We start from the raw sequence: 72,089 nt of genomic DNA on the forward strand, positions 1-72,089 counted from the left end.
AATTCCTATATGGAAAATTCCTATGTGAACAGTTCACCTCTGGATATCATTTGACGACCCTAGAGGGTATATTACCTTTCTACCCCTATGTGACATCAGTTAACATCAGTTAAATAGCACTGTTTACTTATCTCCTAAACCTGTCCCCTTCCCCTCCATAAAATCCCCCTCTCTATTTGTCACTGACTAAGTATAGCATATCATAAGCTACCTACCCTCTCCTTCTCTACACCTTCTCGCGAGTGGGGATATGGTGTTTCCTGACTCTGACCTATACCGCTCATGTTTCTATCTCTGTGTATACATGGGAACTTAATCGCTTAAACTACCTCAATGGGCGCAGTGTGTGGTGCCATGTTTTAAACTATATGTTATTTGCTAGGTCGTTTTATTTGTATATACTAATGTTGTTTTAACTTTGAGTACTATAGTACTTTCTGTCAATTTATATATGTGTGTCTTTGATATGTGTTTAACCTCTCAATTTTTGGTAAATTTGGGTTTGTGTTTAAGTCTTGTGCCTCTGTTTTTTTGTACAGGGTTCCTTTGTTTCCTAACACAGTTTTGGTTGCTTTTTGGTCAATGACCATGTTTTGATTTGTGTCCTTTCACATGTCATTCACAGCCCTGATGAAGTTCCCCTTGAGGGAATGAAACGCTTTGGCTGAGTGTTGCGTACTCATATGAAAATACATCATATGCAAATCAGTGTTGACCCTGTTCCCTTTGGGAACAGTCAAGACCAAACTGCCAAGCAAGGTCTTCCCCGGACCGTAAACAAGCATCCAGGGACCCGTTTGGCCTGTTGGTGGCGGTCCGCCTGACATACTAATAAGGCCCTGAGTTACAAATTGTTGTAATATCCATCCTCTAGAACATGTGTTTATATTAATGGCATTTTGTCCCCCCATTTTCCTCTGTATAGTGCTTTTTCTCCTTTGTAATTCATAATTTATTTGGAATCTTGCTGTGAATATATTAGACAAAATAAGTCCACTTCTGGTTTACCATACAAATCTAATCCGATTAATATTTCAGCCTATGCTGATGATGCTTTTTTATATTTCCAAACCAGAAACCTCCATTCAAGCCTTCTTTCTGGAATTCTATAAATTCTCCTCTGTTTCAAGTAACAAACTTAGAATAGCTAAATCTCAGGTTTTACCTCTTAATACATATTGTTTCAGCGTAAAAGAGCTTTAAAAGCCATATAGAACATATATCCAAGTCAATTAGCTTGACTCGTAAAGGGAGGTTCTTTCACAAACGAGGTCCTAAGTCGGATAGAGCTCTGGCCCCAGCCTCGGTTTGTGGACTCAAGGGAGGACACATGCATGATCTGTAGTAGAGCCCAAGTCTATCCTCGGCCCATGAAGTGCTCCACCAGTTTGTCCCAATCCTGATGCACAAAACACGTTGCTTCATTGCTTTATTGAAGGATGTTTAGGGTTTAGGCACACTCGAAATTGGTGATGCTTAATAATGTAGTGTGATGCACAGCCGAGCAACACCAAAACGCCAGCACGGAAGGTTTTTTTAGTAGAGGGGTGCATTACAAGGGGGGGGGGGGGGGAGGGTGGTGTTCTTACTAATGAATGTGGCTTGTAAAGGGTGCACAGCAGTTGTGTGTTTCTGTGACACTCCCTGGACTCCCTTTAGTGCCCTAATGTCTCCACAGGGTGCCACATTAGTGTTGTAGGGAGTTTGGTGCTACCATGCAGGCCTCAACTTTGCAGGAGTGCACACACACACTCCGCAGTACTGTGGGTATTGCCGCATGCCCTGGGATCCCCTCCTCTTTCCCGCACTTTACTGCTTACATATGTCATATTTCTGCAGCTTTTTTGATAGATGTATTTCCTCAGTCATAAGCTATAGGCAGTAAATCACGGCGAGATACATGCATTAATCAAAAGGAGAACGTGCGCAAGTGGTCCCGTAGCATGTGTTTCTGGTCTCTTCTTGACTCTTTTGACAGCCCTATGTTAAATATTGTACATTAAGTGACTATCGCCAGCGCTAATGTGACATGCTTCACAAAATGATACTTTGATGCTTTGTAGAAAGAAGAAAGCAGTCTGTCTGAAATGCTTTCAAAAATAGCGGCGTCGGTTAATGCCATGAATTATCAACAAATGTACTTTCGAGTGATATTAGGTGACTAACCGAGCCACTTATGGGTGCCATTTATTATTTCGCTGCCGATATGGCTAATTGCCACTTATGTTCTGATCGCCACAAGAGACCTGACCATTACTCTTCATTGTCTTGAAAAGAAAATAAGGTGCTTTCGATGGAGGCGTTTGAAAATCAGATGCTCAGAATATTAAAGTTCACGCATACCTGATTATCCGTTGAGTGCAGAGCATTTTCTAAAGCAATGGTGGTCCACACACATTACACTAATAACATAATTGAACTGGCCCTGCATTTGTGCCTTATCGACCTTACAACATTTTATTTTCAACCGGTGCAATGCCAGACAGTGGAGAAAAATTGGGAAGTGACCAGCGCAAAACAATTCTATGATTGGTGTTATGCATGTAATTTAGGTCACAGTTGGTTGTCCAGTTCCAGTACTGCAATAACTTTGGAAAGGAGCAACATGGCTCGTTTTAAGGAGCCAATCAACATTCAGAGATCAGGGACCCATTACACTCCGCCCCAACGCTAAAACTGAATTGATTATACCATCACTTCTCTTCTTTGTACACAGATAAAAGAGTAAGATAAAAAAGAAGAGTTGAATACAAACTATAGCAGATAGTGCAGCGTCGATCATTATATTTCCACGATGAAACAAAGAACATGTTTCAAAGTGCAATAGGCGGTGACGTGACGACAAAGACAAGGAAAGTCATGCATGGAAAACCATGCTCTGTAGCGCCTCCCTTTCCTCCGCACGCAAGCCCTGTCAGCATCTAAGCTATCAGTACTAGAGTTCTGTCTGCGTGGACCGGCGGCCAGTGTTGCATTTGACAGCAAAGCAAAGGTTGAGTATGACACTGTGGTAGAATTAATGCCAAGGTTGGGGTCGATAAATACAGATGGCCAGACATACTACGATAACAAGAGGCTATGGATTCCTCAAGACCCCTGCATAAACACTCTATAAAAGACAATGAGTCATCAGCAAGTGATCTTTAAGAGCCATGTCTGCAGTGATGCCATGGTAATATTGAGAAATAGGTCACCTAACACCTCCCATTCATCTAACAAGCAAACAACCCAACAAAGGTTCGGCCAGGAACGAGGTGGAAATCTGAGCACTTCTAGGCCTCACTAAGAGTAGGAAGAATTATATGGCACAATAGTCTGACTGGACCTTTCGTCGCTTGCCCTTGGGCATTGAGAATAACAAAAAAGTAATACTAGAATACAAAACATAATATCTAAAAATGTATAAGCATGATTCACAAACTGGATTTTGTAGTAGGCAAAGTAATACTTACTACATAAGTACTACTTAATCACTATAAAGTGCAACTGACAAACCTAGGAGTATAACAACCCAATTCAAAAACTACAGCAGCAGTACTTACTACAAAAAGCACTTTGCAGACCTACGATTTCCATCTCTACTTCTCCTATTTATTTTAAGGGCGGATCCTCACAAATGTAAGTTTAGTACTTAGGGCCTGATTACGATGCCGTAGGAAACGGCTGAGACCCTCGGTCAGAGCCGTTCCTGAGGCATCGTAATTGGCTGTTCGTATTCCTTTCCAACTGACCCATTTTGATGGGGTCAATCAGAAAGGAATTCGAACCGGATTTCCGAATGGCTTACGATGGGCTTAGAGAGCCTAACTGTCGTTCAGAAAGCCTCCAGTAATCCCTAGGGCAGCTCTTTCCGGTCCTGGGAGGAACTGGCTTGGCAGTTCGGTTTGGACTGTTCCCATGAGGCATAGGGTCAAGACTGATTTTCATATGGCTGGGTCCAAACTGGGGTGGCATAGTGCGCAAAAGAACAATGGATTTAACCCAGATCTCTTGACTAGGGGAGAATGTTTGAATCATTCAGCATTCCGTCCATCACTTGTTGCAGTTACACCTTTAGCCCTAAGTGGAACAGGTATGCCCAGACGTGGGATCCTTGTTCACTGTGCTACTGGATTCAAGCTACCCGGGCTGATGAAGGTTGACATACCCCGAAACCGGTCCCAGGATGCTTGTTTCCAGTCCAGGGAGGTCCTGGCTTGGCAGCTTAGTCTGGACTGTACCTATGAGGCACAGGGTCAAGAATGATTTGCATATGGCTGGATCCAAACCGGGGTGGTGTAGTGGGCAAAAGAACAATGGATTTAACCCTGATCTCTTGACTGGGGAAGAATGTTTGATTCATTCAGCATTCCGTCCAGCATTTGTTGCAGTTACACATTTTGCCCTAAGTGGGATGGGTATGCCGAGACGTGGGTCCCTTGCTCACTGTGCCACTGGATTCAAGCTAGCCTGGCTGATGAAGGATGACATACCCCAAAACCTGTCCCAGGATGCCTGTTTCTGGTCCAGGGAGGACCTGGCTTGGCAGTACAGTCTGGACTGTTCCCAAGAGGCACAGAGCCAAGACTGATTTGCATATGGCGGATCCAAACTGGGGTGGCGTAGTGGACAAAAGAACAATAGATTTAATCCAGATCTCTTGAATGGGGGAGAATGTTTGAATCATTTAGCATTCTGTCCATCATTTGTTGCAGTTACACATTTTGCCCTAAGAGGGACGGTATGCCCAGATGTAGGTCCCTTGATCACTGTGCCACTGGATTCGCGCTAGCCTGCCTGATGAAGAGTGACATACTGCGTAACCGGTCCCAGGATGCTTGTTTCCGGTCCAGGGAGGACCTTGCTTGGCATTTCGGTCTGGACTGTTCCCATGAGGTACAGGGTCAAGACTGATTTGCATATGGCTGGGTCCAAACTGGGGTGGCATAGTGGGCAAAAGAACAATGGATTTAATCCAGATCTCTTGACTGGGGAGAATGTTTGAATCATTCAGCATTCTGTCCATCATTTGTTGCAGTTACTCTTTATGCCCTAAGTGGAACGGGTATGCCCAGATGTGGGTCCCTTGCTCACTGTGCCACTGGATTCAAGCTAGCCTGGCTGAATAAAGGTGACATACCCTGAAATCGGTCCCAGGATGCTTGTTTCCAGTCCAGGGAAGACCAGGCTTGTCAGTTCGATCTGGACTGTTCCCATGAGGCACATGGTCAAGACTGATTTGCATATGGCTGGGTCCAAACTGGGGTGGCGTAGTGGTCAAAAGAACAATGGATTTACCCCAGATCTCTTGCAGTACAGGACTTACGCAGGAGCGACGATACTCCTCCAACCCCGTATTGGACAACCATCAATGAGGCTTTGCAACTCAGGGAGGCAGTTGTCCCAAAAGGGGGAGGGGATTGGAAAAGAGAAAGAAAGAGCCTCTTGGTGTCTTTCTTACAGCAGGACAGGAGCAAGATGGGATGTGGCTCTGGATGGAGGGCATGGTCTCTCTTGTGTTGGGCACATCAGCAATCTAAAAAGTTGCTAAATATCACAAATCAGTCATAGTATAACTGCCATGTCCTCCTGTTCAGTGTCCCCACTGACCAGGCCTAACCCTTCCCTTTTCATGCACATTAGTCACCCCTATGGAAGGCCCAAGGTACCCCCCTGGGCAGGGTGCAGGGTATGTGAAAGGTAGAGCATGTACTGGTGCAGGTAACATGCTCTGGTAGTGATTGTGATAGTGATTGGCAGCCATTTTCGTTTTTCACTACTGTAAGGCTATCTTGCTCTATAGATTAACATGGGGGATGCTGGCTACAGTGGTTAACGGCATTTCTTCCCATAGGAACAAGATAGGACATAAGTATCTAGTATCCCTGAACTCAGAATTTAATAACACATCTTTTAGGAAAGGTTGTTTTTAAATCCTGTGTTTGAGAACAGCACTTTTAGAAAGTTGTTGTTCTCTTGTCTGACCCTTCTGTGTGTCTTGGCCTGCTTGTGTATTGACTGTGTGGTTTGAGAGTGATAGGGGCTGGGGATCCCCATGGAGGCTGGCTGAGTCAGCCCTAGGTTGAATGACTGCATTTGCAACTGGAGTGGTGGGAGGAGTTAGCACCTGGGCCTGAATAGGGCTGTGCCTGCCTTCCACAATGCTGGCTCCACCTCCTGCTGGGCGGCTGATGACCCTGCCCCTCACTCTGAAAGGAAAGAAGAAGCCAGCAAAACAAAGTACTCAGGAAACACCCAGAACTGGTTCAGACCGGGCTCAGGGCCCACATGCACGGAGAGAACAAAGACTTTAGGGGTATAAGTACAGGACCCCAGACAACAGAAAATTAGATCATCCTGGAACCAAGAAGGAACCTCTGCCAAGGAGAAAGCTGAAACTAAAGAAGGAAGACTGTACTGCTGTTGCTCTGCTGGACTGACCTGCTGTTGCTTTGCTGCCAAGGAGAGGGGAAGGACTTTGCTAGTGTGCTGTGTCCCCTGTCTTGAAGGAATCTCCAAGGGCCTGAGAAGAGCTGGCTCCCTGTTCTGAAGTCCCAGGAACAAATGGACTTCACCCCCAGCTTCCCTGAACTCTGCTGAGAGAGTTCTGTCCTTCCTAGAGTGCTTGATCCAGTTGTGGGGCCTCTGGAAGTTGTACCTGTGCTGAGAAGCTTGAAACTAAGCTTGAGAGACTTTTGAAATTGAAAAGTGTCGCATCGCTCGCTTGCGGAGCGCATCCCCGACAGTGCGAGAAGTTTCCCGCCGCTACGAAGGCCGAGATCGTCGCAGCGCCTGATGCCGCTGCCAGAGCCGTCGCATCCTTCGTTTGGGGGACGCACCAGACCGGTGCGGGAAAGTCGAACATCGCTGCGAGTGCCGTCGCAGAGCCTGTCGTCGCTGGGTGAGATCGCCGCACCGCTTGCTTGCGGACCGCATCACGTCGCTGCGAGCATCGTCGCAGAAACATCGCATCGAGGAGCTGCGAGAGAGAGGATCACCGCTGGACTGCGCATCGTCGCCCCGGAGATCGTCGCAGCCCCTACGAGATCGTCGCATCGTGCCTTTGCGAGAACAAACTTCCTACGGAACCTACGCACCGGAATCCATACAAGTGGCCTTCGTCCCCATACAGACCGGATTCGTCGCAACACGCCCGCTGCTGCAGCGGGGCTGTCGCAAACGCCTCCCCAGGGTCTCAGGAGCAACTCATGGCTTGTTTTCCATCGCACCAGCTTCAGCTTTTGGAACTTTGTTGCAACTAAAAGGTACTGTGAGTAAACGTGACGCAACTGTGAACTTTTCACGCACCTGTAGAGAATTCTATCGCAACGTAGAGAATTCTATCGCAACGTAAAGAATTTTAACGCAACCTTAAGAACTCTTTTTGAAACCATATTCTTGAACTGTGTATGTTGGATTTTTGTCGTTTTGGTCTTGTGTAGTTTAGATTAAATACCTTTATTTTTCTAAACGGTTGTGGAGTCAGTTTGTGGTGTTTTCACTGTGTTACTGTGAGTGTTGGTACAAATACTTTACACATTGCCTCTGGTTAGCCTAGACTGCTTGTGCCAAGCTACCTAGAGGGTGAGCAGGGGTTATCTCAGAGGGGTTCCCCCTTGCCCTGACTAGAAGCAAGGGTCCCTATTTGGACAGTGGTACCTACCACTGCCAACTAGAGACCCCCAGTTCTAACACAGAGTCTCTTACTACAATGTCTCATTGTCCCAAAATACATGTAGCTCATAGCTTTTATCAAGGGTTATAACAATGTTATCTGTACTATGGGGTTATCACCAGTAATAACAATGTCTTGAATGTGTTAACATAGTCATCACAAGTAGCATCAGTGTCATGATGTGCCAGTGTAAAAATGTCTTGAATGTATTGGTGCCTGCCAATCCTCTGCAGTCACAACAATATTTCATTTGCCAAGGTCTAGCAGGTCAAGACAAGTGCCAGCAATATTGTTTCTTCACCATTGTGCCCTGGACTAGCAAACAATGGTTCTCCTCATTTGTTTACACTCTCCAGTAAAGTCCTCATTGTTCCGTCACAACTGGGACTGTGTTTACCATTTTTAGCCCTCGTATTTGAGTAATGCACACTTGTGGAGACGTGCTCCACTCTCAAAGAGAATGAGAAATAGTCTTTATGTCATTCAAATATTAATCAAATTTAATTTACTGACATTAAAGATGTTATTGCTACTTTACCAATGGTTGTTTTTTCTGTTATGCAGGCATCGTGCCGCACTGGATAAGGCTGAAGAGGTCTAACAGATTCGAGGGTGCCTGTCCAGAGGAGCAAGAACTGGAGCGCAGGATCCGGATGCAAAGCAGAAGTGCTGACTTCAGGTAAGGCACGACTTCTCGAAAGCAGAAAACGAATCCAAGCACATGTGTGCGGGCAGGGAGCGGGATTCATACTTGCCTTGCAACAACATGGTCACCGGTCCTGTGACGTGGCCACAATCTTGTGATATCGCGTGGGATTCACAAAGTGGAAGGCTATAGTCCAGCACTCAGGGTTCCTGGGCCTATTAATGGGGTGATGGAGACTGTGATGCTTGCGAGGGAAAAGGGTCACCCAGGGTCCTGGGGTCTTTTCATGGAGGCACAAAGAATGGAGCCATGAAGTCTTGACCACCATAGGGGATGCGCACATGGGGCATGGTAAAAGGGCCCAGAGGTAAGTGGCGGCCGAGGGCGCAACATTGTGAGTCAAAGTTAGTTTCATGTGATCAGGTGTCAATGACTTGTTTTGAAAGAAAATGTATTAATAATTGGTCGATTTGATAGAAATTAGTTCCAACTGTTCATTTCTTAGCGAGAGCCATGGTCAATTGAAATAAGATCTCTGGTCAGTTGAAATGATAATTGTGTTTGATCTATTGCTTAGTTGATTGCTATTTTACATTCAATGCAAGTTGGACCGTCCGTGGCCTTGTTGACAAGTTGTTTATTATTTTTAACAAGTAGCAGATTTTTTAATTCAACAAAATTATCTTCCTGAATTAAAAAAAAAGCATGCACTTTCTACCTAGTAGTATTTATTGTGTCACTGCTTCGGACTCCTCCCTTTGTGCCTCCAACACCAAACGTGACAGCAGAAACAGGGACAATCTTGGTCACTTTCTGGAACAGAGGGTAGGTGGGGTACAATCCTTTACATTCAGAGAGTTTACAAGAAAATCATGGAAGTAAGCTTGAGAAGTTCAGCAGTAGAACTCACTGATGGCCTTGATTAACAATATTAATAACGATAATAACAGCATATTATTATTAGTTATACCTCTTCATAGGAACGTTTTTTTTAGTAGAACACTTTGCACTAGCATCAGCATACATATTACATAAATGTGTATAAAATAGTCTACAATCATGACAGAATTAGAACTCATTTATCAACCTAAGTATGATGGAAACCTGACTCAGCCATGGCAGGTTGATGAGTTGTCACCTAAAAGTGTGAAAGTGATGAAAACCACTGAGATCGTTATCCACATGGAATGTGTTTCAGTGACTTGACATCGACAGAGGCAATATATTGCATGATTTTTTAATATAGAGTTTTATATAGCACAAACTAGACCCGAGACTTCGGGTATCAGAGCCCTTTACATGGGCACCAGTTTCGTTACAAATGGACACATTCGTTTTTGCTAGAGTAAGTGATTTGCTCAGAATCAGAAACAAGATGTTGAGCTTGTTCGCGAGACTCGAAACCAGGTCCCCGGCTTCAGGTTCGACTGCTCTCGCCTTAAGGCTACATCCTCATGTACCTACAAAAATACTTATGACACAAGGAGAGATTGAGGGACAGTGGATCTGATTTAGAGGGTGAAAACCAAGGTTCTCCGGGCATAGATTAGTCATCTGCCGCCAGGGCATTGTGAAAATAGGCAGTGCCATGTTGTCTTTATTATTTATTATGGTATTTTATTGTGTGGTGAATATATTTTTAACGGGCTGTTAATTGATACAGGAACAAGCATGATAGTTATGTCCTGGACCATTATTAAAAGTTGACTTTACTCTCGGCATCACATTTCCAGTAGGCCCGCGTGTATCAGAGAGACAGTGCTTCTCCTGTATCACAAATATTGCCTGCTGTTTATCCACTACTTCTATTAGGCATACTGTTCTTATACAGCCACATACAGAATTTTCTGGATTTGCTTCAAACGTTTATGCCAATTTTGGCTTACTTTGAGAGAAGTACACCTCAAATTCACTGTAGAGAGTTTGTCAGTGCGCTTGGTTGGTGCGATTTGGGCCTGACATATTGTTTCCAGAGCTGCTTTAGGTTCCCAGTCCACGCCTGACAGCAAGAATTCATCAGCACATGGGAGACTCATTTGTCGTGTGCCCACCGCTTCAGTGATATGTGTGCTTCATGCATATGTGCTTGTGTGCACAGCCTAGTTTATACGGGCCTTCATATTTCAGAATGTGAGACACAGCGTCGCCGTCAACCTTACTGGCAGAATAGATTTGTCTTCCATATTTGGCAACCAACAGGTTTTATATACTGGTAAATAAAAAAAAACGTAAAAATAGGAATGTGGTTCTCTTTAATGCCTTTTCCTTATAGTTAACAATTTTGGTAATTTACTTTTTTTAATTCCGACATGATATCTAGCTTCTACCTTTTGGCTGAACACTAGTTTAAAGGTATTTCTATAAATGTATAAGAAGATATACATTTTGTTGCGAAAACAGCAAAATGAGATGAGTTATTCCTTTTTTGTCCCTCACAATGTATCGTAGTGTCTCCAGTGATTTATGTATTTGTGCTAGTGTGTGTTTAAAGGTACCATTGCTTTTAACAGGGACCGTTCAGGTACATCATGCTAGAATAAAAAGCCCCTTCCTATTTCAGGGAATATTGCTCAGTTTTTACGCACACAGGAATCAACCATGTCTTCTTGAACATTTACTGGACCATGTAATGGAAACATATGCCTAAAGGCTCTGCGCTTATGAGTTGCGCTGGCAGCAACGTTTAAGTAACCAAAAAAGAACAGATATATAACTGCCAGTAAAATAAGGATCTTGAGGACAAAGTGATGTTTAATGCACGATTGCCCAGAAAGTAGAAGTTAAATAGCTCCTGAGTGATATTCTTAAAATGTAACTTAAAGGAAGAGAAAAAAAAAAGTAAAACAAGAAAAAGTGAGACAGTAAACAAAAAGTTTTTCGACGTCCACGGTCTATCACTAAAGGCGCCATTTAGGTTACTCTTAAGGGATTGCAGCATTTCATGTTCCCTGCTGTGGATGTCATTTCAGCAGCCAGACATCGCAAGTCTGCCATTAACTGAAGATGTCAAGGGTAAAATATGTTCAATCGCAGCTCGCTTTTTATACTTGTCAAAAACACAAACAAGAAACCATTACCAAATTTTCTCAAGCTTTATAAACTGCTCAGGGCAAATGCGCTTGTTGTGCACTCCTGAGCATTACGGTTTACAGATTGGATGTGCACTTTTCTGAACCTCAGCATTGCCACCATTACTTGTTTTTTCTTGCAAGGTGGCGTATTTGCACTCTGCTGGAGCGTAGGAGGTGCTAGACAGCGGAAGCAGTAAGATTCAAACAGCTATTTCACACTGTGAAGGCGGCATATAACCACAAGTCCAGCTGTCATGTTGATCTTGTTTGTAATGATATAATACAAAATGTGAAAACAACACGTTAAATTTTTGAATAGACTGTGGCATCATTGAATTAGGAGACGCAACATTTTTGCCTTGTTTGCATGCAGAAAAGTGCCTTAGTGCCTCGTCTAATTTAGGGCTTGGATTTGAATATCAATTGTCACAATGCATGCTTTTATAATTCTTACAACCCATTCCTTTGTCAGTCATTCATGTAACACAACGCTTTGCCTTTTGCAACATGCTGTTTTATATCGCCGTGTTATTTTACAATGCATCTGACATTTTAACAACTGAATATAAATGTGTGTCGGTATATATATGTATTCACTGAAAAAAACATAGGTTTCAGCCACATTATAGTTAGAAATTAGCATTTAAAAAAACTTAGAAATTCACTGAAAAAACCATAGGTTTCACACAAGTTATAGTTAGCTGGACATTTCACTCATACAAAACCATTGAAATTCCCCCGTTGTAGATAGTTCAGCTAACTATAAACCGCCCGCCCGCGATCCACTGCTGATGACATCACATATTACATCACTCATGACATGGTGAGTGACATCATTCATGACATCACTGATGACATCGCAAATGACATCACTGATGACATCATCCAGTGAATGTGTCTCTTTCTGAAAAATACTTATTTTTTATATATGTATATCTAAAGGTCGATGGAAGAATAAATGGGAAAATAGGTGCCTAAAAGGATATTTTTTTTGTAAAATTGATTGTATAACTTACTTATTAAGTGTATCTTAGTGAATACATGTATTAGCGAGCAATTTTTAAATATTTAAATATCTGTATCAGTGTCTCACTTTGTGCATAAGTGGCTGCATGGTTTGTTGAGTAGCTACATGAGTGTCTATAGTTGGTCTATATGAGTGACTATAGTTGGTTTTTTGAGTATCAGTATGGTTCAGTGGGGGATATTACTTAACGCATAGATGCATGAATGAGTGACTCACTGTTTGTATGTGTTTTGAAGAGAACATGTGTGCAGGACTATGGGTAGATGAGTGTGTGTATGGGTGTGTTAGTGAGTGAATGACTGTCTCAATAGTGTCTTTATGAGTAAGTACTTATGTTTTAAACTAGTATATGTGAGTATTGATGTATATGTGAGAGTGAGAGATTGGAAGAGTTCCTGTATAAATAAGTATGCGCTTTATAAGTCATTGTTTAAGAGAGTAAGCATGTGTACATTTCTGTAGAAGTAAGTGTAGTGGTGTGTGTATAGCTGTATATACAAGTAAATGGATGTTTGATAGTTTATTTACATGTGTGAGTATGTGTGTGAGTAACTCTATGGATGAGTGCTGGTGTGTAACAGGATGTATAGGTGTATGAGTACATATGATGAGTGAGTACATGTATAATGACTATATAGAACTGTTGGTGAATGAGTGGATGTTTATGTAGATGTTGGAATTACTGAATAGGTTGTTGTAACTGGTATTGGTATCTCCTTTTTCATGAAAATTTTAGTTTCTATTTTTGAATGTGTGTATCAAAGGTTATATTACGGTGAGAGCAGGTCTGACACGCTTTCACAGGGATGATGTCATCAGTGATGTCATCAGTGATGTCATTAGTGATGTCACTGACCATGTCAAGAGTGATGTAATATGTGACGTCATCAGCAGTGCATTGCGGGCGCGCAAGTTATAGTTAGCTGAACTAACTATAACGGGGGGATTTCAATGGTTTTGTATGAGTGAAATGTCCAGCTAACTATAACATGTGTGAAACCTATGTTTTTTTCAGTGAATTTCTAAGGTTTTTTAAATGCTAATTCCTAACTATAACGTGGCTGAAACCTATGGTTTTTTCAGTGAATTTCAGAGGTTTTGTAAATGATAATTTTTAAATGTATTAATTATTATATTTTTTTATACTGAGTTACTACATTGTTTTAAACTATTTATTTTTTGATATTTTAATTTTTAAATGACATTACATATTTTTAATATAAATTGAAAAAAAATGTGTTTCAAAATATTGAAATTGTAATATTTGTTATTTTTATTTTATATTTTTTCAATTTATATATATTTTATATAGCAGGCAATGAAATCCTATGGAAGGAAATTCAAGTCAGTGGTAAGTACGGTTAAAATTACTTTTCAGGATCAGTACTGGGCTGAAAGATGCAGCACTGAGGTCTCTCCTGATAACAGGTGAGTAAATCGCAATTCGTAGTTCGGATAATTTTAGAGGAATTTTTTTAAAGTTCCAAAACTCCACACTTGGAAGAATTTCCAAGTGAAACTAGTCAATGTTAGCCTATGGTAGGAAATTCAAGTTACTGTAAGCACGGTTAGAATTACTTTTCAGGATCAGTAGTGGGCTGAAAGATGCAGCACTGAGGTATCTCCTGATAACAGGTGAGTAAATTGGAATTCGTAGTTCGGCTGATTTTACAGGATTTTTTTTAAGTTCCAAAACTCCACACTTAGAAGAATTTCCAAGTAAAACCACTCAATGTTACCGTATAAAAGCAAATAAGTTCCCTCTCTGCAGACGTGCCAGGGGACGCGTTTGCAGAGTGGTGCAATCCATCACCTCAAGCCCCACCCCCTCCCTGCACCACTCTGCAAACGCGGCTCCTGGCACGTTTGCAGAGGGGGAAGTGATTCCCTTTGAATACTGGGGGTTCCTGGGGGCCAACTAGCCCACCAAGAACCTCCACTATGCGCCAGGGGGCTGCGTTGCAGAGAGGTGTAAAAAGGGCCATGGCCTCATTACACCTCTCTGCAACGCAGCCCCCTGGCGCATACTGGAGGTTCTTGGTGGGCTAGTTGTCCCTCAGGGACCCCCAGTATTCAAGGGGAATTAGTTCCCCCTCTGCAAACGCGCCATTTAGCGCATTTGCAGAGTGGTGCAATCCGTCACCTCAAGACCCGCCCCTCCCTGCACCACTCTGCAAACGCACCCCTTGGTGCTTTTGCAGTAGGGGAAGCAATTCCCCTTGAATACTGGGTGTCCCTGGGGCCAACCAGCCCACCAGGAACCTCCACTATGCGCCAGGAGGCTACGTTGCAGAGAGGTGTAAAAAGGGGCGTGGCCTCATTACACCTTTCTGCAATGCAGCCCCCTGGCGCATTCTGGAGGTTTCTGGTGGGCTACTTGGCCCCCACGGACCCCCAGTATTCAAGGGAACTTAGTTTCCCTTCTGCAAACGCGCCAGGGGGTGCATTTGCAGAGTGGTGCAATGAGGGGTCGTGGCCTCCTCCCGATCCTTTTTTTAATTTTATTTATTTTTTAAGAAGGGGGGCTGTGTAGCCCCCCTTCTTTTTCTTTTTTTTGGCCCAGGGACCCCATCCCCTGGGGCATGGCCAAATTTTGTATTAATTTTCTGGAGAGGGGCTGCCCACTTAAGGCCCCGGGGAACCCATCCCCTGGGGCCTGCCAATCTTTTTTTTTTCTTTTCTTTAATGGTGGAGGGAGGCTACATGGGCCCCCTCCAGGGCAACTTATGGCTCCGCGGACCCCATTCCTTGGGGTCTGCCCTCTAGTTGGGGACCTTGAGGGCGTCCACAATCCCCCATGGTCCCTGCCGGCTCCCCGCATCCTGCGGTGCCGGCATTGCTTTTCTGCATGGGGAGCAGCTAACATGCTGCTCCCCATGCAGAAAAGCATTCGGCTTTGGTTTTTGAAAGAGAGAGCAGGTTTCCTGCTCTCTCTTTCAAAAACCATAACAAACAGCAGTGTCCCGAGGTGGGCACTCCGGGACACTGCAGGAGCTGGCCCTGGGGGGTGGCTATCGCCAGGGCCACCACAAGGCTTCAGGAGGGGGGGCGCGTGGCCCCCCTCCTAACAGTTAAAAGCCCGGGGGGTGGTGGTCCCCTGGGCTGGGGGGTCCATCACAGACCCTCCTATTTTGAATATTAGAGCCCCGGGGAGGTGGCGGTACCCAGGTCATGTGGAGGGGCTTGAGCCCCCCCACACAGGTTTTGTTTTTTTATAATAAAAAAAGAAGCCCCGGGGTGGCCGTCCCCAGGGCTGTGGGGGGCCGTGACCCCCCGTATCCATAATGTGAAAGCCCCGGGGGGTGGAGGTCTCCGGGCCTGGGGGGCCCCTCTGGGCCCCCATTAGTATAACTAAAACAAGTCCCTCGGGGTGGCAGTCCCCGGGGATGCATGGGGACCGTGAGCCCCCCGCATATATAAAGTGAAAACCCCGGGAGTGGAGGTCCCCGGGGCTGGGGGCCCCTCTGGGACCCCCATTATAATGAACTATATTGTCCCTGGGATTTGTCCCCCCCCGGGGGCTATTTAAAAAAAAGTAGACTTTGTTTTTTTTTTTTTTCGTGGGATACGCGTACGGTATGCGTATCCAGCGATTCTTAAAAAACAAAATCTTTTGGGGGGCCTTTGGGGTCCTTGTGGGACCGCCTAAGCAGACCTAGGGGTCAGGGTGTTTCTACCCTGCCCCCTTTGCGTGTTTTGTGTGGTTTCTTTCACTGTCTTCTTGTGCCTCGGTTCTACCGAGGCACAAGATGGTTGCCAACACTTCCTGTTTTGGAGTGTTGACAGCTAATTAGCATAAAGCTCGTGCTCGGGAGGGTACACGTACGGTACTTCGTCTATAGATATATCTATGATTTTACTTTTGATTTTCTCAGGAACTACTGAACGGATTTCCGTTCAGCAGTTCGGGCTGTAGCCGTGTCTGAAGGTCCCTATGGAAAATTGCATGGGGAAAACATGTTTTAGGACCCCCTTTTTTCTTGTCCCCCGATACACAAATCGGGGGACCCAGAGCGCCCCATCTTCTTTGAGAATTGCGCAAAGATTTGTCAACCGGCGCCAAAGTTATTCCAAATAGAATGTTGCGGATAGAAGATTGTGGTTATTTGCCCACTGGGGCGGAACTGTTGTATATATTTGTATAAAGTTCCCCATGAGCTTATATTATAAATTGACAATCGCGAGTCACGCCTATTTCAGAATTTCTTTTCTGAAATTGTATATAGCCAATAAGCTTTACAGTGTTTATTCCGTAGTACATCTTGGAATTTCATTGAACTTTTCATTTAAATGTTTATCAATTTCTTTTAAATGTAACTGCTTTGATTTGCATTATAGCTGTGACTCGTTGCATTTGTGTTAAAAAATACGCTCAATAGATGGACTTAACAGGCATTGTTTGAGGTGAAAAAACCATTACAAAATGGTGGCTATGCTAGTCACACTAACCATGCAGCTATATAGTCCTTTTTTGAATGTGTTAATTTTCTGCACACTATATCATGTGACTTATGTCAAACGTCCTTTGACCCGGGACCAAGGAACCCAGGTTCCGAAACGCGTCAGGGCAATGTTTGCCACAGCTTTTGAATGAAATAAACCTCACTAAGAAAGAAATTGGGGCTCGGCGCAATCTTTTTGCTGAGAGATTGTTTTGTTTGGAGTAATAAGGGTCACGACCTTGCCGGCAGCCCACCACCACTACGAGGCAGAGAACCAACGTGAAGGATGGTGTGAACGTTTTAAAAGTATTCTCTGCCCGTTTCGCATAGCACCGCATTCCTTGAGAAGTGGGAGATTTTCCAGCAAGGTACGAGAACTGTGGAGTTCTCACGTGTGGTCGGCTGACTTCACTGGGACCGCCGCGGTTCGGTAACCGAAGTGTTGGAGGAGGGATCTGTTTGCTTCGTAAAGGTAAATGCGGCGAGCATTGGAAGAGTGTGGAAGCAGTGTGACGGGCTCGTCACCATCTACATGTGTGCAACGTGAAATATCATCACAGGAGGCGAGAATTCGGTTCCCTGTAACATAAGCTAAAATGCTGGCAATCCGGGAGGCAACACGACGAAAGCTGCTTTTTATACCAATTTCGGAGGGTCAAGCAAGTGGAAACAGCTCTATCAGTGTAAACACTGAAGAATCCCAAAGCAAACGGCAGCTATGGGACAAATTAGGGAAAGCTGCCAAAATGGAGCAATCAAAGTGGTGGGAAGCCACAGCCTTGCAGAAATACATTGACTGTAAAAAAGAGTCCTGAGGGGGCTGCGTATCTTCACCACCCCCACTTTTCAAGACCCCGATCCAGATCTAATCGAGGAGTGGATGGAGAATATCCACTCATACTCTACTGTAATGCTGAAACCTTTGGTAAAATATGCGCTGAAAGATACTGCGCGACTGCACTAGAAATAGAAAAGTTGTCAGAGATGTTAAAAAACAAGAGCACAACAAATGAATTTGACTTCAAAATGACAAAACTTAAGACAAGACTTGAAAAGGCAGAAGAAGAAATCATGTGTTATCAAAAGAGACTAGCTTAAATATGACCAATATTGTTAGGACTCTGATTAGATTTGTCATGGGCACCTAGTTGGTGAGTTCATGAAGCTTCATGAACTCACCAACGAGGTGCCCATGACAAATCTAATCAGAGTCCTAACAATATTGGTCATATTTAAGCTAGTCTCTTTTGATAACACATATAAACTACGGGGACTCGGACTAGCTTTCTAGTCCTCTCTCTCTCTCTTGATACGCGCAGAAGAAGAAATCAAACAGAAAAAACTGCGGAAATGTGATCACGATGAATTAGACTACAAGCAAGGTTAGATCCTGACTTTTGGGAAGAAATTTGATCATCTAAGAGAAACGGCGATACCTGATGCAAATCAAACACAAAGAATTCCTAACTCTGAGGATATTACAAATGAAGCTCCAGTAGAGGTGGCTACTAAATCACAACCATCAGAGAGTGCACAATTGGATAAGGGAAAAAGTAAAACCCCTGAAGGAGTAAAATCCAGCGTTTTAAAGGAATACAACATAATTGCCAAGGGAAGGCAGGAATCGGCAAGCCCCCAAGCGGCAAGAGGTCGAGCTCAAGGAGGCAGAGGCGCCAAGTAGGTCGCAAAGCAGCAAGGAAATATTCAAGCCTTCATGGGAATTACCACAAGGGGCAAAACAGCCACAAAATGACAGACACCCTTACGGTATTAAACCTTTCTAATATTTTACTAACTGATGACCAGATTTATGTACTATCTTTACCACTGACCTTTTGTCAAACTAGACGTTTTAATTACACAGAAAGTAGGATTGATCTATTCTTTTTTACACGTAAGCTTAAATTAGAAAAGTGGCATGCCAATAAGCAGAAACAGATGGCACACATACCTATGGATAAAGAACCCACTATATCCATTGGGGACATTGAGACACTACATACGCTATGAGAACTGGGGGCGGATAATTGGGTAAATGACCCTTTGGTCAGTTTAGCACAAGAGGAAATGACAATAAATGCTACGAGTGATAGTGGTTTTAAAACAAAATCTGTATTTTTGCCCCAATTGTATAACAAATCTATAGAAGTATTTGAGAAAGGGGTTTTGAGGGAATTTAGGAAATTAGCTAAACATAAACCTTTGTTCAATAGCAACCTCATCAAAAAGCAACAAATTGCTCTGAAAGAATTACAGGATAATAAACCCATAGTAATTAAAAAAGCTGATAAGGGAGATAACGTAGATGATTGACCCCGCTTCATGTATTTAGAAGAGGGAAAGCAGCAACTCAATGACATTGAGAGCTATGTGAAGAGTGATAGAAGATGTTATGAGGAAAGTAATGATGTGTACAGAAATCATTTGCACAGATGGAAGAATGAAAATTTGATTACTAGTGAGGAATACTAGTATTTGTACAGTAGATATCCCAAATTGGCAGCTATGTATTTACTACCCAAAATACTGAAGAACATAGAAACCTTCTCTGGGGTCTCACTGAACTTGGTCCTTTCAAACCAACAAAGAAAAAATTGGCACAGAAGCGGAAATATAAAAAAAAATGCTTTTATTCACCTCAGATGAGGGAGACTACGTCACACAGAAGCCTTAGCAACTGAATGAGGCAGTCTAAGGAGTACAGAAAACTGGGGCCTTATATATGCTTAGTGTTATATAGTCAGCATAAGACCAAGGGCCAGTCCTGACACATGTAAGCATGCAAAATGCCTAATATGGGCATACAAGATCTGCTTGCTCAACAAAGTGGGAGGAGAGTTACTTCTCCATACAGCAGCAATAATAGCCTGACAGTTGTAAAGGAAGAGCAGGTGCATGCTATTAGCTAGGCTATTCTGAGCATGTGAAAGGCTCTGAAGAGGTAAAGAGCACATGGCGAGCACATGGCTAACTAAAATGGCTGCCAAAATACAAAATGGCTTTCAGCTCATGCTAACCAATCCCTGAAATATTTAACAAATGGTCCTTTTAGCATGATCTAAAGACATTCCTATGATCCAGTAGGAACACAGAAAATATTTGCACATTAATTTTCATAAATTTATCAATATCCGAATTCATTGCTAAGTGGGCATTTTCCATTCTAAACAGTTCATTAAGTGGGTATATATGAGGTATAAGCAGGAATACAAAAGGAACAAAGCATCGGGTCATAATTAACATACAGATAGCAGGAGTGAGAAATGACCACTAACAGAATTATCATTTTTCTAGTCCTAAGCAAATCCTAAAACCGTCTAGTAAAAACATTTTCAGGGCTACTTGTCCATTTTCCTTTTATGAGGGCTAGAACATCAATTATATTTGGGACCAGGAGGACCACACAGGGCCATAAGAATTAGGATGACATCCAAAGGGGTACATTATTGCAAAAAGCAGAAGTCCTAGGGGAAATTGAAGCAGCTGTACAACCAAGCCATAGGGGAGTCTTCTCCCTGTGTCCGTTTGAGCCTCACGGCAGGCTCTTGTTGTTTCCACGGTGGAGCTGCACAACTCGCAACTCAAGAATCACAGCCCAGTTTCAAGGGAAAAATGTCTCTTCTTTCAGGATAGGGCAGTCCCCCACCAGGGCAAATGCTCTTAGCGATCCTGTCCAGTATCTCAGGCAGTGCACCAGTTTTCTTCACTTCAATCTAACAGGCACCAGAGACACAGCACCTGTACCCTAAACTGAAGTCCTTCCCTATATTGCTCTGCTGGCGCACTGCTCATTCGTTGGGGTCACACATTGCATCCAGTGTACCCAGGTATCTCTTGACCAGCATACAAAAGAGCAAACTTGAAATTCACTTTGGGACCATAATTCAGAGGCCTGATGTTAGGATCTCTGAATCAACCCTTGTTTCAAAATGGGTGACCTCAAGCAAAGCCTCCTTGCCATTCTGGTCAGTCTGTGACTCTCATTTGGGCATCAAACTTGATTCACAATTTCTCCTTTCTGGTTTGTGACCTCGTCTTTCACCCAAGACAGTGGCAGGGTACACACTTCATTCCAGGGCTTCCACCTTCACTGAGGTCCAAGTTGCCAGCAATGCCTGTGCTGGTTACCTTCACCTTGGCTTCAAGCTGGACCTGTGCTGACGCTGACTCCCCAGGCAGAATCTAATGTCCGGGCCCCTCTGGCAATGGTTGTAAGGAAGCAAATATCTATTGGTGGACAGAACAAAAGGTCTTTAGACAAGGCACAGAAACAGTCTATCAACAGAGAGGATAGTCTCAGAATACTTCCTAGCCCCATATATTAGCAAGGCACCCAAGAACACTTTCATCTATCTATGAGAAAGTAAAAAAAACAACATCCTGGATTTATTGGCAAGTATAAAGGAACTCTTTTGTGAACTGACAAGAGTAATACATCTCCCAATCTCAAGCAGCCAAGGAAGTCTGTTCATTTACTAAATTGTGAGGAAAAGAGAAAAACAACACAGAGATATACCCTAAATCCTTACATTGGTGTGTTCTTGTGTACTAATCTGAAAACCCTCAAAAAAAGGAAATGTTCTACACTTTTGTTTACAAACCTTACATTACTTGTATAGGACTGCAGACACTTCTAAAATGATTTCTTCCTAATAAAAGCAGCTACATTGTACGCTTAGGACCATGTTCTCATGTTATAGGAGCAACAGGAAAATCAAAAACTGCTAATTTAACAGGGTTTCTTATCTATAAAACAATATTTCCTTCAAACATTTTTTTTGCTAAGGATCACATGGGCATCTTCCCTGCGTTCTACTTTTCATGATCCAAACTATGCAACATCAGCTCTAATAAGGACTGTCAGTTTATTTACACAGACTAGCTAATAAAAACTAGCAATGCCCTTGCAAAACTATGTAGCATGAGAATAACATACAATAATGGTGATATCACCTAAGACTTGTAGAACAAAAACTAGCCACAACTAGTTACCCTTAAAGATCAAAATAAGGGAACAACATTCTTGACTACTGATCCTATCATAATTTCATCAAACACGATGGGCAGTAACATAACATATATTCTAATTCATTTTATTAATGCTAGCAATGTTTAAAACAGTATTACTGAATAGCCAACTAAATGTCTCATTGCTATTTCAAAGACAACTTAGACAGGCTAAAATAAATTGAGAAAAAGAGAGAGCAACATACATTTTACCTAGCCTTAATTTGTAGAGGAGCTAGCCTCCTTCCCCCATTTTGACAGTAGGAAACCTGAAAAAGGTTTCACTTCTGTCAACACTATCAACTCCTATTTGTAGCAATTGGGCATAAACAAAGTTATAGGAGGTACATAGCACTTTTGAAAGAGCTAAAAAAACATGAATACCCAAACTTCAATCCTTTTAGCAAATGAACAAGTGAAACATGAGGGCGAATTAATTCAAACTAAATTTCATTGCCTCAGCTTTTTGAATACTCAGACTAATAGCATTAGTGCTGTGTATATATATGGCAAAACTTTCTGTTAATCAAAAGTTCACATATACCATTATATAGTTTTCTATCATATGAGTACATAAAGTGCTTGCTTTTGCCCAAAAAAGTAAAACTTCTCCTTCTCTCCCCTGTCGTCTTTCAAAAAGTTCAGAGGTCAAAATGTCAAAGCAGACCTTGCTCTGGGAGCCCTGCCAGTCTCCTAAATATAGAACTGACTTTTAACCCTTCCCAGCTGTCCTACTCTGTGTGCAATGGTTTCCATGTGGCTTGCCCAATTCAAAGTCATCCCTATTTGTCAGTTTAATAACTTCTGCTGGTTTTATACATTTTTCAATTATAAGCAGTGTGCAATATACTTGTCTAACCATAAAGAAGTCAGCTATTTGTATTATACCTAAATGTATGCATTTACTGAAGCCTGAGGCATTTTAAAAACTGCTCTGAATGCAAAATTTGTTTTAAATTAGTGAATTTTGCCCAATTTCGACTTTGATATTTGGGGCACTTAAAAATGAATATCCTATAATTTTTTTGCATAATAGGAATCTTCAGAATGTTCTCTAGCTAGCCCTGCAATTGAAAAATCAGAAATACATCATATATATACCCTTAAAAATGAGTTTTTTACACCTGAGTGAAATTTCATATGCAAATTTCCTCACTATACGGTATAACACAACTTAAATTAAATTTTAATGCTAGGAGGTCACAGTATGAGTATTAAGCTTTATAAATATTAAAAAACGAATTTAAAAGCACTTATTTTTTTAATAATTTTTTCATATTTTTTTTCAATAAAACCAATCATTTTGATAATTCCACATAGGAAAAGCAAGCTTCATTCCTTGCCTATCATATTTAGACACATTCATTCATAAGCCTAAGCACAGACGCCTAACTTGAAACATGAAACATTTTGCGCGACTTTTTAAAAGGACAAATATTTAACATTAGAACCACGAATATGCTTATAAAAAAAGGCTTTAAGGAAGGAAATCCTTACTTTAAATGTTTTTCTGTTATCCAAAATAATAAACCTGATTTTTGTAACTTTTTAAAACAGCAGTCGGAAATGCAGGGTTTTACACCATGTTTCACCTTAGCTGAGTCAACAGCCCTGTCTCTCCGTGGCCTACAATCAAAGCAACAGCTGCTGCTAAGGGGTAGTTAAAACACAGCTGTTGGAAAGCTTTTTTTAGTGTTGAAATGTAAGCAAGGATTCCTTATCTACTGCTGGTGTGCCAGACAAGCCGTCCATAGGAGCGAAAATCGGCCCCTCTTGAGGATTAAAGACCGCAGCAGCCGCTGAACATTACCAACCTCGCCGGACCCGCTTTGCGGGTCCCGCAGCGCTGCGTGCTGCTGAGGCTGCTGACACTTTGGGAGTACAGAACAGGAGGCGCGGGCAGGTGAGAGAGCCGGCGGGGCTGCGAGCACGCAGGCAGGGACTCCAGTGACCAGGAGCCCCTGCGCGCCCATTTGACACACCTGGGCTGCTCTCCCCGCTGGCCACACCCCCCTGTCCACCAACCAACTAGGAAGTACCAAAAGAGTTTAAAACTTTCCACTATCCCCGCCCAGCGGGAGCGCGCCGGGAGAAGCCCGGGACAAGGGCGGGACCGTCTGTGGCCGTCCGGGGTAGGCTAAGGTTGGGCCGGGCCACCCCCCTAACATTTACTTCCTTTATTTATTGTACTTCACGGTATCTATTAATTGATGTGTCCTCTGTTTGCTTATTGACTTTTGTGTCAGACCAAAGTTACGGTAGTGCCTTTACTGTTGGAAGTACATATTTGGATTGTCTGTACTTTGTCGTTCGCACATTGTGTTTAGCGTTAATTTTGTTGGTGTATACCTAAAAAATGACTTCACGATCAGGTAAAGAAAGGCAAGTCCAGGTCTCCACCTCCAATGGCACTTTTACTGGAATGATTGATCAATTTTTTAAACGCACAACCACTATATTGGAGAAGGAGATCGCTCTTGCCGAAAAACGCCTTTCGCTTGATTTAATTACAGGCAAGCGATCTTCCCTTGGTAAAATTCACGAGGCTGTCTCTCCTGTCCCACTCTCCTTGTCGAATAAAGATATTCCTGATGTTACTGTAGACTCAGCGATAGTAACTGCTCTTGAGAGTCAAATATTGGACACAGAGGGGATTGGTAAAGAAAGTGCTTATGATACGGCCCATGATAATTTGTTGAATGGTGGGACTATTTACCTTGATCAGTCTGGTGAGAAATCAGGACTCTCAGATTCCCCAAATCTTACTATAAGTACTGAGCGAGCGAATTCCTCTACCTATTCGCAACATCTACCCACTCATAATCCTGGGAAACGTAAAAGGATAGACTCGCCCGATTTAGGGGAACATACTGAGGGCTCGGGAATTACCTCTATATCCCATACACAGCTTCCCAATCTCAAGGCGGTTGTTCAGCCTGAGGAACATAACACCACAGTTAACATAACAGAAGGTATACTCTTGGCTAAGATAGAGTTGCTAATTAAATCACTACTCTTACCGCTATTCGAAAGGACCAGACTTCTAAATACAAAAATGGACTCTTTAGATATGCTGGTAAAAGATAATATAGCAACATCTAATAGAATTCTTGCCACCGTAGCCTCAAATGGTATAGCCCCCCTAGCCCCGACCATTCCGAAGAATATTGCCATGAATAATACAGCTGGGGGTAACAGTCTTAAACGGGCTCCTTCTATTGCAAAAGTGCCGCAACAAAAACCTGTACCTGTTACAAAGAAAGCACCCAATACTGAGAGCATGCTCCAGCAAAAGGCCATAATGCATCCCCAGGCTGAGAAAAACCCTACCCCCACCAGCCGTCATGACCAAAGCATTCGGCCTAGGATTAAACCTATCCCAAGGAAACAATGTGTGAACCTTCCCCCAGAGTCACTACCCTATACTATCATCTTAACTGGCGTGGCTCCTCTTGGAGAAGGCAAGAGAGAAACACATAAGGATCTTCTCAACAAGGTAATGTTCTGGCTGAATAAGAATCGCCCACTCCCTCCAAACTTGAATCCCGAAATCCTAAACGTTAGGAGGGTGGATTGGGTAGGCTATAGCAAAAAAGATCTTGAGGGGGATTGTGTGGTAATTAGTTTTAGAGAGCCATGGGTGGTTGAATTCATAAGTAGGAAACCAAGATATGGAAGAGTTGGGGATGTGCAGACTCTATCGTTGCACTATTTTTATCCCGCTCTTACTGCAAATAGAGCCCAAACACCGTTCTATCATTCCAGAAGGGATAGACCTAGAGGAGGATTTCATTTTGATACACCAATCTACCCATTGTTTCAATCCCACCTTTCGAACCGGTTTGCCCCCCTATCCGGTCTGGAAGGTGTGGACTGACTTGATAATGAACCTCCGGTATCTGGGATGATTGGAGCTGTAGTGAATCGCTCTCCCAATAATTTTACATCTATTACGGAAGAGACTGATTCAGGGACTAGTGAAATCATCCAGGGGGGGGAAGAGAAGGGATAAACCCTCAAACCACACCCCTAGACCCCTGATCTCTGGGGAGACTGTGGACCCAGCTGTTAATCTACAAAAGAAATCTACATATACCCTCATGGTCTTGTCATGGAATATAGCGGGGCTAAAGGGGAAAATGTCAGAGGATGATTGGGGTTCTTATGTGGATTCTCACGATGTAATCATATTACAGGAAAGTTGGTCAACTGACGCCATTTACCGGGTTGGTTACCTTAATTATTACAAACCAGCCTGTAAAGGCTTGAAAGGTCGCCCATCTGGAGGCCTGGTTATTTGGATTAGACAATCCTTAGCATTTAAAATCACAGACCTTCCAACTCCAAGTAATGACATATTAGCCTTGAAACTAACTAGTAAAAATAACCATGACATTTTCCTGATTAACATTTATGCAAGGGGGCGACCTGGTGGGAAGCCAATGAGAGCGGTAGATGATTTAGATTCCCTACTGAATAATATTGGCAGAGAAAAATGTGTTATGTTGGCAGGGGATTTTAATTGTTCATTTGAACCGTTTCCCAATTTGGATAATGGGGGATATGGGGAAGTCGATCAAATTTGGAACATTCCCCATTTATCTATCCCTCCTGTTAAAAAAGTTACTGAGGCTGCTATGCAGTGGTTGGGTCTTTGTCTTGAATGGGATCTACGAGCAGCGAATGGAAGGACTAAATCAGATTTGATGGGAAAGGTTACATTTGATAACTCCCTCCATTCTAGCCGTATTGATTATTTTCTAATAAGGTTAGAGTTTTGGAATTTACTGGAGGATATGGAAATAGTCACAAGACCAGAAAGTGACCACAATCCTCTGGTAATAAAACTATTAATGAATGGGGGTTTTCTTATGGACACTGTAACCAATTTTGTCACTGCCGAGGCTGTTCTTGCGAACGACTGTAGAAGGGTACGCTGGACTAGGTTCTTAGAAAATCCCACTATTATTGATAAGGTTACAGTCGAGGTTTTAGCAGCTACAAATCTGATGGTACCCATATTAAACGAAGGCACATCATTGGATCAAATTGGGACGATCCACGAGTCCCTTTTTAACAAAATTAAAACTTTTTTTATTGAACCTATAAAAGGAAGAAAAAATGGCCCTGCTCAAACCGGGGCAAAATGGTATAATAAAACATGCCGCCTTGCCCATAGCTCCCTGATAGCTGCTATTAAATCCAAGTCAGCCACCGTAATAAAACTAGAAAGGGTAAACTACAAGAAGGTGCTTAAAGAAGCAAAAACTAACTGGGATGAACAGCGCTGGTTGGATTTATATCTTGCAAGTACCTCCACTAACCAACCAAAATTCTGGGAGGTTGTTAAATGGGGAGGGTCTGGGGACCAGCAAGTTCCTGTTAACCATGTCCCTGCAGAACAATGGGTCGAGCATTACGCGACACAGTTTAGCAACACGGAACGGATCTCCCTTATCACTAGGGAAGATACCAGTGTACTGTCTGTGGTGCCTTCACTCAACCAGATTGTTTTTACTGAAACGGAAGCCATTATAGCCTTAAAACAAGTACAGAATGGTAAAGCCCCAGGTATGGACTGTGTCCCTGCAGACCTTTTCAAGTTTGCCCAAGCACACTGGGTCCCTTATATAACCACCTTAGCGAATGCTATAGCCAGAGGGGCTAGGATACCAAACTCGTGGAAAGGGGCTGAGATTCTGCCCATGTACAAAAAAGGGGATAGAACTGAGGCGGGAAACTATTGACCCATCAGCCTCATCGACGCCCTTCAAAAGGTAATTGCCAGAATGCTGCTAGGAAAAATCCAGTCATGGATGACAGAGGTCGACATCCTGTCTCCATTGCAGGCTGGCTTTAGGGCAAATATTAGCACAGTTGACCAGATACTTAGATTTGTTATGATCTACTGGAAAACTGTGTTTTTGAGAGGAGGCACTATATTCGCAGCATTTGTGGATCTCAAATCTGCTTTTGATTTGGTCCCCAGAGGAAAGATGTGGGCAGCTCTGAGAAGGATGGGTGTTCCAACTGCACTCCTAGAACTTACTATCAGGATGCATGAGGGAAACCATGCTAGAGTCAGATGGGGTCGCCAGGGTCAGGTTACCGACTCCTTCCCCGTGACCCGTGGAGTGAGGCAGGGCTGTGTTCTGGCCCCCACCCTATTCATACTTTTTATCAACCAGGTGGTTAAGTTCCTCTCAGCTACCCCTACTGATGCACCAACATTGGGTGGGACTAAATTTCCCCTTTTAATCTTCGCTGATGACACCCTAATACTGGCTAAAACTCAGAAGGGCCTTCAGGTGGCTATTAATAAATTTGTGGACTTCTGTAATGAAAACGATCTTGAAATTAACATCTCTAAAACAAAGTTCATGGTCCTGACAAAAAATAAACCACTGAGGGGCCATGTAACGATGAATGGGTCTAGTCTAGAACAGGTTGAAGTTATGACATACCTTGGTGTTACAATGGACTATAGGTTACGCTGGAAAGAGCAAATAGCGACGCTCAGTTTGAAATTTGCTCGCTTGTCGGGTTGTCTAGTGAAGGAGCAACGGTGTTCCTTGACCAAAAGAGTCCTACCCGCGCTTAAAATTTATAGCGCCAAAATTAGCTCAGCCATACTTTACGGGGCTGACATATGGGGGTGTGTGGACTTGGCTGTCCTGGATAGGATCCAGAACAAATTCTTCCGAAACTTAGTCAGTCTTCCTCTCTCTACGCCAGCACTACCACTCATGATGGACATGGGCTTTTACTCTATTAAACATCAAGCCCATTATAGGATGGTGGCGTTATGGAGACGCATATGGTCTACCCCGGAACTTGCCATGTTTGCCCAGGAGTTACAGGACGTAAGAGTGCAACAGGGGGCAGTTGAAATACCATGGTTTAAGCTAATAAGGAAAACTCTCATTGGAATGGGCCTTCCTTTGCTTTGGTCAGAGCCGGGCTCTTATATCTTTCCCTCAAAGAAAGATTTTAAACTTCTTTTCTGGTCTATGGTTAAAGACGAACACGTTGCTCTTTCGGAGAAACCTAACCTGACAGGCCTGTTTTTGCTCCACAAAGTAGTACCACACACAGAGACCTATTGGGATGTAATTCTTAAAAGCTTAGACAGGAAACTATACCACCAGTTTCGTATAGGTACACTGCCACTAAGGGCCTTTACTAGTGGTTGGCAGAAGTTGGAGTCCACTTCTTGTCCTTGTTGTACTGAAAGCAAAGAAACAATAGGTCATTTTCTATTTGTATGTACTGCTTACCACGAGCCACGCTATAAGTGGCTGAAGCCAATATGTAAAAGATTAAACACCCGGGTGAGCAGAGAAGCATTATTCATCATGAGATCTAACACATCAGAATGGTTATCCATAGGACTGGCTAAATTCCTTGGGTGGGCCTGGTTAATTAGAACTAGGTTTGTTCGTACCACTTCGACTTGAAAAATCTTAACAGTCTGTTAGCTTACTACATCTTGGGCAGTACTGATGATTTGTCTTTTTTTGTTATACTCAAATGTTTTAAAAATGCTTTTATAGACGTCTTTCTATGCATATTTAATTGAGTTTTTTAAACAAATCTCTTTTTGTCTGTTTAATAATTTTCATGATTTTGTTTCATGATTTTGTTATATGGTTAGTATCATTATGTATGTATTTCTGTATGTCTTTTATGAAGAAAACTCAAAATAAAGACGTTAAAAACTGAAACTGTAAGCAAGGTGACAGTCTATTTAAAACTGAGGCATTTCAATGCATATTCTATAATATGTGTTTTAGTTCAGCAAAAATGTACTCAGATGATATGTTTGCCTGTTTATATCTAACAATGTATCTAAGGAAAATGTTGTAACATTTTATAATTGTTTATTTATTGCAAAACACACTATTTCGTTTTTGAGGCCTATTTTATTCCTATTCAATGTGAATTCTAATTTTATATTTTAAGCATTGGCAGTTTGTACATGTGCATAGTTGCTTGCTCTATACATTTTATAGTAACATGCAGTTATATAGCATATCATATGGTACATTTCTGGATTTGTATTTAATTTTTATTTAATATTAATTAAATGACATTTTGCATAACAGACTGATGACAGCAAGAAAACAGAAACAAACACATTGAGCTAATTCCAGACATATACAGAAGGGGTCATACACTCAGAACGCATGATACAGCGCACTTAAGGCTAGCAATCCTTACATAAAGAGGGCAAGTGCTATTTACTCACAGAAGTATCACTAATGGGAAAACCACAAACCACATAGACATTTAAACACATGATTAACCCACAGATCAACACTTAGGACAGAAACAAAGGACAGCCCACAGACTGTACTTAAACCAAACCGTTTGTAAATACTAGTTGTAAGTCATATTTACAAGAAGAGCTTCTCAATAGTATTCCAAAAGTCTGCAAAAAACATCCCAACAGACTGTTTAATTTTTAAGTAGCCAAAATACACTCAATTCACTAGCTTTGGCTGGCAGAACACCCAAAAAATCGCTCTGCATATCTCCATTCATGAAAGTGCGCAGAAAAGGATCCTTGTTTGTATTATTGTCTTATTTTAATTCCATGGGGATACAGAATCACCAAGGAAGAAATATGTTTTTTATAACTAAACCTATTTAGGTATTCCCTCGGGGGAGCCGGCTAATTCACTTCACATCTCACTATGGTACCTCCAAAAAGCAACACATTCTTCGATGTGTGCTTGAAACAGGCATGCCGAAAATATTGCAACATATGCAAATATTATAATCAAAGTAGCACTTAAGGTACTCTTGTACCGTATGCCATTCAAATCAATTCAAAACAGAGAAAAGTCTCCTCATTACCTGCCTACATGAATTGCACTTTATGTGTTACATACATACAAATACAAATATTGGCCAATCACACAAGTCAAAAGCCACAGTAAGTGTTACTAAACTACCTTACCAATCCAAGGCATCAAAAACCAACAGCAAGTGCCACAGAATGACTCTTACCAATCAAATGGTGTCCAAATTCTAACTGCCAAATTCTGAATGACCTAACGGTCGTTTCTTTATTTAGAATACTCACGCCAAAAAGGTTCTCAGTCAGGAGTGGTAAACATTATGTGGAGGATCAAAATCAGGAAGACCAGAAATATAATGGGCTGCAGAGACAGAGAATCCCCAGAATCTCTGTGCACAGAGTACTTCCTTAGTAGAGTCCTGTCCTCCTAAGTAGATTTCTGTCTCCTGAAAAGATCACTCCCTTAGAGAGCCACTTCTCTGATGAGGTCCATGTTGGAGCGCCATTTGAAGAACATAGAAACCTTCTCAGGGGTCTCACAGAACTTGGTCCTTTGAAACCAACAAAGAAGAAATTGGCACAGAAGCTGAAATATAAAAAGAATGCATTTATTCATATCAGATGAGGGAGACCACATCACACAGAAGCCTTAGCAAGTGAATGAGGCAGTCTAAGGAGTACAGAAAACTGGGGCCTTATTAATGCTTAGGGTTACATAGTCAGCATAAGACCAAGGGGCAGTCCTGACACATGTAAGCATGCAAAATGCCTAATATGGGCATACAAGATCTGCTTGCTCAACAAAGTGGGAGGAGAGTTACTTCTCCATACAGCAGCAAAAATAGCCTGACAATTGTAAAGGAAGAGCAGGTGCATTCTACTAGCTAGGCCCTTATGAGCATGTGCAAGGCTGTGAAGAGGGAAACACCACATGGCGAGCACATGGCTAACTAAAATGGCTGCCAAAATACAAAATGGCTTTCAGCTCATGCTAACCAATCCCTGCAATATTTAACAATACATAAGAACAAAGATGTCCCACCAGGCCGTCCAATTGTTTCTTCATTGGGAAATATGTTCGAAAACACTCCTAAATATATTGACTACTTCCTAAGACCATATGTACAAGCCTTACCGTCTTATGTTAAAGACACTGGACATTTTGTGCAATTGATTGATGGAGTAATATGGGAACAAGGTATGTTAATATTAACACTTGCTGTTAATAGCGTGTATACCTGCATACCACATGAATTAGGCCTTGAAGCCTGCAGGTATTATTTACAAGATAGACCTGTATGTTATCTCATGCACACCAAAATGATACTCAAAATGATATCGACTTGTCTCGAAATTAATTATTTCGTCTTTGATCATGTGATATACTGTCAGTTCCGGGGAACGACGATGGGAACCTGCTTTGCCCCCAGTTACGCAGGTTTGTACCAGGGCTGGTGGGAGGAGCAGGTGCAAATAACACAAGTGCCTTTAACCATCATGTCATCCTCTGGGCCCGTTATATCGATGATATATGCTGCATCTGGAAAGGCGAGGAAGGGCACGCATTGAAATTTGTTGATTCCCTCAACAAAAATAATTTAAATCTTAAATTGACCTGTACCATTGATAAGCACTCTATAGAGTTTCTGGGTGTGTAGGTTAAAGTCAAGGAGAATCGGCTGGAGAGAAAGCTGTTCCACAAAGTCATGGCAGGAAACAGTATTCTACATGCCGCAAGTTGTCACCCTACAAACCTCAGCAACAGTATACCCTACGGGGAACTGTTAAGAGCTAGGCGCAACTGTAGCTCGGATAAAGTATTTGCAGAAGAGATGAGTGTCATGAAAACTAGATTTGAGGAGAGAGGCTACTCCCAAAAAGTAATCGGAAAAGCATGTGAGAAAGTTGTGAAAACCAAAAGAGAGGAAATTTTGAAACTTAAAATGATGTTGAGATGGCATCTATAAGATTCATTACTTCCTACAGCAATCAAGCAAACAAGGTCAGGAAGTGTTTGAATACATTTTGGAGGGTGCTAAGTACTGATGATACCCTAGAAGAGTGTGTTGATAGTTCCCCTAAAATCACATTTTGACGTTGTCCAGCGTTGAAAGATATTTTGTGCAGGAATGTTTAAACATCAGAAAATGAATAGTCCCAATTGCAAGCAGGTGGTATCATCGAAATTGAAAAAAAATTTTTTATAAGGAAACATCTTAATTGTAAAATTGATTTTTGTGTATATGCACTGATATGCCCTTGTCAAGTGGTATATACTGGGAGTACTATTAACCAAGTAAAATTGTGCATTTTAGAACACATGCAAGCGATAACTAATGAGGACAGACAGTATCCTATCGCTCAGCATTTTGCTGAGTGTCACAATAAAGATGCCAGTCTTTTAAGATTTTGTGCCCTCTACAGAATTCCTATTTCAGAACGGCGGGTAATAGTATTCAGGAGTTGCGAAGATTAGAATCTTGCTTGATAATTAAGTACGAAACCAAGTACCCAGGGGGAATCAACAAAGATGAGGAGCTATCGGTTCAGCTCGGCTGAGATGGTACCTAACTTGACAAAAGAAATATTAAGAATTTCTCAGTAATTGAACTTATCGTGTTGCCTCTGAAAAGATGTTTGTGTAGTTTTTAATCTCTGGTATGATACCATTTTATTGATATGTGCATTTGGTTTATTTTTTATAGGAGACGGAGCTTATGCCTGGTTGTGAAGAATTTCTGATTTAGCCACATGATATGGTGCAATTGCTCATATTTAGAATGCCTAATGGTTTGGTTTCATATTAGCCCACTGGGGCATAATTGTCGGAGTTGATAAATCATAATAACTTTATTGCGACTATTGCAGTCATAAAAGCACAGAAGTTAATAAAAAGACATTTTCGTAACAACTAAAAACTAAAGACCAATTACAGCGTAGACCATAGTTTGGCAGACATATTACCAGTGGTTTTCAAATGGTAAGACAGTTTTCAATTTATATTCAATTTTTAAAAATATAAATTAGGATAAAAATGTTAAAAACATTATTAACATTGTGGAAAATGGTTAAGAAGCGCTCCAAGTGTTCACAGATAAATAATACAAACAGAGCTCACTAAATATCAATTTCCATAAGGTGCCTTCTTTTCAGGCACATTGCATGTAGAAATTTAGCTATTGCAACCCCATACACCGGGTCCATATCACATTTTAGAATTCTAAAAAAGACATGATAATCCCTAATGCCCAAGTTCTTACATAATTGTATTATCCATTTAGTCCTGGCCTGCTTATATGCCGGGAAGAAGAAAAATACATGAATTTCTGTTTCTTCAGCCACTCGACATCCGGGGCAAAGGTAACGGGCCTCAACTGACCACTTATTAGTTGTTGCAAATAGTGGCAGGGTCCCGTATCTGAATTGGAGGAAAAACCTCCTCATGGACAAAGGATTTATAGAGTCTAAAACCTGTTCAAATTGATAATGGGTTTTGAAATTCAGGAACCCATGGGTCAAACTCGAACCACTGGTTGTTCGGATTAGGCTATCCGAATTGTAATGTTTAATTTCTTTGGATACATTTTTTTTTTAAGTGGCTGAACACGACTCTGGAAAATCCCAGAGGTCCTCCCTGCCGATGGCACGAAGTGAATCCTTCACAAAGAACAACTAAGGAATGCTACCCACTGTCCCATGTAACGCCAATATGGCTTTGAGTTCCTCCCGGTAGTGGCTCAACTCAGCTGTACTCCAAAGCCGACCCCAGTATAACAGGGGATGGCTCGAGATTAAGTCCGCTACCGGTAGGATACCCAGGTCCATCCTAAGGGGGACCAGTGGGGTATTTGTTGGAAGGGTAGTGATACTTCTAAGAAATTTATTTTCAGTGAGGGTCAATTTGGTAGATTTGCTGTGTCCCCAAAGTTCTGCACCATACATAGAGGCCGAACGTGCTTCAACCTTATAAATTTCCAGGGGGTGCTGATTGCTTTTAGAACACAGCCTCTCTGTACTTTCCATAATCCCCCTATCGCCTGCGTAAGCTTTAAATTTGCCCTGTCGATTTGTGGGGCTCAGGCCATTTTATCATTCAATGTTAATCCAAGATATTCAAAAATGTGGACTCTCTCTAACGGCACACCGTCCATTAGTGGATGCGGATAAGTGGTTGGTTTGGCATTGAAAACCATATTTTTGGTTTTACTAATATTGACTTGAAATTTTCTCCTTTTACAAAACTGAGAGAATTCCCTCAGGACTCTCTGCATCCCCATAGGTGACTTAGAAAGGAGCAGAGTATCATCCGCAAACATTAATTCAGGAAATCTGCGGAATGATTTTTTCGGGGAGTTCAGGTCTTTCGCAAGGAGTAAGTCATCTATTAGTCCATTAAGGAAGAGTGAGAAAAGGGTTGGCGCGAGCACGCAGCCCTGCCTGACCCCCTTATCAACAGGGAAAGGTTTTGTCAGTTGAGCATCTTTGTCATATCTCACTCTGGCATACGTACCCTCGTGGCGGTGTTGCAGTTTGAAACAAAGAGGGAGTGGTACCCCCATGGTCAATAGGATACCTCATAATTGATCCCTATATACCATGTCAAACGCAGATTTCAAGTCCACAAATGTGAGATAAAGGCTAATTGTCGTAGTTGATAAATAGAAGATTGTGATTATTTGCCCACTGCGGAACTGTTGTATATATTTGTGTAAAGTTCACCATGAGCTTATATTATCAATTGACAATCGCGAGTCACGCCTATCTCTGATTTTTTTATTTTTTTATTGTATATAGCCAATAAGCTTTACAGTGTTTATTCCGTATTACATCTTGGAATTTCATTGAATTTTTCATTTAAATATTTATCAATTTCATTTAAATGTAACTGGTTTGATTTGCATTATAGCTGTGACTCGTTGCATTTGTGTTGACAAATGCTCAATGGATGGACTTAACAGGCACTCTTTGAGGTGAAATAACCATTACAAAATGGAGGCTATGCTAGTCACATTAACCCTGCAGTCTTTTTTTGATTTTGTTAATTTTCTGCACACTAATCATGTGACTTTTGTCAAACGTCCTTTGACCCATGACAAAGGAACCCAGGTACAGAAACGCGTCGGGGCAATGTTTGCCACAGCTTTTGAATGAAATAAAGCACGCTAAGAAAGAAATTGGGGCTCGGCGCAATCTTTTTGCTGAGAGATTGTTTTGTTTGTGTGTATATATATATATATATATACATATTCACTGAAAAAACCATAGGTTTCAGCCGCATTATAGTTAGAAATTAGCATTTAAAAAAACTTAGAAATTCACAGAAAAAACCATAGGTTTCACCCATGTTATTGTTAGCTGGACATTTCTCTCATACAAAACCATTGAAATTCCCCCGTTATAGTTAGTTCAGCTAACTATAACTTGCGCGCCCGCGATGCACTGCTGATGACGTCACATATTACATCACTCATCACATGGTCAGTGACATCACTAATGACATCACTGATGACATCATCCACTGAATGTTTGTCTTTATGAAAAAGAAATATTTTTATATATGTATATCTAAAGGTCGACGGAAGAAGAAATAGGTAAATAAGTGTCTAAATGGATGATTTTTTAGTAAATTTCATTGTATAACTGACTTATTAAGTGTATCTTAGTGAATACATGTATTAGCAAGTAATGTTTAAATATGTAAATATCTGTATCAGTGTCTCACTTTGTGTATAAGTGGCTGCATGGGTTGGTGAGTAGCTACACGAGTATCTATATGGGTTATTAGTTGGTTTTTTGAGTATCAAAATGAGTGTCTGTATAGTTTGGTGGCGGGTATTACTTAGGGCACAGATGCATGAATGACTGACTCACTGTTGGTATATGTTTTGAAGACAGCTTGTGTGCAGGACTGTACGGGTGGATGAATGTGTGTATGGGTGTGCTAGTGAGTGATTGACTGCCTCAATAGTGTATTTATGAGTAAGTACATATGTTTTAAACTAGTGTCTGTGAGTATTGATGTATATAAGTAAGGATATATGACAGTGACAGATTGAAAAAGTTCCTGTATAAATAAGTATGTGTTTCTATAACTGATTGTTTAAGAGAGTAAGTATGTGTACGTTTCTGTAAAAGTAAGTGTACTGGTGTGTGTATAGCTGTATATGCAAACAAATGGATGTTTGATAGTATATTTGCATGTGTGAGTATGTGTGTGAGTAATTGTATGGATGCGTATCGGTGTGTAACAGGATGTATAGGTGTATGAGTACATATGATGAGTGAGTACATGTTTAAGTGACTATATAGAACTGTTAGTGGATGAGTGGATGTGTATGTAGATGTTGGAATTACTGAATAGGTTGTTATAACTGGTATTGGTATCTCCATTTTTTTTTTAAATGTTAGTATGTATTTTTTAATGTGTGTTATAGGTTATATTAGGGTGAGAGGAGGTCTGCCACTCTTTCACATGGATGATTTCATCAGTGATGTCATTTGAGATGTCATCAGCGATGTCATCAGTGATGTCATTTGAGATGTCATCAGGGATGTCATCAGTGATGTCACTGACCATGTGATGAATGATGCAATACGTGACGTCATCAGCAGTGCATTGCGGGCGCGCGAGTTATAGTTAGCTGAACTAACTATATCGGGGGAATTTCAATGGTTTTGTATGCGAGAAATGTCCAGCTAACTATAACATGGTAGAAACCTATGGTTTTTTCAGTGAATTTCTAATGTTTTTGAAATGCTAATTCTTAACTATAACGTGGCTGAAACCTATGTTTTTTTCAGTGAATTTCTAAGGTTTTTTAAATGCTAATTCTTAACTATAACGTGCCTGAAACCTATGGTTTTTTCAGTGAATATATGTATGTACTGGAAAACTAAACACCCACTTCCTTTACAAAGAAATGGAAAGTTTGCATCTCTGCAACCTCTCTAATTTTTCACCTTAGTCATCTTCCACTCAATGAACACAACAACCACAAATACACACACCTACTTGCTGCCATTCTTGCCTAAGCTTATGAATTATACTGCTTTAATTCAAATTCAAAGTGCAGGCCCTTCATTCAGCCTTCTTGGTAACTACGACCCGTGAATAGCAGTGGGTAATTTGCACACTTCTGTCCTTTTTTTGCGTCTTTTCTACCACACACTGCGACAGGTTTACAAGCCCCTTGCGCCCTTTTTTCATCATTTTTCCCACGACCTTGTAAATCTGCCCAACTGTGTGTACTTTATGCACTAGCTTTCTTCCTTAGTTCTTTTAATAGTTTCTCTTGCTCCCACTGCGGAATCCAACACCCTATTTGTGTAATGACCTGGAAATCAAAAGATCCACTTCACTGACAATGCAGTGGGTAATTTGTGTCTCTCCAACCTTTCCTATTTTTCACGTTTTTCATCTTCCACTCAATCTACACATCATCCACACATACACACATCCAATTGCTGCATTCCTTAGCTGTGATTATCAACTATTCTTCTATTTAATATTCATATTCAAAGTGCAAGCCCTTTATCGAGCCTTTTTGTTGTAATTACTGTTCCAGGAATTCTGCTCATACACAGAACTGTGCATAAAGACTTGGGACCTCAGTGAATTACAGAGTTCCAAAACCCACCTTACTACACAAACCCCCTACCAAACTAGCAATCAGTGACTCACTGGTTCTTCACCCTAGAGCAAAAACACCAATGACTAGTCAACCCAGAACATGCGATTTAGATTACATGAAGTAAAGTGGATAACAAAAACACTCTTTCAATATAGTCTTACACCAGTCCAAAACAAGATGTAAATAAAGACACGTGCAACTTTGAAATGTTTATTTCTAACGCCATAATATCATGCACAGTACCTTAGAAAATACAAGCAAACATATTAACAGAAACAAGGTTGTCAGCATTGTTACTATTCTATGAAATACAAACGGAAAAAGCATCCTATAATGCTAAAGATAAACACATTTAAAATATATCTACATTTCACCCTCCCTACCTAGCAGATTAGTTTATAACTACAGAAATTCTCATAGGATTACATGGGCAGACCCATACCTCTGGTACTCAGCAGTAGTGGATCACATTCAGTGCTCCAAAAACTGTCAAGATACGAATGTTCTCCAACTGTGTAACTTTGCCCCCACAATAGATTATGAAACGCGCAAGTATCAGAGGTGGCCACAGCTCCATATGTATTATGGCTCGAACGTGCAAGGATCATTCTGAATAACAGACACAGTATTCAAGATAACCTTGATGTTCCATGCTCTCACTATACACACAAAACTAGCGAGGCAGTTTACAAATCTAGCATACCAAATTATTCTCATATAAAGCAAAATACTCAGCCTTCTCTAAACAATATCACAAGTACGTGTGGTGTGCAAAGCAGAGCAGGAAAGCAAAAATAATGTATAAGCTTCTAATAAACCCATGCTAAGTTAACAGGGTGTGAGTGCAACGCTCAGCCCCACGGCACCCTTTCTTGATCAAAGCACGTGATATAAACGTGGGCGAATGAGAAATGCAGAGTCCAAGCCTAAAAAGCAGAGTCAAGTTCACATTTCCAATAAAAAGTTATTCGCTCTTTGATAGAAAGTAGTAAATAAATAATAAAGAATACATAGAAAAATCAAAGAGTCTTAGTGTAAGCACAGTATGTAGCAACAGCCTCCGACAGGAAGTCATTGTTCTCATCTGGAAACATTTCAGCCATCCAATTCAATAGTGGGAATGAAAATACATGTTCCTCAACGACCGGAGCCTCTATTACTATCGGAGGAAACTCGGGTCATCTTCAATGTAACTGCATGCCAAGAACTCAACCGCCGCTGCAAAAACATTCCAACGTCCCATTATTCCATGTGTCACTGCTAAGGCCATAATCCCGCCACCAGAACAGAGCACGTCATGAACCACTAAAGGACTCATCAGCTGGTCATAATCTGCGTTGGGAGACATCGTACTGCAGAGACACAAATCCAGGGCCGAGTCGAAATCACAGCTCAGGCAATGTAAGACAGGTTGAACGCATGTGAAAAAGGAGAATCGAAACGATAATCCATAAACTGCACTCAACGTTACAAGAAGCAGCGCTCCATAGTACCTAATCATTCGGTTTCGAAGTGGCAACAGCCGGGACATATTATCGTCTGCTGCAGGATGTGCAGCCATATTTATGTAAACAAATTAATAAAAGCACACCGGCAACTAATGCGAGTATTAAGCGCAAACCACCAAAGATGCTGCAAAAAATCAAATGAAAAAATCCCGAAAAGACACCAAATATACTTTCTACAGAAGTCACAAGGCCACTGCTTCTAACTTTAAAAAAGTAAGGTAACCCCGTAGTCAAGGACACATTAAAGATACTCTAAATTAACTCCCCAAAATTCAAGAGCACGACTGTATTTAATAAATCATGCACTTCTGTGTGGGTGTATGCTACATGAAGGACAAATGTTTCTGTACCAGATATAAGAGCGACCTCTTTTTGAGACAATAGCGCTCTTATTCGACTCATTTGGTTGACTCTGCTTTCAAGGTCGAAATCGACAGCCAGATGGAAACTTCCAGCTTCCCATGCAGAGGAGTTAACACAACTTTTTTTTAATCAAACCACACGCTCACTTACCGTAATCATGTAGGTGATGCCTGCTAACATTGCACAACAATCTCCATTATTTCAAAGTAAATAATTCCTGTTTCCAGTAAAGTGAAAGTTGTTATGATAGCAGGTGTCGGACTACCTTTCAAAACTCAGTCCAAATTAGGCGCATCTTGTATACAAGAGCAATGCAATTGTATGTGTCTACAAATTAAGTAGTGATCTGGTACTATTGTGCAATCCTCGCCATTCACATAGACTTTTTTTCCCTCCCTCAGACACCTATATGTAAATGGTAATAACCAAGCTTCATGCACATAAGTACTCCCTAAACATCCATATCTGCCTATAGCATAGTATTTCATGCAAACCTCAAACTTAACCAGGGTAAAAAATAACGTTATGATACTGTGGATAAGCCACACACCTGAATTGGATCTCCAATGATTCAGCACTTCTAGCCATTCTCATAGTGCACCCTGTGCTCTGATTTGACAGTGAGAGAGTGATCACACCATGTTTTGTACTGCTAATCATTCTCAGCATACGCTATGAATACCCTTTGACGTTACGCGTCGCATCAAAGCTTCTGTGTGACCTCATGTACGGTGCCCCGTACAAAAAAGAAGCAAATGTTTTTAATTGTTTCAAAACATATATTCATGTATTTAATAAACATACTAAAAGAAGACTTAATCTAGGATAATTATGGAATAATTTTTTTTTTAGGTTTTAAAAATCCTATATTACTTCTATATTGTATGAGTGCAGCTGCGTGCCCCTCCGCCTGGTACCCTAGACTCCACCACGCCCAGACCCGGTTCATAAGCATGCGTGATCGTCACCACAAAACCATTAGCACGCATATCGCTTTTCCACACATGCTTTTACAACTAGTATGCATTTACCACACATGATAAATGCATAATCTTAATAATGTTTTCTTGTTGACCAACACGTGTTGTAATGCCTGTGCCTTACGTCCTTCAAATTAGTTTCTAGCTATACGTGTGACCAAGTCTGATAAGATTGGAGACCAAGGACAAACACCGTGGTATCTGTGGCACAAATTCTCATCGATCACAGAGAAAATATGCACAGGGTAAAATGAAAGTAACAGGTATAATAAAAATAACGGAGAAAAACTACTAAAATGGAGGTTGGACGGAGTATGTAATCAACGTTTGGCGCCTCGACACTACATTTCAAATAAATATACATACAATACATTTATTAATATATTACAAAAGTATAGCACCGGATGACACACATGACCCGGGAAAAGAAAGCGGCAAATTTAATACCTAAAATCAAGAGAGGTTTGCTTGACGAACTTTAAGAAAAAGAAAAAAGTGCACTTGCAAACAAGGCTGTGCATGCGTAGAGAGTACAACTGATGCAGGAAAAAAAACGGAAAGTTTTGCATACTGTCATAGAAATATAGCTCTAAAGATTGCCCCTGTAATTTGCCCCCCCGGGACCTAATAAACAAAACGGACTTCTAGTTTTTTTCACCTTTTCCACTGCGTACAAGTACTGCACGAGTACCCCACCATTTTTTATTTTATTTAAAATAAAAATTGAGCATAAAGTTCCATGTACCATCCCCCTGACCAAGACTGTAGGGTCAGAATGTTTCTACCCTGCCCCCTTTCCTTATTTCTCAACTTAGTAGTACTGTTTTCTTGTGACTCGGCTCTCGCGACAAACAAGATGGCTGCTAACATTTCCTGTTTTGGAGTATTGACAACCAATCAGCATGCAGCTCTTGCTCGTAATTGTACGTATTTCCATACGCGTACGCCGTGATTATACTTTGAAAAAATAAAAATAAAAAATAGAGCCTAAACATCCATGTACGACCCCCTGAACAAGCCGAGAGGGTCAGAATGTTTGTAGCCTACCCCCTTCCCTTATTTCTCAACTTTGCTTTACTGTTTTCTTGTGACTCGGTTCTAGCGAGTCACAAGATGGCCACCAACATTTCCTGGTTTCGAGTGTTGACAGACAGTTCACAGCCAATCAGCATGCAGCTCGCGCTCGTAATTGAACAGGTTTCCGTACGCGTGCTGAACTCCGTCTCTAGATATCGCTATGATTTTACTTGCAATTTTCTCAGAAACTACTGAACGGATTTACACCATTTAACAAAAAGCGCAATCTGTGAACAGAACTCTACCTCGCTGCCAAATTTTGTGTAATTCCATTCAGCCGTTCAGGCTGTAGCCCTGGCTAAAGGTCCCTAAGGAAAATTGCATGGGGAAAACACATTTTGGGATCCCCTTTTTTCTCGGCCCCCACTTGACAAATCACCCCCACACTTTCAGGGGAGAAGCGGAACCAAGCAGGCCTTTTTCCTGGAGAAATTCACGAAGATTCATCCACCGGTGCCAAAGTTATTCCAAATAAAATGTTGTGGATTTCCTATGGAAACTAGGTCCTAACTATAAATACCTACTGGTGACCGAAGGAGGATTTAGTAGGTGTCCGATTAAGTGAGTGTTTAAATTTGTCTTACTGAATGCATGGGCTAAAGACTAAACTGTATAAATGTCTGTATCAGTGTGTCTGTTGTTGTGTAAGCTGCTGCATGGGTTGGTAAGTAGCTACATGAGTGTCTATATAGGTTATGGATTGGTTGCCTGAGTATTTGAATGGGAGACTGAGTATGTCTGTGAGTGGGTGGCAGGTGTGTGACTCTGTGTATAGATGTGTGAGTGGTTGATCCACTGGGTGTATGTGTTCAAGAGTGCATCTGTGAAAGGCTGTATGGGTGGGTTAGTGTGTGTATGGCTGTGTTGGTGAGTGAATGAATTTCTCAGTGGTACATGTGTGAGTAACTACATATGTTTTAGTTTCTGTATCAATACGTGAAGTGGTATGGTATAACACTAAACACTATAGGTGAGTAATATCTGAGTGTGATTCATTATTTGCATGACTGACTAGGTGTGTGGGTAACTATGGGTAAATGGTGGTGTGTGATTTTCACTATAGGTGTATGAGTGCATATGATAGTGTTGTATCAATGAATAACTAAATGTTTGAGTAACTGTATGGGTGAATGAGTAGATGTGTGTGTAGACCTAGGAATCAGTGAGTGGGTATGTAGTAACTGGTATTGGTGTGTCCATGGTTTCGAAAATGGTAGTCTGCATTTTAGAGTGGGTGTATCAAATTTTATATTAGGGTGTGAGGAGGTGCATCAGATTATCACATGAATGATGTAATCGGTAATATCATTTAAGATGTCATCAGTCACTGACCATGTCATGAGTAATGTAATATGTGATGTCATCAGCAGTGCATTGTGGGGCATGAGTTATAGTTAGCTCAACTAACTATAACGGCCGAATTTCTCTGGTTTTGTTCGAGTGAAATGTCCAACTAACTATAACGTCCCTGAAGCCTATGACTTTTTCAGTGAATTTCTAAGGTTTTTTAAATGCTTATTTCTAACCATAATGTCCCTGAAACCTATGTTTTTTCAGTGAATTTCAAAGGTTTTTTAAATGCTAATTTCTAACTATAACGTCCATGAAACCTATGTTTTTTTCAGTGAATTTGAAAGTTTTTTTTAAATGCTAATTTCTAAGTATAACGTCCCTGAAACCTTTGTTGTTTTCTGTGATTTTCAAATGTTTTTGAAAGAAATTGTTTGTAACTTATTTGCTAAAAATATTTGTATATATGTTTTTATTTGTTGTAAAAATATTCTAATGATTTTGTTTTTTAAAATATATATGTATTTTTTTTGGGGAAAAAAGTGGAGTCGCAAGCGATCATTTACCAATTTCGATGGGTGCGGGGATTGAAGCCGCCATATTGGTAAAAGGTGTGGTGGATGCTGGGTTTGGTATGCTATGAATAAGTGGTTTCGGGCCCGGTGATACATCATGTACTTATGCGGTCACCCCAGGTGCGTGACTCCCGTAAAATATTTATGTTTTAAAAGTATATATATATATATATATATATATATATATGTATATATATATATATATATATATATATAAAATTCACTGAAAAAACCATAGGTTAGAGACCATATATAGTTAGCTGGACATTTTATTGACATAAAACCAATGAAATTCCATATATAGTTAGTTGCACTAACTATATATCGTGCACCCGCAATCCACTGCTGATGATGTCACATATTACATCATTCATGACATGGTCAGTGACATCACTGATGACATCACTGATGACATCTCAAATGACATCACTGATGACATCACTGATGACATCTCAAATGACATCACTGATGACATCATCTAGTGTCTGTGTGTTTTTGTAAAGTTTAAATATGTTTTACATATTGAAGAATGAGTGGATGTATGGAAGACTGAGTGTGTGTGTGGCTGGCTGGGAGGTGTGTGACTCTGTGCATATCAATGTGTACTTGTATCAGTGATTGTATAAGAGAGTAAGTATGTGTTAATATATGTGTGAAAAGTATGGTGTTCTGTGTTTAACTGTATAGATGAGGAAATCGAAGTGTGATTGATTCTTCACAGGACTGACTAGGTGTATGAGTGCATATGATAGTGTTGTAATAATGAGTGACTGTATGTATGAGTGATTGTATGGGTGAATGAGTGAATGTGTGTGTAGACGTAGGAATCAGTGAGTGCGTATGTAGTAACTGGTATTGGTGTGTCATGATGTCATCAGTGATGTCATTTGAGATGTCATCAGTGATGTCATCAGTGATGTCATTTGAGATGTCATCAGTGATGTCACTGACCATGTCATGAATGATGTAATATGTGACATCATCAGCAGTGGATTGCGGGTGCGCGATATATAGTTAGTGCAACTAACTATATATGGAATTTCATTGGTTTTATGTCAATAAAATGTCCAGCTAACTATATATGGTCTCTAACCTATGTTTTTTTCAGTGAATTTTTAAGGTTTTGTAAATGCAAATTCCTAACTATATATGGTCTATAACCTATGGTTTTTTCAGTGAATTTCATTGGTTTTTTAAAAGCTAATATCTATAGCTGTAAAATATATTCTTTATTACGTGACGTATCACGTAGCCACGTGAGACGCCTCATGGCGCGTCGCATAACCGTGACGTATCGGCTCTGCAGCGCAAACAAAACCCGTAACGTAAGCGTGCAGGAGCACGCTTACAGATATATATTTTTTTTAACCTTAATTAGACAAAATCCACACGTGCACATATCTTGAGGCCTTGCAAAGGCACATCAAACAAACAGTCCCTACAATTTTGCCAAGTTTGCTGGAAATCTATTCCCTTAATTTCTTTTTTTACTGTTTCTCTTGGTTTTCCCCTTGTTACGCTTACCGGGACGCTACCCGGTACGCGAACCGGACGCTCCAAAAACACAAGATGGCGGACTCCCGTTACGCTGCCGGTTAGCTGCCCGGTTCGTGTACCGGGAAGCGCCTCTACCGCGAAAAATTGCGGGGGACTTTAATATCCCCCTCATCAATCCTAGGGGGTCAGGAGGGGTTTACCTTGCCCCCTTTCCTTCATCTCCCCCTTCTTTTTTCACCACATCTTGTCTCTCGAACCTACCGAGAGACAAGATGGCGGCCGCTCCGGACTGTTTACAATGTTGACAGCTACGCTGCCGGTTAGCTGCCCGGTTAGCTGCCCGGTGTGCTGCCCGGTGAGCTGCCCGGTGAGCTGCCCGGTTCGCGTACCGGGACGCGCCTCTACGACGTAAAATCGCAAAAAAAACAATTTTTTTATTTTTTGCCCCGCGGGGCACTTTAATATCCCCCTCATCAATCCTAGGGCGTCAGGAGTGGTCTACCTTGCCCCCTTCCCTTCATTTCCCCCTTCGTTTTTCACCACATCTTGTCTCTCGATCGTACCGAGAGACAATATGGCGGCCGCTCCGAACTGTTTAGAATGTTGACAGACACCGGAGAGCCAATCAGCTTCGCTTCGCGAAGTTCCGTTACGCGTCAGGTACGCGAACCGGGGCGCTAACCGGAGCGCTGTCACAGATATATATATTTTTTTAAACGTTCATTTCTCAAAATCCACTGGAGCACATATATTGAGACATAGCAAAGGCACGTCGGGCAAACCATATCTACAATTTTGCCAAGTTTCATGTAAATCTATTCAGCCGTTCGAGCTAAAAGTGAGTCCAACCGCCCTATGGAAAAATGAATGGGAAAAACGCGTTTTGGGACCCCCTTTTTTCTCGGCCCCCCTTGACGAAACCCCCCCCAAATTTTCAGGGGCTGCTCAGAAACAAAATGTGCCATTTTCCTGAAAATTTCAGCCAATTCCGTCCACAAACGCCAAAGTTATTAGACATAGAATTTTCAGAAATCCCATAGAGAAAAAATCCTAACTATATATACCCACTGGCTATCGCCAGTAGGTAATATACATATATAAACATATATAATCTGCATATCTATATAAATATAAATGCATGCATACATATACATATATGCATACATATGCATGTTATTTACATGAAAGTTTTAAAAACACTAATAAAAGCAAAGCTAAAAAGCCACCTCATTACAAACAGAATGGCTTTAACTTAAACGAGGGCGAGATCTATTGCATTTTCAATGCTTGTTTACTTTGGTTCTACCAACAAGGCATTCAGAGGTGTCACACATTTGCCATAAATTCTGAATGTTAGCACTCTAGTTGCTCATTAGATCACTGTAGTAAAGCTAGTGCTCACCAGGGAAGTCTGCTGCTAATCATGGTTTGCAGCCATTTTCCCGCATTTTTTATCCCGCAGACTTTCAGTCCGCATACCATTATCCCGCAAGGTCATTGACCTTGCATACCATTATCCCGCATTGTTTCAAAACGCATGTGCATTTATCGCGCATGCCTTTACAAAGAATTACGTTTTAAAGGCATGTATGGTAAATGCATTTGCGTTGTGAAAACCACGATGACGAGAGAGGTAAGTGGGTTTGTGTTAATTTTTTCGTGGGTTAGTGATTGTGTAGTGTAGTGTAGTGTTGTGTAGTGTAGTGTTGTGTTAGTGTAGTGTAGAGTTGTGGTGGTTGTTTAGTGTAGGGTCATGCTGGGGGTAGTGTTTTAGGGTTTAGGGTTGTGTTGTAGTGTTTGCGTAGTGTAGGGTCATGCTGGGGGTAGTGTTTTAGGGTTTAGCGTAGTGTTGTAGTGTTTGCGTAGTGTAGGGTCATGCTGGGGGTAGTGTTTTAGGGTTTAGGGTTGTGTTGTAGTGTTTGCGTAGTGTAGGGTCATGCTGGGGCTAGTGTTTTAGGGTTTAGGGTTGTGTTGTAGTGTTTGCGTAGTGTAGGGTCATGCTGGGCGTAGTGTTTTAGGGTTTAGGATAGTGTTGTAGTGTTTGCGTAGTGTAGGGTCATGCTGGGGGTAGTGTTTTAGGGTTTTGGGTAGTGTTGTAGTGTTTGCGTAGTGTAGGGTCATGCTGGGGTGTAGTGTTTTAGGGTTTAGGGTAGTGTTGTAGTGTTTGCGTAGTGTAGGGTCATGCTGGTGGTAGTGTTTTAGGGTTTTGGGTAGTGTTGTAGTGTTTGCGTAGTGTAGGGTCATGCTGGGGGGAGTGTTTTAGGGTTTTGGGTAGTGTTGTAGTGTTTGCGTAGTGTAGGGTCATGCTGGGGTGTAGTGTTTTAGGGTTTTGGGTAGTGTTGTAGTGTTTGCGTAGTGTAGGGTCATGCTGGGGGTAGTGTTTTAGGGTTTAGGGTAGTGTTGTAGTGTTTGCGTAGTGTAGGGTCATGCTGGAGGTAGTGTTTTAGGGTTTTGGGTAGTGTTGTAGTGTTTGCGTAGTGTAGGGTCATGCTGGGGGGTAGTGTTTTAGGGTTTTGGGTAGTGTTGTAGTGTTTGCGTAGTGTAGGGTCATGCTGGGGGTAGTGTTTTAGGGTTTTGGGTAGTGTTGTAGTGTTTGCGTAGTGTAGGGTCATGCTGGGGGTAGTGTTTTAGGGTTTAGGGTAGTGTTGTAGTGTTTGCGTAGTGTAGGGTCATGCTGGGGCTAGTGTTTTAGGGTTTAGGGTAGTGTTGTAGTGTTTGCGTAGTGTAGGGTCATGCTGGGGGTAGTGTTTTAGGGTTTAGGGTAGTGTTGTAGTGTTTGCGTAGTGTAGGGTCATGCTGGGGGTAGTGTTTTAGGGTTTTGGGTAGTGTTGTAGTGTTTGCGTAGTGTAGGGTCATGCTGGGGGGTAGTGTTTTAGGGTTTAGGGTAGTGTTGTAGTGTTTGCGTAGTGTAGGGTCATGCTGGGGGTAGTGTTTTAGGGTTTACGGTAGTGTTGTAGTGTTTGCGTAGTGTAGGGTCATGCTGGGGGTAGTGTTTTAGGGTTTACGGTTGTGTTGTAGTGTTTGCGTAGTGTAGGGTCATGCTGGGGGTAGTGTTTTAGGGTTTAGGGTTGTGTTGTAGTGTTTGTGTAGTGTAGGGTCATGCTGGGGGTAGTGTTTTAGGGTTTAGGGTAGTGTTGTAGTGTTTGCGTAGTGTAGGGTCATGCTGGGGTGTAGTGTTTTAGGGTTTTGGGTAGTGTTGTAGTGTTTGCGTAGTGTAGGGTCATGCTGGGCGTAGTGTTTTAGGGTTTAGGATAGTGTTGTAGTGTTTGCGTAGTGTAGGGTCATGCTGGGGGTAGTGTTTTAGGGTTTTGGGTAGTGTTGTAGTGTTTGCGTAGTGTAGGGTCATGCTGGGGTGTAGTATTTTAGGGTTTAGGGTAGTGTTGTAGTGTTTGCGTAGTGTAGGGTCATGCTGGTGGTAGTGTTTTAGGGTTTTGGGTAGTGTTGTAGTGTTTGCGTAGTGTAGGGTCATGCTGGGGGGAGTGTTTTAGGGTTTTGGGTAGTGTTGTAGTGTTTGCGTAGTGTAGGGTCATGCTGGGGTGTAGTGTTTTAGGGTTTTGGGTAGTGTTGTAGTGTTTGCGTAGTGTAGGGTCATGCTGGGGGTAGTGTTTTAGGGTTTTGGGTAGTGTTGTAGTGTTTGCGTAGTGTAGGGTCATGCTGGAGGTAGTGTTTTAGGGTTTTGGGTAGTGTTGTAGTGTTTGCGTAGTGTAGGGTCATGCTGGGGGGTAGTGTTTTAGGGTTTTGGGTAGTGTTGTAGTGTTTGCGTAGTGTAGGGTCATGCTGGGGGTAGTGTTTTAGGGTTTTGGGTAGTGTTGTAGTGTTTGCGTAGTGTAGGGTCATGCTGGGGGTAGTGTTTTAGGGTTTAGGGTAGTGTTGTAGTGTTTGCGTAGTGTAGGGTCATGCTGGGGCTAGTGTTTTAGGGTTTAGGGTAGTGTTGTAGTGTTTGCGTAGTGTAGGGTCATGCTGGGGGTAGTGTTTTAGGGTTTAGGGTAGTGTTGTAGTGTTTGCGTAGTGTAGGGTCATGCTGGGGTGTAGTGTTTTAGGGTTTTGGGTAGTGTTGTAGTGTTTGCGTAGTGTAGGGTCATGCTGGGGGTAGTGTTTTAGGGTTTAGGGTAGTGTTGTAGTGTTTGCGTAGTGTAGGGTCATGCTGGGGTGTAGTGTTTTAGGGTTTTGGGTAGTGTTGTAGTGTTTGCGTAGTGTAGGGTCATGCTGGGGGTAGTGTTTTAGGGTTTACGGTAGTGTTGTAGTGTTTGCGTAGTGTAGGGTCATGCTGGGGGTAGTGTTTTAGGGTTTAGGGTTGTGTTGTAGTGTTTGCGTAGTGTAGGGTCATGCTGGGGGTAGTGTTTTAGGGTTTAGGGTTGTGTTGTAGTGTTTGTGTAGTGTAGGGTCATGCTGGGGGTAGTGTTTTAGGGTTTAGGGTAGTGTTGTAGTGTTTGCGTAGTGTAGGGTCATGCTGGGGTGTAGTGTTTTAGGGTTTTGGGTAGTGTTGTAGTGTTTGCGTAGTGTAGGGTCATGCTGGGGGTAGTGTTTTAGGGTTTAGGGTAGTGTTGTAGTGTTTGTGTAGTGTAGGGTCATGCTGGGGGTAGTGTTTTAGGGTTTAGGGTAGTGTTGTACTGTTTGTGTAGTGTAGGGTCATGCTGGGGGTAGTGTTTTAGGGTTTAGGGTAGTTTCGTTGTTTAGTGTATGCTAAAGGCATATTCGTTCTAAAAGTTTTCGTTATTTTAATTTGCGGCCTAATAGTACATGCGGGATTTCGTCATATATTCGCTAATCATACTTTCTATGGCAAAATGAACCCCCTCATTTTGTTCCTTTTTAAATTAAATGTTTTAAGAGTTACCACTTTATTCCAATCAAGATGGCTTCAGGTGTGCCATACCTTTGTACTAAGTAGGACTGTTAGCACTCTAGTTGTTCTTTAGAACACTCTGGGACATTCTGTCATTGGGCTATAGTTGGGCTACATCTGGCTGATATTTGGGCTACATTTGTTTTTTTTGTCTCTGGTGGCCATCTTTGGGCTACATTGGGCTACATTGGGCTACATTGGGCTACATTGGGCTACATTTGGGCTCCAACATACATATAGCCCAATGTAGCCCAATATATATTTTTCAAAGTTAATTTTCGTAAAAACCACTGGAGCCTATATCTTGAGACATAGCAAAGGCACATCGGGCTACCAGTCCCTACAATTTTGCCAAGTTTGGTGTAAATCCATTCAGCCGTTCAGGCTAAAAGTGAGGCCAACCGCCCTATGGAAAATTGCATGGGAAAAACACGTTTTGGGACCCCCCTTTTTTCTCAGCCCCCCCTTGACGAAACCCCCCCAAATTTTCAGGGGCTGCTCAGAAACAAAATGTTCCATTTTCCTGAAAATTTCTGCCAATTCTGTCCTCAAACGCCAAAGTTATTCGACATAGAATTTTCAAAAATCCCATAGGAAAAAAATCCTAACTATATATACCTACTGGCTATCGCCAGTAGGTAATATATATATATATATATATATTCACTGAAAAAACCATAGGTTATAGACCATATATAGTTAGGAATTTGCATTTACAAAACCTTGAAAATTCACTGAAAAAACCATGGGTTATAGACCATATATAGTTAGGAATTGGCATTTAGAAAACCTTATTTTACTCACACAAAACCATTGAAATTCCATATATAGTTAGTTGCACTAACTATATATCGCGCACCCGCAATCCACTGCTGATGATGTCACATATTACATCATTCATGACATGGTCAGTGACATCACTGATGACATCACTGATGACATCTCAAATGACATCACTGATGACATCTCAAATGACATCACTGATGACATCATCTAGTGTCTGTGTGTTTTTGTAAAGTTTAAATATGTTTTACATATTGAAGAATGAGTGGATGTATGGAAGACTGAGTGTGTGTGTGGCTGCCTGGGAGGTGTGTGACTCTGTGCATATCAATGTGTACTTGTATCAGTGATTGTATAAGAGAGTAAGTATGTGTTAGTATATGTGTGAACAGTATGGTGTTCTGTGTTTAACTGTATAGATGAGGAAATCGAAGTGTGATTGATTCTTCACAGGACTGACTAGGTGTATGAGTGCATATGATAGTGTTGTAATAATGAGTGACTGTATGTATGAGTGATTGTATGGGTGAATGAGTGAATGTGTGTGTAGACGTAGGAATCAGTGAGTGCGTATGTAGTAACTGGTATTGGTGTGTCATGATGTCATCAGTGATGTCATTTGAGATGTCATCAGTGATGTCATTTGAGAAGTCATCAGTGATGTCATCAGTGATGTCACTGAAGTATGGTGTTCTGTGTTTAACTGTATAGATGAGGAAATGGAAGTGTGATTGATTATTTACAGGACTGACTAGGTGTGGGAGTAACTCCATGGATGAGTGGCAGTGTGTGAGTGTCTGCATAGGTGTATGAGTGCATATGATAGTGTTGTAATAATGAGTGACTGTATGTATGAGTGATTGTATGGGTGAATAAGTGAATGTGTGTGTAGACGTAGGAATCAGTGAGTGCGTATGTAGTAACTGGTATTGGTGTGTCATGATGTCATCAGTGATGTCATTTGAGATGTCATCAGTGATGTCATCAGTGATGTCATTTGAGATGTCATCAGTGATGTCACTGACCATGTCATGAATGATGTAATATGTGACATCATCAGCAGTGGATTGCGGGTGCGCGATATATAGTTAGTGCAACTAACTATATATGGAATTTCATTGGTTTTATGTCAATAAAATGTCCAGCTAACTATATATGGTTTCTAACCTATGGTTTTTTTCAGTGAATTTTCAAGGTTTTGTAAATGCAAATTCCTAACTATATATGGTCTATAACCTATGGTTTTTTCAGTGAATTTCATTGGTTTTTTAAAAGCTAATATCTATAGCTGTAAAATATATTCTTTATTACGTGACGTATCACGTAGCCACATGAGACGCCTCATGACGCGTCGCATAACCGTGACGTATCGGCTCAGCAGCGCAAACAAAACCCATAACGTAAGCGTGCCGGAGCACGCTTACAGATATATATATTTTTTTTAACCTTAATTAGACAAAATCCACATGTGCACATATCTTGAGGCCTTGCAAAGGCACATCAAACAAACAGTCCCTACAATTTTGCCAAGTTTGCTGGAAATTTATTCCCTTCATTTTTTATTTACTGTTTCTCTTGGTTTTCCCCTTGTTACGCTTACCGGGACGCTACCCGGTACGCGAACCGGACGCTCCAAAAACACAAGATGGCGGACTCCCGTTACGCTGCCGGTTAGCTGCCCGGTTCGCGTACCGGGAGGCGCCTCTACCGCGAAAAATCGCGGGGGACTTTAATATCCCCCTCATCAATCCTAGGGGGTCAGGAGGGGTTTACCTTGCCCCCTTTCCTTCATTTCCACCTTCTTTTTTCACCACATCTTGTCTCTCGAACCTACCGAGAGACAAGATGGCGGCCGCTCCGGACTGTTTACAATGTTGACAGCTACGCTGCCGGTTAGCTGCCCGGTTAGCTGCCCGGTGAGCTGCCCGGTGAGCTGCCCGGTTCACGTACTGGGATGCGCCTCTAAGGCGTAAAATCGCAAAAAAAAAAAATGTTTTTATTTTTTGCCCCGCGGGGCACTTTAATATCCCCCTCATCAATCCTAGGGGGTCAGGAGTGGTCTACCTTGCCCCCTTCCCTTCATTTCCCCCTTCGTTTTTCACCACATCTTGTCTCTCGATCGTACCGAGAGACAATATGGCGGCCGCTCCGGACTGTTTAGAATGTTGACAGACACCGGAGAGCCAATCAGCTTCGCTTCGCGAAGTTCCGTTACGCGTCAGGTACGCGAACCGGGGCGCTAACCGGAGCGCTGTCACAGATATATATATTTTTTTAAACGTTCATTTCTCAAAATCCACTGGAGCACATATATTGAGACATAGCAAAGGCACGTCGGGCAAACCATATCTACAATTTTGCTAAGTTTCATGTAAATCTATTCAGCCGTTCGAGCTAAAAGTGAGTCCAACCGCCCTATGGAAAAATGAATGGGAAAAATGCGTTTTGGGACCCCCTTTTTTCTCGGCCCCCCTTGACGAAACCCCCCCCAAATTTTCAGGGGCTGCTCAGAAACAAAATGTGCCATTTTCCTGAAAATTTCAGCCAATTCCGTCCACAAACGCCAAAGTTATTAGACATAGAATTTTCAGAAATCCCAAAGAGAAAAAATCCTAACTATATATACCCACTGGCTATCGCCAGTAGGTAATATACATATATAAACATATATAATCTGCATATCTATATAAATATAAATGCATGCATACATATACATATATGCATACATATGCATGTTATTTACATGAAAGTTTTAAAAACACTAATAAAAGCAAAGCTAAAAAGCCACCTCATTACAAACAGAATGGCTTTAACTTAAACGAGGGCGAGATCTATTGCATTTTCAATGCTTGTTTACTTTGGTTCTACCAACAAGGCATTCAGATGTGTCACACATTTGCCATAAATTCTGAATGTTAGCACTCTAGTTGCTCATTAGATCACTGTAGTAAAGCTAGTGCTCACCAGGGAAGTCTGCTGCTAATCATGGTTTGCAGCCATTTTCCCGCATTTTTTATCCCGCAGACTTTCAGTCCGCATACCATTATCCCGCAAGGTCATTGACCTCGCATACCATTATCCCGCATTGTTTCAAAACGCATGTGCATTTATCGCGCATGCCTTTACAAAGAATTACGTTTTAAAGGCATGTATGGTAAATGCATTTGCGTTGTGAAAACCACGATGACGAGAGAGGTAAGTGGGTTTGTGTTAATTTTTTCGTGGGTTAGTGATTGTGTAGTGTAGTGTTGTGTTGTGTAGTGTAGTGTTGTGTTAGTGTAGTGTAGAGTTGTGGTGGTTGTTTAGTGTAGGGTCATGCTGGGGGTAGTGTTTTAGGGTTTAGGGTTGTGTTGTAGTGTTTGCGTAGTGTAGGGTCATGCTGGGGGTAGTGTTTTAGGGTTTAGGGTAGTGTTGTAGTGTTTGCGTAGTGTAGGGTCATGCTGGGGGTAGTGTTTTAGGGTTTAGGGTTGTGTTGTAGTGTTTTCGTAGTGTAGGGTCATGCTGGGGCTAGTGTTTTAGGGTTTAGGGTAGTGTTGTAGTGTTTGCGTAGTGTAGGGTCATGCTGGGCGTAGTGTTTTAGGGTTTAGGATAGTGTTGTAGTGTTTGCGTAGTGTAGGGTCATGCTGGGGGTAGTGTTTTAGGGTTTTGGGTAGTGTTGTAGTGTTTGCGTAGTGTAGGGTCATGCTGGGGTGTAGTATTTTAGGGTTTAGGGTAGTGTTGTAGTGTTTGCGTAGTGTAGGGTCATGCTGGGGGTAGTGTTTTAGGGTTTTGGGTAGTGTTGTAGTGTTTGCGTAGTGTAGGGTCATGCTGGGGGGAGTGTTTTAGGGTTTTGGGTAGTGTTGTAGTGTTTGCGTAGTGTAGGGTCATGCTGGGGTGTAGTGTTTTAGGGTTTTGGGTAGTGTTGTAGTGTTTGCGTAGTGTAGGGTCATGCTGGGGTGTAGTGTTTTAGGGTTTTGGGTAGTGTTGTAGTGTTTGCGTAGTGTAGGGTCATGCTGGGGGTAGTGTTTTAGGGTTTTGGGTAGTGTTGTAGTGTTTGCGTAGTGTAGGGTCATGCTGGAGGTAGTGTTTTAGGGTTTTGGGTAGTGTTGTAGTGTTTGCGTAGTGTAGGGTCATGCTGGGGGGTAGTGTTTTAGGGTTTTGGGTAGTGTTGTAGTGTTTGCGTAGTGTAGGGTCATGCTGGGGGTAGTGTTTTAGGGTTTTGGGTAGTGTTGTAGTGTTTGCGTAGTGTAGGGTCATGCTGGGGGTAGTGTTTTAGGGTTTAGGGTAGTGTTGTAGTGTTTGCGTAGTGTAGGGTCATGCTGGGGCTAGTGTTTTAGGGTTTAGGGTAGTGTTGTAGTGTTTGCGTAGTGTAGGGTCATGCTGGGGCTAGTGTTTTAGGGTTTAGGGTAGTGTTGTAGTGTTTGCGTAGTGTAGGGTCATGCTGGGGGTAGTGTTTTAGGGTTTAGGGTAGTGTTGTAGTGTTTGCGTAGTGTAGGGTCATGCTGGGGTGTAGTGTTTTAGGGTTTTGGGTAGTGTTGTAGTGTTTGCGTAGTGTAGGGTCATGCTGGGGGTAGTGTTTTAGGGTTTAGGGTAGTGTTGTAGTGTTTGCGTAGTGTAGGGTCATGCTGGGGTGTAGTGTTTTAGGGTTTTGGGTAGTGTTGTAGTGTTTGCGTAGTGTAGGGTCATGCTGGGGGTAGTGTTTTAGGGTTTACGGTAGTGTTGTAGTGTTTGCGTAGTGTAGGGTCATGCTGGGGGTAGTGTTTTAGGGTTTAGGGTTGTGTTGTAGTGTTTGCGTAGTGTAGGGTCATGCTGGGGGTAGTGTTTTAGGGTTTAGGGTTGTGTTGTAGTGTTTGTGTAGTGTAGGGTCATGCTGGGGGTAGTGTTTTAGGGTTTAGGGTAGTGTTGTAGTGTTTGCGTAGTGTAGGGTCATGCTGGGGTGTAGTGTTTTAGGGTTTTGGGTAGTGTTGTAGTGTTTGCGTAGTGTAGGGTCATGCTGGGGGTAGTGTTTTAGGGTTTAGGGTAGTGTTGTAGTGTTTGTGTAGTGTAGGGTCATGCTGGGGGTAGTGTTTTAGGGTTTAGGGTAGTGTTGTACTGTTTGTGTAGTGTAGGGTCATGCTGGGGGTAGTGTTTTAGGGTTTAGGGTAGTTTCGTTGTTTAGTGTATGCTAAAGGCATATTCGTTCTAAAAGTTTTCGTTATTTTAATTTGCGGCCTAATAGTACATGCGGGATTTCGTCATATATTCGCTAATCATACTTTCTATGGCAAAATGAACCCCCTCATTTTGTTCCTTTTTAAATTAAATGTTTTAAGAGTTACCACTTTATTCCAATCAAGATGGCTTCAGGTGTGCCATACCTTTGTAATAAGTAGGACTGTTAGCACTCTAGTTGTTCTTTAGAACACTCTGGGACATTCTGTCATTGGGCTATAGTTGGGCTACATCTGGCTGATATTTGGGCTACATTTGTTTTTTTTGTCTCTGGTGGCCATCTTTGGGCTACATTGGGCTACATTGGGCTACATTGGGCTACATTGGGCTACATTTGGGCTCCAACATATATATAGCCCAATGTAGCCCAATATATATTTTTCAAAGTTAATTTTCGTAAAAACCACTGGAGCCTATATCTTGAGACATAGCAAAGGCACATCGGGCTACCAGTCCCTACAATTTTGCCAAGTTTGGTGTAAATCCATTCAGCCGTTCAGGCTAAAAGTGAGGCCAACTGCCCTATGGAAAATTGCATGGGAAAAACACGTTTTGGGACCCCCCTTTTTTCTCAGCCCCCCCTTGACGAAACCCCCCCATATTTTCAGGGGCTGCTCAGAAACAAAATGTTCCATTTTCCTGAAAATTTCAGCCAATTCTGTCCTCAAACGCCAAAGTTATTCGACATAGAATTTTCAAAAATCCCATAGGAAAAAAATCCTAACTATATATACCTACTGGCTATCGCCAGTAGGTAATATATATATATATATATATATATATATTCACTGAAAAAACCATAGGTTATAGACCATATATAGTTAGGAATTTGCATTTACAAAACCTTGAAAATTCACTGAAAAAACCATGGGTTATAGACCATATATAGTTAGGAATTAGCATTTAGAAAACCTTATTTTACTCACACAAAACCATTGAAATTCCATATATAGTTAGTTGCACTAACTATATATCGCGCACCCACAATCCACTGCTGATGATGTCACATATTACATCATTCATGACATGGTCAGTGACATCACTGATGACATCACTGATGACATCTCAAATGACATCACTGATGACATCTCAAATGACATCACTGATGACATCATCTAGTGTCTGTGTGTTTTTGTAAAGTTTAAATATGTTTTACATATTGAAGAATGAGTGGATGTATGGAAGACTGAGTGTGTGCGTGGCTGCCTGGGAGGTGTGTGACTCTGTGCATATCAATGTGTACTTGTATCAGTGATTGTATAAGAGAGTAAGTATGTGTTAGTATATGTGTGAAAAGTATGGTGTTCTGTGTTTAACTGTATAGATGAGGAAATCGAAGTGTGATTGATTCTTCACAGGACTGACTAGGTGTATGAGTGCATATGATAGTGTTGTAATAATGAGTGACTGTATGTATGAGTGATTGTATGGGTGAATGAGTGAATGTGTGTGTAGACGTAGGAATCAGTGAGTGCGTATGTAGTAACTGGTATTGGTGTGTCATGATGTCATCAGTGATGTCATTTGAGATGTCATCAGTGATGTCATTTGAGAAGTCATCAGTGATGTCATCAGTGATGTCACTGAAGTATGGTGTTCTGTGTTTAACTGTATAGATGAGGAAATGGAAGTGTGATTGATTCTTTACAGGACTGACTAGGTGTGGGAGTAACTCCATGGATGAGTGGCAGTGTGTGAGTGTCTGCATAGGTGTATGAGTGCATATGATAGTGTTGTAATAATGAGTGACTGTATGTATGAGTGATTGTATGGGTGAATAAGTGAATGTGTGTGTAGACGTAGGAATCAGTGAGTGCGTATGTAGTAACTGGTATTGGTGTGTCATGATGTCATCAGTGATGTCATTTGAGATGTCATCAGTGATGTCATCAGTGATGTCATTTGAGATGTCATCAGTGATGTCATCAGTGATGTCACTGACCATGTCATGAATGATGTAATATGTGACATCATCAGCAGTGGATTGCGGGTGCGCGATATATAGTTAGTGCAACTAACTATATATGGAATTTCATTGGTTTTATGTCAATAAAATGTCCAGCTAACTATATATGGTCTCTAACCTATGGTTTTTTCAGTGAATTTTCAAGGTTTTGTAAATGCAAATTCCTAACTATATATGGTCTATAACCTATGGTTTTTTCAGTGAATTTCATTGGTTTTTTAAAAGCTAATATCTATAGCTGTAAAATATATTCTTTATTACGTGACGTATCACGTAGCCACATGAGACGCCTCATGACGCGTCGCATAACCGTGACGTATCGGCTCAGCAGCGCAAACAAAACCCGTAACGTAAGCGTGCCGGAGCACGCTTACAGATATATATATTTTTTTTAACCTTAATTAGACAAAATCCACACGTGCACATATCTTGAGGCCTTGCAAAGGCACATCAAACAAACAGTCCCTACAATTTTGGCAAGTTTGCTGGAAATCTATTCCCTTAATTTTTTTTTTACTGTTTCTCTTGGTTTTCCTCTTGTTACGCTTACCGGGACGCTACCCGGTACGAGAACCGGACGCTCCAAAAACACAAGATGGCGGACTCCCGTTACGCTGCCGGTTAGCTGCCCGGTTCGCGTACCGGGAGGCGCCTCTACCGCGAAAAATCGCGGGGGACTTTAATATCCCCCTCATCAATCCTAGGGGGTCAGGAGGGGTTTACCTTGCCCCCTTTCCTTCATTTCCCCCTTCTGTTTTTCACCACATCTTGTCTCTCGAACCTACCGAGAGACAAGATGGCGGCCGCCCCGGACTGTTTACAATGTTGACAGCTACGCTGCCGGTTAGCTGCCCGGTTAGCTGCCCGGTGAGCTGCCCGGTGAGCTGCCCGGTTCACGTACCGGGACGCGCCTCTAAGGCGTAAAATCGCAAAAAAAAAATTGTTTTTATTTTTTGCCCCGCGGGGCACTTTAATATCCCCCTCATCAATCCTAAGGGGTCAGGAGTGGTCTACCTTGCCCCCTTTCCTTCATTTCCCCCTTCGTTTTTCACCACATCTTGTCTCTCGATCGTACCGAGAGACAAGATGGCGGCCGCTCCGGACTGTTTAGAATGTTGACAGACACCGGAGAGCCAATCAGCTTCGCTTCGCGAAGTTCCGTTACGCGTCAGGTACGCGAACCGGGGCGCTAACCGGAGCGCTGTCACAGATATATATATTTTTTTAAACTTTAATTTCTCAAAATCCACTGGAGCACATATATTGAGACATAGCAAAGGCACGTCGGGCAAACCATATCTACAATTTTGCCAAGTTTCATGTAAATCTATTCAGCCGTTCGAGCTAAAAGTGAGTCCAACCGCCCTATGGAAAAATGAATGGGAAAAACACGTTTTGGGACCCCCCTTTTTTCTCGGCCCCCCTTGACGAAACCCCCCCAAATTTTTAGGGGCTGCTCAGAAACAAAATGTGCCATTTTCCTGAAAATTTCAGCCAATTCCGTCCACAAACGCCAAAGTTATTAGACATAGAATTTTCAGAAATCCCATAGAGAAAAAATCCTAACTATATATACCCACTGGCTATCGCCAGTAGGTAATATACATATATAAACATATATAGTCTGCATATCTATATAAATATAAATGCATGCATACATATACATATATGCATACATATGCATGTTATTTACATGAAAGTTTTAAAAACACTAATAAAAGCAAAGCTAAAAAGCCACCTCATTACAAACAGAATGGCTTTAACTTAAACGAGGGCGAGATCTATTGCATTTTCAATGCTTGTTTACTTTGGTTCTATCAAGAAGGCATTCAGATGTGTCACACATTTGCCATAAATTCTGAATGTTAGCACTCTAGTTGCTCATTAGATCACTGTAGTAAAGCTAGTGCTCACCAGGGAAGTCTGCTGCTAATCATGGTTTGCAGCCATTTTCCTGCATTTTTTATCCCGCAGACTTTCAGTCCGCATACCATTATCCCGCAAGGTCATTGACCTCGCATACCATTATCCCGCATTTTTTCAAAACGCATGTGCATTTATCGCGCATGCCTTTACAAAGAATTACGTTTTAAAGGCATGTATGGTAAATGCATTTGCGTTGTGAAAACCACGATGACGAGAGAGGTAAGTGGGTTTGTGTTAATTTTTTCGTGGGTTAGTGATTGTGTAGTGTAGTGTAGTGTTGTGTAGTGTAGTGTTGTGTTACTGTAGTGTAGAGTTGTGGTGGTTGTTTAGTGTAGGGTCATGCTGGGGGTAGTGTTTTAGGGTTTAGGGTTGTGTTGTAGTGTTTGCGTAGTGTAGGGTCATGCTGGGGGTAGTGTTTTAGGGTTTAGGGTTGTGTTGTAGTGTTTGCATAGTGTAGGGTCATGCTGGGGCTAGTGTTTTAGGGTTTAGGGTATTGTTGTAGTGTTTGCGTAGTGTAGGGTCATGCTGGGCGTAGTGTTTTAGGGTTTAGGATAGTGTTGTAGTGTTTGCGTAGTGTAGGGTCATGCTGGGGGTAGTGTTTTAGGGTTTTGGGTAGTGTTGTAGTGTTTGCGTAGTGTAGGGTCATGCTGGGGTGTAGTATTTTAGGGTTTAGGGTAGTGTTGTAGTGTTTGCGTAGTGTAGGGTCATGCTGGGGGTAGTGTTTTAGGGTTTTGGGTAGTGTTGTAGTGTTTGCGTAGTGTAGGGTCATGCTGGGGGTAGTGTTTTAGGGTTTTGGGTAGTGTTGTAGTGTTTGCGTAGTGTAGGGTCATGCTGGGGTGTAGTGTTTTAGGGTTTTGGGTAGTGTTGTAGTGTTTGCGTAGTGTAGAGTCATGCTGGGGTGTAGTGTTTTAGGGTTTTAGGTAGTGTTGTAGTGTTTGCGTAGTGTAGGGTCATGCTGGGGGTAGTGTTTTAGGGTTTTGGGTAGTGTTGTAGTGTTTGCGTAGTGTAGGGTCATGCTGGGGGTAGTGTTTTAGGGTTTTGGGTAGTGTTGTAGTGTTTGCGTAGTGTAGGGTCATGCTGGGGGGTAGTGTTTTAGGATTTTGGGTAGTGTTGTAGTGTTTGCGTAGTGTAGGGTCATGCTGGGGGTAGTGTTTTATGGTTTTGGGTAGTGTTGTAGTGTTTGCGTAGTGTAGGGTCATGCTGGGGGTAGTGTTTTAGGGTTTAGGGTAGTGTTGTAGTGTTTGCGTAGTGTGGGTCATGCTGGGGGTAGTGTTTTAGGGTTTAGGGTAGTGTTGTAGTGTTTGCGTAGTGTAGGGTCATGCTGGGGGTAGTGTTTTAGGGTTTAGGGTAGTGTTGTAGTGTTTGCGTAGTGTAGGGTCATGCTGGGGGTAGTGTTTTAGGGTTTAGGGTAGTGTTGTAGTGTTTGCGTAGTGTAGGGTCATGCTGGGGTGTAGTGTTTTAGGGTTTTGGGTAGTGTTGTAGTGTTTGCGTAGTGTAGGGTCATGCTGGGGGTAGTGTTTTAGGGTTTAGGGTAGTGTTGTAGTGTTTGTGTAGTGTAGGGTCATGCTGGGGTGTAGTGTTTTAGGGTTTTGGGTAGTGTTGTAGTGTTTGCGTAGTGTAGGGTCATGCTGGGGGTAGTGTTTTAGGGTTTAGGGTAGTGTTGTAGTGTTTGCGTAGTGTAGGGTCATGCTGGGGGTAGTGTTTTAGGGTTTAGGGTTGTGTTGTAGTGTTTGCGTAGTGTAGGGTCATGCTGGGGGTAGTGTTTTAGGGTTTAGGGTTGTGTTGTAGTGTTTGTGTAGTGTAGGGTCATGCTGGGGGTAGTGTTTTAGGGTTTAGGGTAGTGTTGTAGTGTTTGCGTAGTGTAGGGTCATGCTGGGGTGTAGTGTTTTATTGTTTTGGGTAGTGTTGTAGTGTTTGCGTAGTGTAGGGTCATGCTGGGGGTAGTGTTTTAGGGTTTAGGGTAGTGTTGTAGTGTTTGTGTAGTGTAGGGTCATGCTGGGGGTAGTGTTTTAGGGTTTAGGGTAGTGTTGTACTGTTTGTGTAGTGTAGGGTCATGCTGGGGGTAGTGTTTTAGGGTTTAGGGTATTTTAGTTGTTTAGTGTATGCTAAAGGCATATTCGTTCTAAAAGTTTTCGTTATTTTAATTTGCGGCCTAATAGTACATGCGGGATTTTTTTTGCGGACTGATGGTATGCGGGATTTCGTCATATATTCGCTAATCATACTTTCTATGGCAAAATGAACCCCCTCATTTTGTTCCTTTTTAAATTAAATGTTTTAAGAGTTACCACTTTATTCCAATCAAGATGGCTTCAGGTGTGCCATACCTTTGTAATAAGTAGGACTGTTAGCACTCTAGTTGTTCTGTAGAACACTCTGGGACATTCTGTCATTGGGCTATAGTTGGGCTACATCTGGCTGATATTTGGGCTACATTTGTTTTTTTTGTCTCTGGTGGCCATCTTTGGGCTACATTGGGCTACATTGGGCTACATTGGGCTACATTTGGGCTCCAACATATATATAGCCCAATGTAGCCCAATATATATTTTCAAAGTTAATTTTCGTAAAAACCACTGGAGCCTATATCTTGAGACATAGCAAAGGCACATCGGGCTACCAGTCCCTACAATTTTGCCAAGTTTGGTGTAAATCCATTCAGCCGTTCAGGCTAAAAGTGAGGCCAACCGCCCTATGGAAAATTGCATGGGAAAAACACGTTTTGGGAACCCCCATTTTTTCTCGGCCCCCCTTGACGAAACCCCCCCAAATTTTCAGGGGCTGCTCAGAAACAAAATGTTCCATTTTCCTGAAAATTTCAGCCAATTCTGTCCCCAAACGCCAAAGTTATTCGACATAGAATTTTCAAAAATCCCATAGGAAAAAAATCCTAACTATATATACCTACTGGCTATCGCCAGTAGGTAATATATATATATATATATATATATATATATATATATATATATATATATATATATATATATAACTTTAATATGTGTATTAAAGCAAGAGATTATCTAAACAAAATATACAAATCATATATTTCTATTTGGAAAAAAGTTATATTATGGTTAAATATATTTTCCGGTAGTCGCGCCGGGTGCGCTTACGTTGCCCGCCCAGTGCGCGAACCCCATGTGATTTGAAAAGAAAGCATTTGATTGGTTTACAAGAATTTGTTTCTAGAATGCAAAGAACCACCTCCTTTCTTTTCCTTCCTTCTTCTGCATCTTATGAGACACACCTGCTGTGTTACTTCTCTAATCTGTACATTTATTTGGTGTGTTTTTCTCAAAAAAATGGCTTCTTCAACTGATGGGAAGTTGGTTACAGAGGAAGAAGAAGAGTTGGAGGAATCTGTTAAAAAAAAGAAAAGAGTCAGTTGTTTGGGCCTTCTTTACAATTCCAGATGGAGAGAAGAAGGTAAATGCAAGAAAAGTTAGTTGCACTCTCTGTCCAAGGGTGCTCTCCTGAGGAAGTGAAAGGAAGTACTCATGTGAGACATCCAGCATGCTCGAGCATCTCCTGACACTTCATCCTCAGCATCGTCGCGTCAAGGAAGCTGCGCAGCATGATGACCAGGATGCTGGACGAAGCACATCAGGAGTGAGCCATGGACCTGATATCCGTCCCATGTTTGCGAATCTTAAACAACTCTGCATCAAGTGCAATGCTGTAGTGTGTTTCGGCGAGCAGTCTATTGATTCTATGGTATCCAACGCAAGAAACTACTCATGTTAATTATTTTTTTTGTTGCACTTTTTCCTGCAATCACTGTTTAAAGACAAAGTAATTTTGTAATTTGTAATTTGTGGTGGTATTTGTAGAGCGCGACGGTCGCTCCGGAAGGAGCATCTTGGCGCTGACATTTCCCGGTAGAGGATCAAAGCAAGTAATAGGAGGAACAGGAGTTATATGGCTGCTTTGATGTAGTCATCCTTGAGGCTGTAGATCCAAGTTTTGAGCAATTTTCTGAAAGGTTTTTCGTGGGTTGTGAATCTCAGGTTTTTGGGCAGGAGGTTCCAGGCCTTAGAGGCCAAGTGGTGTATGGTTTTGCCACCTTTTGTCTTCAGATTGAATTTGGCAGGGAGGATGAGGTTGTCGTGGGAGGAACGTAGAGATCTAGACGGGTTGTAATGAGGGAAATGTTTGGTAAGGTATCGTGGGCCGGAGCCATTGAAGGCCGGGAAGGCGACAAGCAGCATTTTGAAAAATATTCTTTTATGAAGGGGAAGCCAGTGAAGAGATTTTAAAGCGGCGGAGATGGATGATTTTCTGGGCAGCTTCAAAACGAGTCGGGCTGCGGTATGGAGGACACTTTGGAGTTTGTTAAGTGTGGACTTTTTGGCTCCTGCAAGGAGACCATTACAATAATCCAAGCGTGAGATTATTAGGGCTACCGTTACAGTTTTTCTGGAGTCAAGAGGTAGAAAGTCGAAGAATTTTTTCAGGGACTTGATGATACCGAAACAGCGGCCTGCTACGATCCTGACGTGGTGGTCAAAGGAGAGAGCACTGTCAAACAGGACGCCGAGGTTCCTTGCAGTGGTTACGGTCTTGGGGGGGGCAACAGAGTTTTCTGGCCACCAGAGGGCTGGGCAGAAGGTGGTATTTTTTCCCATGGGGAGGATCTCAGTTTTGCTGGAGTTGCATTTGAGGTGGTTTAAGTCCATCCATTGGAAGACAGCTGTCAAGCAGTTTTTAAGGTTCAGCTCTGCATTCGTGGAGTTCTTCTCCAAAAGTACGATGAGTTGAGTGTCATCGGCATACGATGTTACAGGTATGCCGAAGGACTCGATGAGGGATATGAGAGGGATGAGGTAGACATTGAAGAGGAGAGGGCTCAAGATGGAACCCTGGGGGACCCCCGAGGAGACTCTCTTCTCGTTGGAGTGGAAGGGACCGAGAGCGACGGTTTGGGATCTGTCGGTTAGAAAGGATTTTATCTAGGCCAGGGCCACATCAGAGATCCCTATATCTACCAGTCTGTTGAGCAGGATGATATGAGAGATGGTGTCGAACGCCGCAGGAAGGTCTAAAAGGATGAGGACGACGTTCAGTTTCTGGTCTTGTAGCATTTTAATCGAGTCAGTGAGCTCGATCAAAGCAGTTTCGGTGGAGTGATTGGGGCGAAAACCAGATTGTTGCGGATGTAGTATATTGTGAGCTTCAAGATATTGTTTGAGTTCCCTGTAAACCATATGTTCTGTAATTTTACCTAAGGCTGGAAGGAGTGAGATTGGCCGAAGGTTGGTGAGATCTGAGGGGGGTTTGTTAGCTTTCTTCGTCAGGGGTTTGACTATTCCCTGTTTCCACAAGCGAGGGACACAGCCCGTGATTAGAGAGGTATTGACAATTTTATTGATTATTGGGTTAACCACGTCAATGAGTTGGTGTAAAATTTTTGGGGGGCAGGGGTCGGAGGGCGACCCGGATTTGCAAGCAAGGATAACCTCTCTGGTTAAGTCTAGGGTAACCGCCGAGAATTTTTTTAAAGTGAACTCGGGGGGTGTTTTTGGAGGGTGACCCTGTGAGAATTGGCTAGCTTGGGTGGGTGAAAAACCCTTTTGAATAGCGTCAATTTTTTCCTCAAAGTAATCAGCTATTTTGTTACATAATTCTTGGGATGGGGGTATTTCAGTTTGTAGGGTTTTGGGCTGGGTGAAAGATTTCACTATGAAAAAGAGTGTTTTTTGTTTTTGGTTGGCGTTGTTGATGGCTTTGATGTAGAAAGATTTTTTGGCTGATTTTATGTTGGAATGGTATTCTTTCCTTAGTTGAATGTATGCTAGACGGTCAGCAGTATCATACGTTCTGCGCCAATTACGTTCGGCCCTTCTACAGGAAAGACGTGACGTGGCTATATCGGGAATAAACCGGGGGGCATTAGATTTAAGTTTTTTGGCTGGTCTACGGGAGCGATTGGGGGGGACCCGTGCATTGACTTCTTGAGTGATCCATCCGTGGAAGAGGTTAGCGTCGGATTCAAGGTCCCCTGTGAAAATGGGGACTTGAGATTGAGGGATAGAGTCGAGTTCGAAAGCTTCTTGCATTTTTTTCCAGTTTACGGAATTGTCAGGGTGAGAATTGGGTTTGTTGGACGTAGGTGGGCGGGAAGTTTTAATATGGAAAGGGATCAGGCAATGATCCGTCCAAATTTGAGGGACAGGGGGAAGGGTTGTGAGGGAGGGAAAGTTGGAGCACACACCGTCAAGTGTATGTCCAAGGGCGTGGGTGGGCAAAGACACATTTTGCTTAAGGTTAAAAATATCTAGGGTCTGTAAGAAGTTTATAGCCTGTTGATCGGAATTGGATTCGAGGTGAAGGTTAAAATCCCCAAGCAGCGTGAAATGGGGGTATCTAAGCAGAAAATGACCCAAAGTATCGGTAAGAGTATCTAGAAAATTGGAGGGATTGCCGGGTGGGTGGTAGATAAGTCCACCTGAGAAGGACGAGGAATCATTAAGTTTAATTGAAAAACCGAACCCTTCAGTGTCTTTTAGGGGGTCTAGGTTAAAGGTATGACAGGAAAAACTGTTTTTCAATATTAATGCTACTCCTCCTCCTCTCCCTTTAGGTCTGTCCTGTCTAAAGATGGAGAAGCCTTGGGGGAGGGCAATAGCTAAATCCGGATTGCTATTTTCAGTGAGCCAAGTTTCCGTTATCAGGAGGCAGTCGAGGTTTAGGTCAAGGATAAGGTCTCTTATGTCTTGGCTGTGTTTGCACATAGAGCGTGCATTTATCAGCCCACCTTTGAAGTGCGGCAAGTTATCCCTGTGGAGGGGAGTGGGGGAGGGTGAAAGGACTGGGGTGACAATGGGAGACCATTGGCAGATATTACAGTGGACTGGGCCCGTAAGGTCCGCCAGATTGAGTTGGCAGGAGCAGCAGTTCTTACCGCGTAGTCGATGGAGGTCGCAGGATGGATAACTGATACGCGTTGCAATTTGGGCAGGATTTCCAGCGCCAGTCGCGATCTTGGCGCGGACGGGCGCAGACGGGCTTGCCTTAGGCGCGCCTTCGGCGCGCAAACGGCGCTCCCGCTGCGCTCGTCCGCTGCGCTTCCTGTGCATACACATATCTAGCAGAGAGGGGGGTGTGGCCTAAAGGGGGCGTGGTCAGCGCGCACGCCTGGGCTGATGGCGGCCGCTAAAATGGATGTGAAGCGTGACAGCGTTAAGATTGGACTCTTTGTTCTGTTGTTTTTTTATTTTTAAACACCCAAAAAATTTACAAAGTAGTTAAAAACACAAAAACAATAGAAAAAACAGTTCTGTTCAGAACCACCTAATCTGGTAAAAAAAAAGGCAAATAAGTGTATAAGAGTGCCTGGATGATTGCATAGGTACATATGTAGAGCTTGAGTGATTGAAAGAGTGCATGGGTAGTGCATAAGTGATTATATGAGTGCATCACTAGTGCTTGTGTTATTGTTTGAGTGGTATGGCATATGTTGCTTTGTCCCGAGTCAGAACTTTATCTGGATTGTACTTGATTGATTTTAATGAGACAAAGGTTAGTGCAGATGCAATTTGTGTGAAAGAGTATAAAAGGTTAAGAAGAGAATATGCTCCCAATTTAGCTGAATATCCAGTATCCAGTATTTGAAAAGCGTGTGGTAGGTCGAAAAAGGAGATTTGAGAATATCTGTAGTGAAACTGTAGAGAAAGAAAAAAACCAAGATGAAGTTGCCCCTCCAAGCAAAATGAAAAAGGACAGTGTTGAAGAGAATGTTGGTTATGCGTTTGAAAATAGTTGTGGTGTAAACTGCCTTGCTAATGTAGTTGTTAATGTTGTTTTATTTCTTGAAAATTTGCAACAGCAAATTGTTGAAAAGCGGGACGAAAGATTCTGTTCATTGTTGTATTCTGTTAATGATAAATGTAGTAGTGATAAAAGTAAAATACAAAGTGTTTCTGATATTCGAAATGTTTTGGACATATGTTCTGGTTCTACTCAATTTACACAGAATATTCAGCAAGATTGTCTGGAATTTTTAATGTTTATGCTTAGTGTACTGGAAGATGAAGGTATAGCTATTGAACACATTTTTGGCCTTTCTCATGAATGGCAACATGACTGTCAAAATTGTTTGTTTACATGTAGCACTAACATAGACACTGAAAGATTCATATATTTGACTTTACCAGCCTGTGAATCAGTGTCTTTTACCAATCTAGTTAGAGGAGCTAGTCAAAACATGGAGTGTAGCCAATGTAAATCAGAAATGTCATCAACATTATTTATACAAAGATATGGACAGTATGTTATTTTAATGCTACAACGTTGTAGAGCTGATGGAAGAAAATTGGAAACTTTAATTAAAAATGTTGTAGCTGGTCAAGTTTCAATATCAGAAAGAACTTTTGTAGCTGTTGCAATTATTTTTCATGATGGACCTTCTACAACATCTGGACATTACACTGTTTATTTAAAATGTCTGAAAGGTTAGATACATTGTAATGATACTCAATTAGTTTTTAAGCAACGTTTGCCTAAAGGGTTACCAAATTCTTACCTAATATTTTTAAAGCCAAAATTTTAAGATCAAAATTTGGCCTTTCAGGTTTACTGTTGTTAAGGTAGATTTGTTTGGTGTTGTGGAGTATTTTGTAACAGAGGGTGAGGAGCTGGAAGGTAATCCTCTTGTTGATGTCGAGGCAGTGTAGGTGTATCATGTCGTGGGTGATGAGGCTGTAGCAGGGGACATTGAAGATCAGTCAGGTGGAGGTGCTTTGGATTGGTTGTAGTCGTTATAGGTGTTTGGCTGGAATTCTTGTGTAGAGTGTTTTGCCAAAGTGTAGTCTGTTTCTTCTTGTTTTCTTTAGGATGTAATTGTAAATGTTGTGGAGAATGTGGAGGTTGTTGTAGCAGTATGAGGAAATGCTGTAGACCTGTTTACACATATAGAGGGAGGAGTTGAGAATGAATTGTAGGTTGTGTGCATGGTCAGTAGGTGTTGGTACTGTACACAGTGTAGTTGGCTAGCAGGAGTCATCTGAAGCTGAGGGGGTGGGTCGGTGGATAAGTATCTTCATGTTGTGCAAGTTCAGATTTAGAGAGCTGCTCCTTATCCACTTGGTGATGTCCTTAATTGTGTTGTGGAGGTTGTTTTTTGTGGTATGTGGCTCCTTGGTGAGGAAGAGGATGAGCTGGGTGTCGTCGACGTAAGAGATGATGTTGTGGTTGAGATGGTGGGCCACTTGTGTGAGGGTGGCCATGGAGATGTTGAATAGCATTGAGCTGAGCGATGAGCACTGGGGGACGGTGCAAATAATATCAGTGGTTTTGGATCAGAAGGCTGGAAGGCAGACGCTCAGAGTTACTATTGAACAACTTTTAAACTAAGAATTTCACACATACTATTTGGCCACGGGGAAAAGTATGCGAAACCTTTAATAACTCTTTTTCCACATTTTTTCAGCATATATATGTAAGTAACATTATTTATAATGGAATAAAATTAATGATGGTGTTTTGTTATTTCAGGATTGTTTGACATAGCTCATAGTTACGTAAGAAATTGGTCTTAGAAAAAACATTTAACATATGTTTTATTTCTATTTTTTAGATTGTTATTGAGATTGTTGTTTTTTTTTTTAAGATAATCTTCTTGATTGTCTTTTTTTTGCCCGCTGTTATGTGATGAGTACTATTGAACTCACTGTTTCTAGTGAAATTCAATATATTCTGAGAACAGCAAAAAAGGCAAATGCAATGTTTTACAGATGATTTTGTGTCGTAAAAGATAAATTGTAACTGTATTTTTTTTGTATTTTTTTTGTCTTCTACAGATGCTAAATTTGTAATAATTTTTTTAATTTATTTTTTTGAAGGTAAATATAACTAACTGTCAAAAATGATTGATGGGATGTACTTCTAGAGAGGTGAAGTAACAGAACGTACATGGTGTACAAAGTTTGTAAAGACATTTGAAGAAATTTAAAAAAATATATACTGAGTGTACCTGTGTTCTTTGCATTTTACTACAACACATCAACTGCTTTGCAACTGGTAAGCTGAATAGATATTTTTTACTTTTTTTAGTACTGCATTTTATTATAATAGCCTTAGTTTTTTTCTATAGTGATAAAGAGTGACTGGTTTATGTATGGACATTTTATCAATAAAAATTCATATAACCACATTTTATTGATATAATCATAAAAAGTAGTTGAGAATGGTTTTTGCATAATATTTTTTAAAGGGCAAAATAGTTGATAAAGCTAGATTTGTATTATGTATTAGGGAAAATGAGAACATGAAGTGTTTATATTTTTCTGCAAGGAACAACAATATAATAAAATTCGCTATGGAAGAAGAGCAGAAGAATATGGAAGAGAGTTTTTAAATTACTAACAGTCTGATAGAGGAGTTAAATATACCTTTCATGGGGAGCGAGAATGAAGATGAAAGTATTGGTGCAGGAGATATTACCTGTGATTTTTTAGATGAAACATTGGATGAAGATTTTGTTGAAGCATTAGACAACATCGAGTTTCATGATATGACTTTTGAATTTCATGATGAAGAAAATTAAATTTCAGATGAAATCATGATGGAAGTTCTATTAAAATATTAAATGTTACAAGAATAAATTTAGGATTAAAAATTAAAAATGGCTTGAGAGACCATTCTTGCAAAATTGTAATCATTCATGGACTACTTCAAGCCTTTATGGATTATGTATGCACTCTTCTATGCACCAGCAAACTTGTATTTTATACTTTTTATTTCCAGGTGTATATCCTTTGACTTCCAGAAAAGTCTCTGTGATTGCTGATTCGGTATTGTACTGAGCTATTCAACAGAATGTCCTTATGCATGCACTGTGCTAAAAATGAAGCTATTTAAAATTCAGTCAGGCACTCTGCTTGCAGAACTGTAATTATCTAGTCAGTACCCAAATATTCATGGAGGACAGTACGCCTTAGGCTGTGGACTGCTTTAAACCTGTATAGACTATCCATGCAGCCTTCTATGTACCTACAAACTAGTCTTTTATATATTGAATTCTCCAGTCCGTATTATTAGACTTTCAGCAATCACTCTCAGTATACTGTTTCAGTATTGTTTTGAGCCATACAGCACTATGTGCTTATCTATAAGCATTCTAAAAGTGAAGCTGCTATACATTCAACCAGACAGTTTCCTTGCAGGTTTCTAATCATTCAGCCAGTACCGAAGTACTTATGAGGTAAAGTGGGCTTAGGGCATGGACTGTTTCAAACCCCTTTTGACAATGCATGCACTGTTCTATGTACAGGCACATTTGTGTTTTATACCTTCAATTCCCCAGTCTCTATCCTTACACTTGCAGCAAACAGTCTGTCATTGCTGATTTAGTATTGCACCAAGGTATTCATTGTAATGTCCTTATGTATGCACTGTGGTAAAAAAGAGCTGTTATAAAATCAATCATGCAGTCTCTTTGCAGAAGTGTAATTATACAGTCAGTACCCAAGTAATTATAGAGCAAAGTAGGCGTTAGGCCATGGTGTGCTTTAAAGCTCCTATAGACTATGCATGTAGTCTTCTATACACCTGCACACTTGTTTTTTATACCTTCAATTCCATACTCTATATCATTATACTTATAGCAAACACTCTGACATTGCTGTACTTATCTATACAGTGTTGTAAAAGTGAAGCAGTTACACATTCAGGTTGACACTGTTTGCAGAAGCTGTAGCATCCAGTCAGTACCAACATTTTTGTCTAGTAAAGTAGGCCTTAGTATATGGACTGGTTCAAACTCCGGTTTACTGTGCATGTACTCTTCTATGCACCTGAAAACTTGTCTT

This window comes from Lissotriton helveticus, chromosome 2_1, assembly GCF_964261635.1.
Source record: "Lissotriton helveticus chromosome 2_1, aLisHel1.1, whole genome shotgun sequence".
Lineage (NCBI taxonomy): Eukaryota > Metazoa > Chordata > Amphibia > Caudata > Salamandridae > Lissotriton > Lissotriton helveticus.